Source organism: Pseudophryne corroboree, chromosome 10, assembly GCF_028390025.1.
Source record: "Pseudophryne corroboree isolate aPseCor3 chromosome 10, aPseCor3.hap2, whole genome shotgun sequence".
In the NCBI taxonomy this organism is placed as follows: domain Eukaryota; kingdom Metazoa; phylum Chordata; class Amphibia; order Anura; family Myobatrachidae; genus Pseudophryne; species Pseudophryne corroboree.
The window spans coordinates 7,663,659-7,735,747 of record NC_086453.1 but is presented as its reverse complement, the minus strand read 5'-3'; the positions used below and the strand labels follow the sequence as shown (position 1 = coordinate 7,735,747).

Genomic DNA, 72,089 nt, shown 5'->3' with positions numbered 1-72,089 from the left:
CAGAGGCACTGGGCAGTTTGGAGAGAGGACTGGAGGGAGGCAGAGGCACTTGGCCGGTGCAGGGGATTGCAGTGTGGAGAGAGGACTGGAGGAGGGAGAGGCACTGAGCCGGTGGTGGGGATTGCAGTGTGGAGAGAGGACTGGAGGGAGGCAGAGGCACTGGGCTGGTGCAGGGGATTGCAGTGTGGAGAGAGGACTGGAGGAGGTAGAGGCACTGGGCAGTTTGGAGAGAGGACTGGAGGGAGGCAGAGGCACTTGGCCGGTGCAGGGGATTGTAGTGTGGAGAGAGGACTGGAGGAGGTAGAGGCACTGGGCAGTTTGGAGAGAGGACTGGAGGGAGGCAGAGGCACTTGGCCGGTGCCGGGGATTGCAGTTTGGAGAGAGGACTGGAGGAGGTAGAGGCACTGGGCCGGTGCAGGGGATTGCAGTGTGGAGTGAGGACTGGAGGAGGTAGAGGCACTGGGCCGGTGCAGAGGATTGCAGTGTGGAGAGGGGACTGGAAGGAGGTAGAGGCACTGGGCCGGAGCCAGTGATTGCAGTGTGGAGAGAGGACTGGAGGAGGTAGAGGCACTGGGCCGGTGCAGAGGATTGCAGTGTGGAGAGGGGACTGGAAGGAGGTAGAGGCACTGGGCCGGTGCAGGGGATTGCAGTGTGGGGAGAGGACTGGAGTGAGGCAGAGGCACTGGGCCGGTGCAGGGGATTGCAGTGTGGAGAGAGGACTGGAGGGAGGCAGAGGCACTGGGCTGGTGCAGGGGATTGCAGTGTGGAGAGGGGACTGGAGGAGGCAGAGGCACTGGGCAGTTTGGAGAGAGGACTGGAGGGAGGCAGAGGCACTTGGCCGGTGCAGGGGATTGCAGTGTGGAGAGAGGACTGGAGGAGGGAGAGGCACTGAGCCGGTGGTGGGGATTGCAGTGTGGAGAGAGGACTGGAGGGAGGCAGAGGCACTGGGCTGGTGCAGGGGATTGCAGTGTGGAGAGAGGACTGGAGGAGGTAGAGGCACTGGGCAGTTTGGAGAGAGGACTGGAGGGAGGCAGAGGCACTTGGCCGGTGCAGGGGATTGTAGTGTGGAGAGAGGACTGGAGGAGGTAGAGGCACTGGGCAGTTTGGAGAGAGGACTGGAGGGAGGCAGAGGCACTTGGCCGGTGCCGGGGATTGCAGTTTGGAGAGAGGACTGGAGGAGGTAGAGGCACTGGGCCGGTGCAGGGGATTGCAGTGTGGAGTGAGGACTGGAGGAGGTAGAGGCACTGGGCCGGTGCAGAGGATTGCAGTGTGGAGAGGGGACTGGAAGGAGGTAGAGGCACTGGGCCGGAGCCAGTGATTGCAGTGTGGAGAGAGGACTGGAGGAGGTAGAGGCACTGGGCCGGTGCAGAGGATTGCAGTGTGGAGAGGGGACTGGAAGGAGGTAGAGGCACTGGGCCGGTGCAGGGGATTGCAGTGTGGGGAGAGGACTGGAGTGAGGCAGAGGCACTGGGCCGGTGCAGGGGATTGCAGTGTGGAGAGAGGACTGGAGGGAGGCAGAGGCACTGGGCTGGTGCAGGGGATTGCAGTGTGGAGAGGGGACTGGAGGAGGCAGAGGCACTGGGCAGTTTGGAGAGAGGACTGGAGGGAGGCAGAGGCACTTGGCTGGTGCAGGGGATTGCAGTGTGGAGAGAGGACTGGAGGAGGGAGAGGCACTGAGCCGGTGGTGGGGATTGCAGTGTGGAGAAAGGACTGGAGGAGGTAGAGGCACTGGGCCGGAGCCAGTGATTGCAGGGTGGAGAGAGGACTGGAGGGAGGCAGAGGCACTTGGCCGGTGCCGGGGATTGCAGTTTGGAGAGAGGACTGGAGGAGGTAGAGGCACTGGGCCGGTGCAGAGGATTGCAGTGTGGAGAGGGGACTGGAAGGAGGTAGAGGCACTGGGCCGGAGCCAGTGATTGCAGTGTGGAGAGAGGACTGGAGGAGGAGGTAGAGGCACTGGGCCGGTGCAGAGGATTGCAGTGTGGAGAGGGGACTGGAAGGAGGTAGAGGCACTGGGCTGGTGCCAGTGATTGCAGTGTGGAGAGAGGACTGGAGGAGGCAGAGGCACTGGACCGGAGACAGGGATTGCAGTGTGGAGAGAGGACTGGAGGAGGCAGAGGCACTGGACCGGAGCCAGTGATTGCAGTGTGGAGAGAGGACTGGAAGGAGGTAGAGGCACTGGGCTGGTGCAGTGATTGCTGTGTGGAGAGAAGACTGGAGGAGGTAGAGGCACTGGGCTGGTGCCAGTGACTGCAGTGTGGAGAGAGGACTGGAGGAGGTAGAGGCACTGGGCCGGTGCTGGGGATTGCAGTTTGGAGAGAGGACTGGAGGAGGTAGAGGCACTGGGCCGGAGCCAGTGATTGCAGTGTGGAGAGAGGACTGGAAGGAGGTAGAGGCACTGGGCTGGTGCAGTGATTGCTGTGTGGAGAGAAGACTGGAGGAGGTTGAGGCACTGGGCTGGTGCCAGTGACTGCAGTGTGGAGAGAGGACTGGAGGAGGTAGAGGCACTGGGCCGGTGCAGGGGATTGCAGTGTGGAGAGAGGACTAGAGTGAGGCAGAGGCACTGGGCCGGTGCAGGGGATTGCTGTGTGGGGAGAGGACTGGAGGGAGGCAGAGGCACTGGGCTAGTGCAGGGGATTGCAGTGTGGAGAGAGGACTGGAGGAGGTAGAGGCACTGAGCAGTTTGATGAGAGGACTGGAGGGAGGCAGAGGCACTTGGCCGGTGCAGGGGATTGTAGTGTGGAGAGAGGACTGGAGGAGGCAGAGGCACTGGGCAGTTTGGAGAGAGGACTGGAGGGAGGCAGAGGCACTTGGGCGGTGCATGGGATTGCAGTGTGGAGAGAGGACTGGAGGGAGGCAGAGGCACTTGGCCGGTGCCGGGGATTGCAGTTTGGAGAGAGGACTGGAGGAGGTAGAGGCACTGGGCCGGTGCAGAGGATTGCAGTGTGGAGAGGGGACTGGAAGGAGGTAGAGGCACTGGGCTGGTGCAGGGGATTGCAGTGTGGAGAGAGGACTGGAGGAGGTAGAGGCACTGGGCAGTTTGGAGAGAGGACTGGAGGGAGGCAGAGGCACTTGGCCGGTGCAGGGGATTGTAGTGTGGAGAGAGGACTGGAGGAGGCAGAGGCACTGGGCAGTTTGGAGAGAGGACTGGAGGGAGGCAGAGGCACTTGGCCGGTGCAGGGGATTGCAGTGTGGAGAGAGGACTGGAGGGAGGCAGAGGCACTTGGCCGGTGCAGAGGATTGCAGTGTGGAGAGGGGACTGGAAGGAGGTAGAGGCACTGGGCCGGAGCCAGTGATTGCAGTGTGGAGAGAGGACTGGAGGAGGTAGAGGCACTGGGCCGGTGCAGAGGATTGCAGTGTGGAGAGGGGACTGGAAGGAGGTAGAGGCACTGGGCTGGTGCCAGTGATTGCAGTGTGGAGAGAGGAATGGAGGAGGCAGAGGCACTGGACCGGAGCCAGGGATTGCAGTGTGGAGAGAGGACTGGAGGAGGTAGAGGCACTGGACCGGAGCCAGTGATTGCAGTGTGGAGAGAGGACTGGAAGGAGGTAGAGGCACTGGGCTGGTGCAGTGATTGCTGTGTGGAGAGAAGACTGGAGGAGGTAGAGGCACTGGGCTGGTGCCAGTGACTGCAGAGTGGAGTGAGGACTGGAGGAGGCAGAGGCACTGGACCGGAGCCAGGGATTGCAGTGTGGAGAGAGGACTGGAGGAGGTAGAGGCACTGGACTGGAGCCAGTGATTGCAGTGTGGAGAGAGGACTGGAAGGAGGTAGAGGCACTGGGCTGGTGCAGTGATTGCTGTGTGGAGAGAAGACTGGAGGAGGTAGAGGCACTGGGCTGGTGCCAGTGACTGCAGTGTGGAAAGAGGACTGGAGGAGGTAGAGGCACTGGGCCGGTGCTGGGGATTGCAGTTTGGAGAGAGGACTGGAGGAGGTAGAGGCACTGGGCCGGAGCCAGTGATTGCAGTGTGGAGAGAGGACTGGAAGGAGGTAGAGGCACTGGGCTGGTGCAGTGATTGCTGTGTGGAGAGAAGACTGGAGGAGGTAGAGGCACTGGGCTGGTGCCAGTGACTGCAGTGTGGAGAGAGGACTGGAGGAGGTAGAGGCACTGGGCCGGTGCAGGGGATTGCAGTGTGGAGAGAGGACTGGAGTGAGGCAGAGGCACTGGGCCGGTGCAGGGGATTGCTGTGTGGGGAGAGGACTGGAGGGAGGCAGAGGCACTGGGCTGGTGCAGGGGATTGCAGTGTGGAGAGGGGACTGGAGGAGGCAGAGGCACTGGGCAGTTTGGAGAGAGGACTGGAGGGAGGCAGAGGCACTGGGCCGGTGCAGGGGATTGCAGTGTGGAGAGAGGACTGGAGGAGGTAGAGGCACTGGGCCGGTGCTGGGGATTGCAGTTTGGAGAGAGGACTGGAGGAGGTAGAGGCACTGGGCCGGAGCCAGTGACTGCAGTGTGGAGAGAGGACTGGAGGGACGTAGAGGCACTGGGCCGGTGGCGGGGATTGCAGTGTGGAGAGAGGACTGGAGGAGGTAGAGGCACTGGGCCGGTGCAGGGGATTGCAGTGTGGAGAGAGGACTGGAGGAGGTAGAGGCACTGGGCCGGTGCAGGGGATTGCCGTGTGGAGAGAGGACTGGAGTGAGGCAGAGGCACTGGGCCGGTGCAGGGGATTGCAGTGTGGGGAGAGGACTGGAGGAGGTAGAGGCACTGGGCCGGAGCCAGTGATTGTAGTGTGGAGAGAGGACTGGAAGGAGGTAGAGGCACTGGGCTGGTGCAGTGATTGCTGTGTGGAGAGAAGACTGGAGGAGGTAGAGGCACTGGGCTGGTGCCAGTGACTGCAGTGTGGAGAGAGGACTGGAGGAGGTAGAGGCACTGGGCCGGTGCAGGGGATTGCAGTGTGGAGAGAGGACTGGAGTGAGGCAGAGGCACTGGGCCGGTGCAGGGGATTGCTGTGTGGGGAGAGGACTGGAGGGAGGCAGAGGCACTGGGCTGGTGCAGGGGATTGCAGTGTGGAGAGGGGACTGGAGGAGGCAGAGGCACTGGGCAGTTTGGAGAGAGGACTGGAGGGAGGCAGAGGCACTGGGCCGGTGCAGGGGATTGCAGTGTGGAGAGAGGACTGGAGGAGGTAGAGGCACTGGGCCGGTGCTGGGGATTGCAGTTTGGAGAGAGGACTGGAGGAGGTAGAGGCACTGGGCCGGAGCCAGTGACTGCAGTGTGGAGAGAGGACTGGGGGGACGTAGAGGCACTGGGCCGGTGGCGGGGATTGCAGTGTGAAGAGAGGACTGGAGGAGGTAGAGGCACTGGGCCGGTGCAGGGGATTGCAGTGTGGAGAGAGGACTGGAGGAGGTAGAGGCACTGGGCCGGTGCAGGGGATTGCCGTGTGGAGAGAGGACTGAAGTGAGGCAGAGGCACTGGGCCGGTGCAGGGGATTGCAGTGTGGGGAGAGGACTGGAGGAGGTAGAGGCACTGGGCCGGAGCCAGTGATTGCAGTGTGGAGAGAGGACTGGAAGGAGGTAGAGGCACTGGGCTGGTGCAGTGATTGCTGTGTGGAGAGAAGACTGGAGGAGGTAGAGGCACTGGGCTGGTGCCAGTGACTGCAGTGTGGAGAGAGGACTGGAGGGACGTAGAGGCACTGGGCCGGTGGCGGGGATTGCAGTGTGGAGAGAGGACTGGAGGAGGTAGAGGCACTGGGCCGGTGCAGGGGATTGCAGTGTGGAGAGAGGACTGGAGGAGGTAGAGGCACTGGGCCGGTGCAGGGGATTGCCGCGTGGAGAGAGGACTGGAGTGAGGCAGAGGCACTGGGCCGGTGCAGGGGATTGCAGTGTGGGGAGAGGACTGGAGGGAGGCAGAGGCACTGGGCTGGTGCAGGGGATTGCAGTGTGGAGAGGGGACTGGAGGAGGCAGAGGCACTGGGCAGTTTGGAGAGAGGACTGGAGGGAGGCAGAGGCATTTGGCCGGTGCAGGGGATTGTAGTGTGGAGAGAGGACTGAAGGAGGTAGAGGCACTGGGCCGGTGCTGGGGATTGCAGTTTGGAGAAAGGACTGGAGGAGGTAGAGGCACTGGGCCGGTGCAGGGGATTGCAGTGTGGAGAGAGGACTGGAGGAGGGAGAGGCACTGAGCCGGTGGTGGGGATTGCAGTGTGGAGAGAGGACTGGAGGAGGTAGAGGCACTGGGCCGGAGCCAGTGATTGCAGTGTGGAGAGAGGACTGGAGGGAGGCAGAGGCACTTGGCCGGTGCCGGGGATTGCAGTTTGGAGAGAGGACTGGAGGAGGTAGAGGCACTGGGCCGGTGCAGAGGATCGCAGTGTGGAGAGGGGACTGGAAGGAGGTAGAGGCACTGGGCCGGAGCCAGTGATTGCAGTGTGGAGAGAGGACTGGAGGAGGTAGAGGCACTGGGTCGGCGCAGAGGATTGCAGTGTGGAGAGGGGACTGGAAGGAGGTAGAGGCACTGTGCTGGTGCCAGTGATTGCAGTGTGGAGAGAGGACTGGAGGAGGCAGAGGCACTGGACCGGAGAAAGGGATTGCAGTGTGGAGAGAGGACTGGAGGAGGTAGAGGCACTGGGCCGGAACCAGTGATTGCAGTGTGGAGAGAGGACTGGAGGAGGTAGAGGCACTGGGCCGGAGCCAGTGATTGCAGTGTGGAGAGAGGACTGGAGGAGGTAGAGGCAGTGGGCCGGTGGCGGGAATTGCAGTGTGGAGAGAGGACTGGAGGAGGTAGAGGCACTGGGCCGGAGCCAGTGATTGCAGTGTGGAGAGAGGACTGGAGGAGGTAGAGGCACTGGGCCGGAGCCAGTGATTGCAGTGTGGAGAGGGGACTGGAGGAGGTAGAGGCACTGGGCTGGTGCAGTGATTGCTGTGTGGAGAGAGGACTGGAGGAGGTAGAGGCACTGGGCCGGTGCTGGGAATTGCAGTTTGGAGAGAGGACTGGAGGAGGGAGAGGCACTGGGCCGGTACAGGGGATTGCTGTGTGGGGAGAGGACTGGAGTGAGGCAGAGGCACTGGGCCGGTGCAGGGGATTGCTGTGTGGGGAGAGGACTGGAGGGAGGCAGAGGCACTGGGCTGGTGCAGGGTGTTGCAGTGTGGAGAGAGGACTGGAGGAGGTAGAGGCAGTGGGCCGGTGGCGGGGATTGCAGTGTGGAGAGAGGACTGGAGGAGGTAGAGGCACTGGGCCGGAGCCAGTGATTGCAGTGTGGAGAGGGGACTGGAGGAGGTAGAGGCACTGGGCTGGTGCAGTGATTGCTGTGTGGAGAGAGGACTGGAGGAGGTAGAGGCACTGGGCTGGTGCAGTGATTGCTGTGTGGAGAGAGGACTGGAGGAGGTAGAGGCACTGGGCCGGTGCTGGGAATTGCAGTTTGGAGAGAGGACTGGAGGAGGGAGAGGCACTGGGCCGGTGCAGGGGATTGCTGTGTGGGGAGAGGACTGGAGTGAGGCAGAGGCACTGGGCCGGTGCAGGGGATTGCTGTGTGGGGAGAGGACTGGAGGGAGGCAGAGGCACTGGGCTGGTGCAGGGGATTGCAGTGTGGAGAGAGGACTGGAGGAGGTAGAGGCACTGGGCAGTTTGGAGAGAGGACTGGAGGGAGTCAGAGGCATTTGGCCGGTGCAGGGGATTGTAGTGTGGAGAGAGGACTGGAGGAGGTAGAGGCACTGGGCCGGTGCTGGGGATTGCAGTTTGGAGAGAGGACTGGAGGAGGTAGAGGCACTGGGCCGGTGCAGGGGATTGCAGTGTGGAGAGAGGACTGGAGGAGGGAGAGGCACTGAGCCGGTGGTGGGGATTGCAGTGTGGAGAGAGGACTGGAGGAGGTAGAGGCACTGGGCCGGAGCCAGTGATTGCAGTGTGGAGAGAGGACTGGAGGGAGGCAGAGGCACTTGGCCGGTGCAGGGGATTGCTGTGTGGGGAGAGGACTGGAGGGAGGCAGAGGCACTGGGCTGGTGCAGGGGATTGCAGTGTGGAGAGCGGACTGGAGGAGGTAGAGGCAGTGGGCCGGTGGTGGGGATTGCAGTGTGGAGAGAGGACTGGAGGAGGTAGAGGCACTGGGCCGGAGCCAGTGATTGCAGTGTGGAGAGGGGACTGGAGGAGGTAGAGGCACTGGGCTGGTGCAGTGATTGCTGTGTGGAGAGAGGACTGGAGGAGGTAGAGGCACTGGGCTGGTGCAGTGATTGCTGTGTGGAGAGAGGACTGGAGGAGGTAGAGGCACTGGGCCGGTGCTGGGAATTGCAGTTTGGAGAGAGGACTGGAGGAGGGAGAGGCACTGGGCCGGTGCAGGGGATTGCTGTGTGGGGAGAGGACTGGAGTGAGGCAGAGGCACTGGGCCGGTGCAGGGGATTGCTGTGTGGGGAGAGGACAGGAGGGAGGCAGAGGCACTGGGCTGGTGCAGGGGATTGCAGTGTGGAGAGAGGACTGGAGGAGGTAGAGGCACTGGGCAGTTTGGAGAGAGGACTGGAGGGAGGCAGAGGCACTTGGCCGGTGCAGGGGATTGTAGTGTGGAGAGAGGACTGGAGGAGGTAGAGGCACTGGGCAGTTTGGAGAGAGGACTGGAGGGAGGCAGAGGCACTTGGCCGGTGCCGGGGATTGCAGTTTGGAGAGAGGACTGGAGGAGGTAGAGGCACTGGGCCGGTGCAGGGGATTGCAGTGTGGAGAGAGGACTGGAGGAGGTAGAGGCACTGGGCCGGTGCAGAGGATTGCAGTGTGGAGAGGGGACTGGAAGGAGGTAGAGGCACTGGGCCGGAGCCAGTGATTGCAGTGTGGAGAGAGGACTGGAGGAGGTAGAGGCACTGGGCCGGTGCAGAGGATTGCAGTGTGGAGAGGGGACTGGAAGGAGGTAGAGGCACTGGGCCAGTGCAGGGGATTGCAGTGTGGGGAGAGGACTGGAGTGAGGCAGAGGCACTGGGCCGGTGCAGGGGATTGCAGTGTGGGGAGAGGACTGGAGGGAGGCAGAGGCACTGGGCTGGTGCAGGGGATTGCAGTGTGGAGAGGGGACTGGAGGAGGCAGAGGCACTGGGCAGTTTGGAGAGAGGACTGGAGGGAGGCAGAGGCACTTGGCCGGTGCAGGGGATTGCAGTGTGGAGAGAGGACTGGAGGAGGGAGAGGCACTGAGCCGGTGGTGGGGATTGCAGTGTGGAGAGAGGACTGGAGGAGGTAGAGGCACTGGGCCGGTGGTGGGGATTGCAGTGTGGAGAGAGGACTGGAGGAGGTAAAGGCACTGGGCCGGTGGTGGGGATTGCAGTGTGGAGAGAGGACTGGAGGAGGTAGAGGCACTGGGCCGGAGCCAGTGATTGCAGGGTGGAGAGAGGACTGGAGGGAGGCAGAGGCACTTGGCCGGTGCCGGGGATTGCAGTTTGGAGAGAGGACTGGAGGAGGTAGAGGCACTGGGCCGCTGCAGAGGATTGCAGTGTGGAGAGGGGACTGGAAGGAGGTAGAGGCACTGGGCCGGAGCCAGTGATTGCAGTGTGGAGAGAGGACTGGAGGAGGTAGAGGCACTGGGCCGGTGCAGAGGATTGCAGTGTGGAGAGGGGACTGGAAGGAGGTAGAGGCACTGGGCTGGTGCCAGTGATTGCAGTGTGGAGAGAGGACTGGAGGAGGCAGAGGCACTGGACCGGAGCCAGGGATTGCAGTGTGGAGAGAGGACTGGAGGAGGCAGAGGCACTGGACCGGAGCCAGTGATTGCAGTGTGGAGAGAGGACTGGAAGGAGGTAGAGGCACTGGGCTGGTGCAGTGATTGCTGTGTGGAGAGAAGACTGGAGGAGGTAGAGGCACTGGGCTGGTGCCAGTGACTGCAGTGTGGAGAGAGGTCTGGAGGAGGTAGAGGCACTGGGCCGGTGCTGGGAATTGCAGTTTGGAGAGAGGACTGGAGGAGGTAGAGGCACTGGGCCGGAGCCAGTGATTGCAGTGTGGAGAGAGGACTGGAAGGAGGTAGAGGCACTGGGCTGGTGCAGTGATTGCTGTGTGGAGAGAAGACTGGAGGAGGTAGAGGCACTGGGCTGGTGCCAGTGACTGCAGTGTGGAGAGAGGACTGGAGGAGGTAGAGGCACTGGGCCGGTGCAGGGGATTGCAGTGTGGAGAGAGGACTGGAGTAAGGCAGAGGCACTGGGCCGGTGCAGGGGATTGCTGTGTGGGGAGAGGACTGGAGGGAGGTAGAGGCACTGGGCTAGTGCAGGGGATTGCAGTGTGGAGAGGGGACTGGAGGAGGCAGAGGCACTGGGCAGTTTGGAGAGAGGACTGGAGGGAGGCAGAGGCACTTGGCCGGTGCAGGGGATTGCAGTGTGGAGAGAGGACTGGAGGGAGGCAGAGGCACTTGGCCGGTGCCGGGGATTGCAGTTTGGAGAGAGGACTGGAGGAGGTAGAGGCACTGGGCCGGTGCAGAGGATTGCAGTGTGGAGAGGGGACTGGAAGGAGGTAGAGGCACTGGGCCGGAGCCAGTGATTGCAGTGTGGAGAGAGGACTGGAGGAGGTAGAGGCACTGGGCTGGTGCAGAGGATTGCAGTGTGGAGAGGGGACTGGAAGGAGGTAGAGGCACTGGGCTGGTGCCAGTGATTGCAGTGTGGAGAGAGGACTGGAGGAGGCAGAGGCACTGGACCGGAGCCAGGGATTGCAGTGTGGAGAGAGGACTGGAGGAGGTAGAGGCACTGGACCGGAGCCAGTGATTGCAGTGTGGAGAGAGGACTGGAAGGAGGTAGAGGCACTGGGCTGGTGCAGTGATTGCTGTGTGGAGAGAAGACTGGAGGAGGTAGAGGCACTGGGCTGGTGCCAGTGACTGCAGTGTGGAAAGAGGACTGGAGGAGGTAGAGGCACTGGGCCGGTGCTGGGGATTGCAGTTTGTAGAAAGGACTGGAGGAGGTAGAGGCACTGGGCCGGAGCCAGTGATTGCAGTGTGGAGAGAGGACTGGAAGGGGGTAGAGGCACTGGGCTGGTGCAGTGATTGCTGTGTGGAGAGAAGACTGGAGGAGGTAGAGGCACTGGGCTGGTGCCAGTGACTGCAGTGTGGAGAGAGGACTGGAGGAGGTAGAGGCACTGGGCCGGTGCAGGGGATTGCAGTGTGGAGAGAGGACTGGAGTGAGGCAGAGGCACTGGGTCGGTGCAGGGGATTGCTGTGTGGGGAGAGGACTGGAGGGAGGCAGAGGCACTGGGCTGGTGCAGGGGATTGCAGTGTGGAGAGGGGACTGGAGGAGGCAGAGGCACTGGGCAGTTTGGAGAGAGGACTGGAGGGAGGCAGAGGCACTGGGCCGGTGCAGGGGATTGCAGTGTGGAGAGAGGACTGGAGGAGGTAGAGGCACTGGGCCGGTGCTGGGGATTGCAGTTTGGAAGGAGGACTGGAGGAGGTAGAGGCACTGGGCCGGAGCCAGTGACTGCAGTGTGGAGAGAGGACTGGAGGGACGTAGAGGCACTGGGCCGGTGGCGGGGATTGCAGTGTGGAGAGAGGACTGGAGGAGGTAGAGGCACTGGGCCGGTGCAGGGGATTGCAGTGTGGAGAGAGGACTGGAGGAGGTAGAGGCACTGGGCCGGTGCAGGGGATTGCAGTGTGGAGAGAGGACTGGAGTGAGGCAGAGGCACTAGGCCGGTGCAGGGGATTGCAGTGTGGGGAGAGGACTGGAGGGAGGCAGAGGCACTGGGCTGGTGCAGGGGATTGCAGTGTGGAGAGGGGACTGGAGGAGGCAGAGGCACTGGGCAGTTTGGAGAGAGGACTGGAGGGAGGCAGAGGCATTTGGCCGGTGCAGGGGATTGTAGTGTGGAGAGAGGACTGGAGGAGGTAGAGGCACTGGGCCGGTGCTGGGGATTGCAGTTTGGAGAGAGGACTGGAGGAGGTAGAGGCACTGGGCCGGTGCAGGGGATTGCAGTGTGGAGAGAGGACTGGAGGAGGGAGAGGCACTGAGCCGGTGGTGGGGATTGCAGTGTGGAGAGAGGACTGGAGGAGGTAGAGGCACTGGGCCGGAGCCAGTGATTGCAGTGTGGAGAGAGGACTGGAGGGAGGCAGAGGCACTTGGCCGGTGCCGGGGATTGCAGTGTGGAGAGAGGACTGGAGGGAGGCAGAGGCACTTGGCCGGTGCCGGGGATTGCAGTTTGGAGAGAGGACTGGAGGAGGTAGAGGCACTGGGCCGGTGCAGAGGATTGCAGTGTGGAGAGGGGACTGGAAGGAGGTAGAGGCACTGGGCCGGAGCCAGTGATTGCAGTGTGGAGAGAGGACTGGAGGAGGTAGAGGCACTGGGCCGGTGCAGAGGATTGCAGTGTGGAGAGGGGACTGGAAGGAGGTAGAGGCACTGGGCTGGTGCCAGTGATTGCAGTGTGGAGAGAGGACTGGAGGAGGCAGAGGCACTGGACCGGAGCCAGGGATTGCAGTGTGGAGAGAGGACTGGAGGAGGTAGAGGCACTGGGCCGGAGCCAGTGATTGCAGTGTGGAGAGAGGACTGGAGGAGGTAGAGGCACTGGGCCGGAGCCAGTGATTGCAGTGTGGAGAGAGGACTGGAGGAGGTAGAGGCACTGGGCCGGAGCCAGTGATTGCAGTGTGGAGAGAGGACTGGAGGAGGTAGAGGCACTGGGCCGGAGCCAGTGATTGCAGTGTGGAGAGAGGACTGGAGGAGGTAGAGGCACTGGGCCGGAGCCAGTGATTGCAGTGTGGAGGTTTCGGGGCTGGTGTAACCAGATTCCTGCTATGACACATTCCCTTTCCTCTGGAGACAGATCCAGTTTCTGCTGTACTTGTGTTAACCCCTTTGTGGACAGGGCCCCGCCGGTTACTGCTGCGCCTTACTGAGGGCACAGGGCCTGAACGGATTAATGCGGCACCACTGTCATTTCCTCTGTACAGCTCCTCCCTGATTGGATATTCTGCAGGGTCCGGATGTGAGAGCGCGCACATCTGCAGGAAGAGCGGGTTATACTGGGAACTTTGCTGGGATTACCCTGTGGTAATAGGGACACCGCACGCTGTGTATACATAACGGACCAGCATATCATATAGCCCAGTGACCACAATATTATATAGCCCAGTGCCCAGCATATTATATAGCCCAGTGACCATCATATCATATAGCCCAGTGACCAGCATATCATATAGCCCAGTGCCCAGTATATCATATAGCCCTGTGACCAACATATTATATAGCCCAGTGACCAGCATATTATATAGCCCAGTGCCCAGTATATTATATAGCCCAGTGCCCAGCATATCATATAGCCCAGTGACCAGCATATTATATAGCCCAGTGCCCAGCATATTACATAGCTCTGCGTCCAGCATATTATATAGCCCAGTATATTATATAGTCCAGTGACAAGCATATTATATAGCCCAATGCCCAGCGTGTTATATAGCCCAGTGCCCAACATATCATATAGTCCAGTGCCCAGCACATTATATAGCCCAGTGCCCAGCATATCATATATCCCAGTGCCCAGTAGATTATATAGCCCAGTGCCCAGCATATTATATAGCCCAGTGACCAGCATATAATATAGCCCAGTGCCCAGCATATTATATAGCCCAGTGCCCAGCATATTATATAGCCCAGTGACCAGCATATTATATAGCCCAGTGCCCAGTATATGATATAGCCCAGTGCCCAGCATATCATATATCCCAGTGCCCAGTATATTATATAGCCCAGTGCCCAGCATATTATATAGCCCAGTGACCAGCATATAATATAGCCCAGTGACCAGCATATTATATAGCCCAGTGACCAGCATATTATATAGCCCAGTGACCAGCATATTATATAGCCCAGTGCCCATTATATTATATAGCCCAGTGCCCCTCATATCATATAGCCCAGTGTGCGGTATATTATATAGCCTAGGGCCCAGTATATTGTATAGCCCAGTGGCCAGTATATTATATAGCCCAGTGGCCAGTATATTATATAGCCCAGTGCCCAGCATATTATATAGCCTAGTGCCCAGCATATTATATAGCCCAGTGCCCAGAATATCATATAGCCCAGTGCCCAGTATATCATATAGCCCAGTGCCCAGTATATTATATAGCCCAGTGCCCAGTATATCATATAGCTCAGTGCCCAGTATATCATATAGCCCAGTGACCAGCATATTATATAGCCCAGTGCCAAGCATATCATATAGCCCAGTGCCCAGCATATCATATAGCCCAGTGCCCAGCATATTATATAGCCCAGTGCCCAGCATATTATATAGCCCAGTGACCCGCATATTATATAGCCCAGTGTCCAGCATATCATATAGCCCAATGCCCAGCGTGTTTTACAGCCCAGTGCCCAGCATATTATATAGCCCAGTGCCCAGCATATCATATAGCCCAGTGCCCAGCATATTATATAGTCCATTGCCCAACATATTATATAGCCCAGTGACCCGCAAATTATATAGCCCAGTGTCCAGCATATCATATAGCCCAATGCCCAGCGTGTTTTATAGCCCAGTGCCCAGCATATCATATAGCCCAGTGCCCGGTATATTATATAGCCCAGTGACCAGCATATTATATAGCCCAGTGTCCAGCATATCATATAGCCCAGTGACCAGCATATTATATAGCCCAGTGACCAGCATATCATATAGCCCAGTGACCTGCATATTATATAGCCCAGTGGTCAGTATATTATATAGCCCAGTGACTAGCATATTATATAGCCCAGTGACCAGCATATTATATAGCCCAGTGCCCAGTATATTATATAGCCCAGTGCCCAGCATATCATATAGCCCAGTGACCAGCATATTATATAGCCCAGTGACCAGCATCTTACATAGCTCTGCGTCCAGCATATTATATAGCCCAGTATATTATATAGCCCAGTGACAAGCATATTATATAGCCCAATGCCCAGCGTGTTATATAGCCCAGTGCCCAACATATCATATAGTCCAGTGCCCAGCATATTATATAGCCCAGTGCCCAGCATATCATATATCCCAGTGCCCAGTATATGATATAGCCCAGTGCCCAGCATATTATATAGCCCAGTGACCAGCATATAATATAGCCCAGTGGCCGGTATATTATATAACCCAGCGACCAGCATATTATATAGCCCAGTGTCCAGCATATCATATAGCCCAATTCCCAGCGTGTTATATAGCCCAGTGCCCAGCATATTACATAGCTCTGCGTCCAGCATATTATATAGCCCAGTATATTATATAGCCCAGTGACAAGCATATTATATAGCCCAATGCCCAGCGTGTTATATAGCCCAGTGCCCAACATATCATATAGTCCAGTGCCCAGCATATTATATAGCCCAGTGCCCAACATATCATATATCCCAGTGCCCAGTATATCATATAGTCCAGTGCCCAGCATGTTATATAGCCCAGTGCCCAGCATATAATATAGCCCAGTGCCCAGCATATTATATAGCCCAGTGACCAGCATATAATATAGCCCAGTGCCCAGCATATTATATAGCCCAGTGCCCAGCATATTATATAGCCCAGTGTCCAGCATATCATATAGCCCAGTGCCCAGCATATCATATAGCCCAGTGTCCAGTATATCATATAGCCCAGTGCCCAGCATATCATATAGCCCAGTATATCATATAGCCCATTGCCATGTATATCATATAGCCCAGTGACCAGCATATTATATAGCCCAGTGTCCAGTATATCATATAGCCCAGTGACCAGCATATTATATAGCCTAGTGCCCAGCATATCATATAGCCCAGTGACCAGCATATCATATAGCCCAGTGACCAGCATATTATATAGCCCAGTTCCCAGCATATCATATAGCCCAGTGACCAGCATATCATATAGCACAGTGCCCAGCATATTATATAGCCTTGTGCCCGGTATAGTATATAGCCCAGTGTCTGGCATATTATATAGCCCAGTGCCCAGCATATTATATAGCCCAGTGCCAAGCACATTATATAGCCCAGTGCCCAGCATATCATAGAGCCCAATGCCCAGCGTGTTATATAGCACTGTGCCCAGCATATCATATAGCCCAGTGCCCAGCATATTATATGGTCCAGTGCCCAGCATATTATATAGTCCAGTACCCAGCATAATATATAGACCTGTACCCAGCATATTATATAGCCCAATGCTCAGCGTGTTATATAGCACTGTGCCCAGCATATTATTTAGCCCTGTGCCCAGCATATTATATAGCCCTGTGCCCAGCATATTATATAGCCCTGTGCCCAGCATATTATATGGTCCAGTGCCCAGCATATTATATAGCCCAATGCTCAGCGTGTTATATAGCCCAGTGACCAGCATATTATATAGCCCTGTGCCCAGCATATTATATAGCCTAATGCCCAGCATAAAATATAGTTGTGTATTCAACAAATTATATAGCACAATGTTCAGCATATTGTATAGGCTAATGCCCAGCATATTATATGGCGCAATGTCCTGTCTATTCGGGATGCCGGTGTCGGTATTCCAGCGTCCAGGGCCGTCTTTTCGTATGGGCTCAATGGGCTCTTGCCCAAGGGCCCCAGGAGTAAAAGGGTCCTAGGCTTATAGCTGAGGGTCCCCTCTTTCCAGGGGTACCAGGTTTTTGAAAATAGGCCCTGGGGAACCGGAGATATATGACTTCAAAGCAGTGGTCCCCATCCAAGCCTGTTAATTGTTCTACCCAGCCAGATATCTCGGGTTCTTTCTGAAGGTATACTCCAAAAGCTGGGACTCTCCCCTTTCAGTGGACACTGCCAGCTTGTCTCTACTATGCCCAGAACCAGAGATATCAGCCTTCAAGCAGCCGGTCCCTGCTCCAGCTCCACACGCTTAATATGCAGTTTTATATTTTTGTTGGTGGATTGCTCTGGTTCCTGAACTCTGATCCCCAAGTCCCCAGTAGTTCGTGAAAGGTGGGACTCTCTAGTTTTTCTTATCCTATTAAAGCTAAGAAATCTATTTCCAGGAACTGGAGATATCTGCAGTAAAGCAAGCTTCCCTGACCCCCAGAAAACAATGAATATTAAGCCCACTCCACTATCCACCCCTCCCCTGTGTATTAAACACCCCCTAACACCCTGGAAGTCATGTACCAGGGCCCCTTCATTTAGCCCCTTCTACGGTTTAGTGTTCTCCTTCCCGTCCCATTTGTACCCCCCGCAGGACATCAAAGCTGCCACTGATAGCAGCCCCCACCACTACCGCTGATGGGTGGGTAGGGGCCCCAGTGCATTGCTGTACCCAGGGGCCTACACTGCTGTTAAGACAGCTCTGCCAGCGTCGGTACTCTGACTGCCTGGATGCTGACTGGATCCTTTACAGATCACCCCAGGTAATGCAGCGTATAGATGAGATCGCTCGGTTTCCTCCGCTGGTGTGGTTTGCTCACGGTTTGGTCGTTTGGTCGTTCCTGCTGCTTCTTCTTTCCCACACACAGCAGAGAGGCAGGGGGGTGACCAAAACCGGGAAAACTTTTACAATTTCAGAATTCAACAACAACAACACAACTTGTTAAGTTCCTAAACTTGCGCACTCTCCGTTTTACAGACAGAAACACCATCCAGTCTCTTCTGAGGCACCAAACCACATTAACTATGATATTTTATACTGCAGTATACTGTTATGAACGCAACTGAGGTTCTTTGCAGGAGTTGAGGTTGTAGATTGTCTTCTCGGCAGTGACCCCTGTACCCCTGTCACACCTAAGTAAATATACCCTATGAACTCGAGCACGGTGGTGCACAATGCCGCTAGCTTTTCCCTGTAATAAGTAGGTAGCGCTATCTAGAAGGAAACGGAATTAGAAGCTGTTACAAGTTCCTGTTGTTCTGGGAAGATTCACTAATAAATGTGAAAGTAATATTATACTTTTGTGAAGGAACCTCTCAGTTACATTGCTGCCACTGTGACAGATTGCTTCCGGCCGGACTAAAGTTACATTGTAGCTTCATGCTGTATAGCCAATGTACAGCTGAGTTCTCTGCTGAAACTCTCACTTGGGGCCTATTTATTAACGAGTGATAAAACTCATTGTATATGATAATACAATAAGCGGTGCTCCAGCCAATCAGATCACGTGTTTGAAAAGTGACAGTTGGAAGCCGACAGATCCTTCCAACCTGTCACTCCTGATGGTTCCTGCCTCCGATCCAGCCTCTGATCTGCATAGTTTCACTGCAGGGCTCCAGGGGAAGGCTTAGGAGTTTGCTCCACCTGTATTATGGCTGCCGGGACTCTGCCTACCGCAGCTGCCTGTCCTCGGTCCATATATCCCCGCCTTCGCCTCTCTGTAGCGCACTCCGCAGTGTCAGATGTAATACCTGCATGGCGGGATATTACACTCCCATAATCCTCTGGGGTTACAGCCTATCACATGGGCACAGGGGGACAGGTAACGGTCATTATAAGATGTACAGGTTCCTCGGATCAATGGGGTGTTTGGAAGGAAAGAGGGGCTGAGGATGAGTACACAAGGCCAGAGTTGTATTTGGGGCCGAGAGATGTCTCAGATGGTGACACTTTGGTCTGCACAGTGAGTTTGTCCCACTTACTTCATCAGATACATAACTGAGGGACAGAAGACTGATGAGCGGAGGGAGTGAGATGAGCTGAGCATGGAGTATTCTATAGAGGCACAGAAGAGGAGTATTTGTGTGTGGCACTGCCAGAGGTGTGCCAGCATTCTGCCTGCTGATACTGTAACTGCCTTGTTGTTGCCTTGTCCCTTGTACAGGCAAAAAGAAAATATACTGACACTGTACCCAAGAACAGTAATTACTAAGTGTGACCGGACGGTCTCATCCCCAGTACACAGAATGGATATTTAGGTCACACGGGACCTGGCCACATAGGGGATTCCCGCTTACCGTCAGTAACCGCCTGTTACTGACTCCACCCACTGCGCTGTGGGCGGGTTTATGCTGCCACCACCAAACTCCTAACCTGCCAGGGCGTTTGGAACCACGGTTCTGCTCTGTATGTGCCGACACGCTGCCTCACCACACCTGTGTGGTGTTGACGAATCCCCACTAGTCCTCTACTGGTAGCTGGCGGAAGGCGGAACTTGGAGACGTTGGTTCACCCTAGACAGCCGGTGAACGGGGCTAGGTTTCGCATAGCCCTGTAGGTCACAAGATGACGCAATCTTCTTGAGGCAGATGATGTTTTAATGCCAACAAATAGTTCTGAAAAGAACTTCAGCAATACAGCGAGATGTTACAGCAGAATGAAGATGGTATAATACACACTGGATGCACGCAGGCCTCCTCTTTATGTCAATTTTCCACACAGTACCACAGGGGGGTAAGCCCTCCCTGTCTTCTCCAACCAATCAGGTTATCACACAAAATATAAATAAATTACATTGTACAAGGATGTCAGTAAGTGCAAAACAGCAATTTCCTTTTTCCTGCCACACACAGACAAAGTTTTGTATAATTTAAACTCCATTTCCTACCACCTGGGAGTTTACACTTCACCATTTATACATTTAACACATAGCTTCAAATACGGTTTGTATTTGATTTACCAAACAAATATTCTTCCTTCCTGCATCTGCCATTCAGGATTCGTATATCAATTAAATTGGCTACATGAAACAGGTTCCAAGCCCATAGGCTTTATATATGGGATAAGGAGCTACCCCGTGATTAGCATATTTCTCTAAGGAACTTACACATCAAAAGGTATTGTCATTCACACCTCTCTGCTAGGACAGGGCCATTAGCATGCCACTTCCTATTCACAGAAGATAGGAGATGATTATTCAGACAGATATAGTAAGTGCATTTTTCACTTTAAAATACAGATGACCGCATCTTCAATATAAATACAGTTAAACATGCAATCCTATAACTGTGCTCAGAGCACTACATATGACATGTTAAGACACATCATTAAACACATTTTTAAACAGTCTGCGCCCAGCGCCGTAAGTACATTTAACTGTGACGCCAAGCGCCTATTGTCTGCAAAATGGCGCCGGGCATGAGGGTTAACCCCTTCAGTGCTGCAGCCGCCATTACACGTGTGGCTGGTTAGTCTCTCCGGCCACACTAAGAAACACATAACACATAATATAAGGCACTTTTACCACTTCTAAAATCTCTCACCTGTGTGATGGGACATCTAGTGGTCACAGAGGTAACTGCACCCCTGCTGAGTTACTTTTATCTTCACACAAACCCTGTTTACTAATGCATATGTGCATACAGGGCCGGTTCCGGGGCTTCTGGCGGCATTAGGGGGCATGGCTTCATACAGGAAGCGTGGTCATTTACGCCCCCTGTACAGACTGAAATTATGTGCGGTGTGCGATGACGTCATCGCGCACCGCACAGTAAAGGACCTCTCCACGAAGGGAAAGTAGACGCGTACGCGTCTAGTTTCCCTTCTCAGCGGCAGTGGGGGGGCAGCGGCCAGCAGCAGCAGGGGGGCAGCGGGGGGCACACAGCAGCAGCGGATCTTGTCCTGGTGTGGCGCCCTGCGCCCTCTGGAAGGCGGCGCCCCGGGCAAAAGTCCTGCTTGCCCGTAGCAAGATCCGCTACTGTGTGCATAGTACAGCAGGCATATACCTAAGCTATATATATATATATATATATATATATATATATATAAAATGTGTGTGTGTGTGTATATATATATATATATATATATATATATATAAATACAGTAGCAGTCAAAAGTTTGGACACACTTTCTCATTCAATGGTATGAGAAAGTGTGTCCAAACTTTTGACTGGCACTGTATATATATATATATATATATATATATATATATACATACATATATATTATATTCTTTATATATCACCACTATTTAGCACAGCACTGTACCGTGTATATCATATTTCATATTAGTCTGTGTCCCATTGAAACTTACTGTTAATATTCCCTACTATACAAATGCGCCCTCACACAAGTGCAGGGTCTGACTGGCCCGGCAGGGGACTGATGTACTTACCTGTGTGTCCCTCCGCCTCAGTTCCCCGCCCTCTACCGTAAGGAGACGTGGCTGGAGATATAAAGTACCAGCCAATCAGCTCCTAACTGGCAAGTCACAGGCTGTGTTTGAACAATGACAGTTGGGAGCTGATTGGCTGATGCTTTAGCTCTCTCCTACATTATCACTCTCCAAGGCCTGGGGCTCTATTTATGAAGCAGTGAAAAGAGCGGAGAAGTGAGACAGCTGCTCTGTATAATTGTATAGTATGCAAATGATAAATGTTACGTGAATGCTGATTGGTTGCCATGAGCATCTTCTCCACTGGCTCACTTCTCCACACTTTTCACTGCTTCATGAATATACCCCTTAGTGCATCTCCAGCAGAAGTCACGTGAAAGCCTATCATTCCTGTAATCACACAGTTTTGCGGCGAGAGAATGATTAAACTGTGGCAGGGCATGCTGGGATGTGTAGTTTCAAAACAGCTGGAGAGCCGCAGGTTGGTCATGCCTGGGATAGAGGATACCGCCCTTGGTCAGGAAGCTTAGGGACAGAACTTTGAAGAAAATAACTGTGCTATGGGCAGACCCTCAGACGGTAACCAAGGTGTATATGGTGAAGGAATAAATGAACCCACCCGCACCATGTATAATAAAGCAGACGGCTACTTGCAGGAAGCAGGGACTGAAGCTGGCGGAGCAGTAAACCTAAGGGCGGTACACACTTGCTGATGTCACATCAGATGTGACATCATACACGAGCCTCGTTCATACACACTGGATTGTATTGTTTGCGTCTCGTCAGTGACGGCATGCTCCCACATCCAGTCTTGTACAACTTCGCTAGATTACAAGGTGAAAATGAAAGATATTGTACATCGTTAATGACCCGCGAGAGCGCACATCGTTAATGATATAGTGAATACCCACCTGACGATGTATCTGGTGCCCAGCACCAAGTGTGTACCCAGCCTAGGGATAGACATATCTGGATGTGGTTATCCCTCATATAGGATCATCTGAAAACGTTTAAAGGGAAATATCTAGAGATATCGCTGACACCTGGGAACTGCGGGATTTAAACCCGGTAAATAAATAACCAATACATACAATACAATGTATACTTATACATATAATACAATACAATACAATACAATACAATGTACACTTATACGTACAATACAATGTACACTTATACATACAATACAATGTACACTTATACATACAATACAATGTATACTTATACATACAATACAATGTATACTTATACATATAATACAATACAATGTACACTTATACGTACAATACAATGTACACTTATACATACAATACAATGTATACTTATACATATAATACAATACAATACAATGTACACTTATACATACAATACAATGTATACTTATACATATAATACAATACAATACAATGTACACTTATACATATAATACAATACAATACAATGTACACTTATACGTACAATACAATGTACACTTATACATACAATACAATGTATACTTATACATACAATACAATGTATACTTATACATATAATACAATACAATGTACACTTATACGTACAATACAATGTACACTTATACATACAATACAATGTATACTTATACATATAATACAATACAATACAATGTACACTTATACATACAATACAATGTATACTTATACATATAATACAATACAATACAATGTACACTTATACGTACAATACAATGTACACTTATACATACAATACAATGTACACTTATACATACAATACAATGTATACTTATACATATAATACAATACAATACAATACAATGTATACTTATACATATAATACAATACAATACAATGTACACTTATACGTACAATACAATGTACACTTATACATACAATACAATGTATACTTATACATATAATACAATACAATACAATACAATGTACACTTATACGTACAATACAATGTACACTTAAACATACAATACAATGTATACTTATACATATAATACAATACAATACAATACAATGTACACTTATACGTACAATACAATGTACACTTATACATACAATACAATGTATCCTTATACATACAATACAATGTACACTTATACGTACAATACAATGTATCCTTATACATGCAATACAATGTACACTTATACGTACAATACAATGTACACTTATACGTACAATACAATGTATCCTTATACATACAATACAATACAATGTACACTTATACATACAATACAATGTATACTTATACAAACAATAAAATGTACACTTATACGTACAATACAATGTATCCTTATACATGCAATGCAATACAATGTACACTTATACGTACAATACAATGTACACTTATACGTACAATACAATGTATCCTTATACATACAATACAACACAATGTACACTTATACATACAATACAATGTATACTTATACAAACAATACAATACAATGTACACTTATACATACAATACAATGTATACTTATACAAACAATACAATGTACACTTATACATATAATACAATACAATATACACTTATATGTACAATACAATGTACACTTATACGTACAATACAATGTACACTTATACGTACAATACAATGTACACTTATACGTACAATACAATGTACACTTATACATACAATACAATACAATATACACTTATATGTACAATACAATGTACACTTATACGTACAATACAATGTACACTTATACATACAATACAATGTACACTTATACATATAATACAATACAATATACACTTATATGTACAATACAATGTACACTTATACGTACAATACAATGTACACTTATACGTACAATACAATGTACACTTATACGTACAATACAATGTACACTTATACGTACAATACAATGTACACCTATACGTACAATACAATGTACACCTATACGTACAATACAATGTACACTTATACATACAATACATGTGCACCAACAAAAGAAAGCAGAAACTCCCTTAAGGACGTAAGAGTTAGGACGGAGAGTGAATCCCAGGGAAAAGTTATTTGATAGAATCTGTAACATTTTGCAATTGTTACACAAGAGTCAAGAATCCTTGTGACACAAGGCTGAGTGTTGTGTAACGCTACAAACCCATTCCACCATACTTACCTACTTTAGAAAAAACATTTCAGGGAGATGTGAAAGTAACACCTATCCGCGCGGACGCGTACTGCTACATCTGAGAGGCGTGTCGTGAAAATTGCTTACATCCAAATGTAAATGAGCCCCAAAGCTAATATACTGTATACACATATACTGTAAGTGGCCATGAAAAACCTTATTTAAAATGCATGTAGCCATAGGGATCATTGTGCCTTATGATACCCCTTTTCCACTAGCACAAAAAACATGGGTAAATGCACGGGGGCGCGCATTTACCCCTGTTTTTTGCAAGTGGAAAAGGGTCCACCCGCAAAAACCCGGATCAAGTAACCCGTGAATCCTACTCAGGTAAATACCTGGGTAGAGCACGGGAATGATCTGGGTAGGGTTGTAGTGTAAACGGAAGCCGAGTCGATGCGACACGGGTCTCCCGTTTACACTGTATGAAAGGGTGGCATGATCTCCCAGCGCCGCCCCTGCCACGTCACTAGCAGCGTCACCAACCCGACAATATGCCGGGTTGGTGAGCGCACTGGAAAGGGGGCTGAGCATGGGCCGCAGCCGGGTAGCACCCATGTCAGGCTCCCGGCTGCGACCTATTCTTGTAGGTGGAAAAGGGGTATAAGTATAACCAATACAGGGAAATGGAACTGATGATCCCATTTGAATGGATATATCTCTGATTTATATAATGGGGGTAAGGTAAAATCAGGGAGATTGCTGGACTATTCAGGGAGACAGGGAGATTGCTGCTATTTCAGGGAGTCTCCTGCAGAATGAGGGAGGGTAGGCAACTATGCATTCCACCCATCAGCACAAAGGGGCCTATAGCCTAATTCAGACTTGATCACAGCAGCAAATTTGTTAGCTAATGGGCAAAACCATGTGAAGTGCAGGTGGGACAGATGTAACATGTGCAGAGAGAGTTAGATTTGGGTGCAGTGTGTTTAAACTATAATCTTAAATTGCAGGGTCAAAATAAAGCAGCCAGTATTTAACCTGGCCTGCTCAGAAACAATATTAACCCCCCCCCCCAAATCTAACTCTCTCTGCACTTGTTACATCTGCCCCACCTGCAGTGCACAATTTTGCCCGTTTGCTAACAAATTTGCTGCTGCAATCAGGTTTGAATTAGACCCAAGTTTGGAGCCCCTGCTGAATAAACAGTCCTATCCTCTGAGGGGTGTGTAGTAAGTAAATGCTATAGTGAGACTATGGAACTGGAGAAGCCGATTATATGTATTTGCTGACATTGTTTATCCATAAGATCAAATAAAGATCTTCTGCACCAAATAATAGTGCTGTATTCATCGCTAAAACCTCCGGATAGTCGGTCGCCAACAGTTGCTTAGGCCAGTGGTTCCCAAACGTTTTTTGAATCGCGGCGCCCCAGAATATCAGAATTCCTTTCACGGCGCCCCGAGGCCAAAAGTCTCTTATTGAGAAATTCAGAAAGAAATCTGAAATGAAGTAAATAGTTTATATGTCATCATTGGGGTCCGTTATGTGGTGGGGACAGGAGTCACTTCTGTTTGTCACATATGTTATGATGTACAGCCGCCATCGCCGGTTCTGCCTATTACATCAACTATAAAAAGCTGGAATTGGTTCTGGACCACCAACTTGAGGCACCCTTGCAAGTGTCCGGCAGCACCGCAGGGTGCCACGGCACACAGTGTGAGAACCACTGGTTTATCCCTCGGATGTAAATGGGGCCAATATATCTAGGTCTTGTTTTATAAGAAGCTCATTTGAGGATTCCACTTATTGGACCACAGAGCTGGTAACTGCTTCACAGCTGGATCAATGTAACTCCTGACACTGACCGGTTTATAACGGACTGTCCAGCATAGGTCGGATTAATCAGGGCACTATTTACTTGTAGCTGGTTTACAGCCCTTCTAGAGTGCCCATATCGGGCTCAACTAACAAGCCTAGCGCTTTGTCCGCTGGTCACTGATTGCATTATTTTAGTAACGTGTAAATGTCATTTGCATATCCTTTATTGTTTTAATTGTTCATAATAAATTGTTAATATCAGCAACAATTTGTTATTATTAAATAGCGCTGTGCACCTTTATCCTATAGTTTTGTATTGGGCAGAATGACCAACTCCCGATTTTCACCGCTTCTGGGTAGAACCATCTGTAAGTAACAAAAAAAAAAGGGAGGGAGGCTGCGCTCTAAGAGGAAAGAACAATTGCTTACGCTAAATGTGTCAAAGTTAAAAAAAGACAATTTATTAAAAACAATATCCTGTGCAATAGTTAATATACCACATGAATTCATGTCATTTAAAAGGGAATGAAGAGCGAGTTCGAATAGCGCAAGCGGGTGTAAACTTCAAGGCGATTAGGATTGCATGGGCTTTACACAATTTTGTAGGTCATCTAGCAGTTAATAGGCTTGGCGGGGGTTGGTCTTAATTAGAATAGTGGGAGTGTAGGGAGGAGCTAGCGGACATTTTGAGTGAGACAGGAACTGCATTCTGCCTCTTTCTCTCAGGGGTTTCCCACCCTCCCTCCCCGAGTCACGTTTTTCCCCACCCGTTTTTCTTTGCCGGTTGGGGTTTGTCAACCACTCTCTGTGGCGGGAAAGAACGGCAGTTACAGTGGCTATTGCGCCGCTGTTTGGAGGTGCGCTCTTTGCCCAATACATCGTATACTTTGGCCCTCCTTACCGGGGGTCATTGGGGCTTGGCTGTCTGGCCGGCTCTATTATGGTGTATTGGGGGGAGAGTTGGAAACTCAGCGCTTATTGGCGTAGCCAATGAGATAAATAACGTCATGTCGTGGACATGCGTAGCGTCAATAAGTCGTAATGTCACTGTTGATCCGGCCGTTCTTTCTTATTGCCACCATACTTAGTTTAAATACGGTTGACCGATTTTAATGGCATTTCAGTGGTCCGTGTCGTTATTTCTCTGTGTAATTATTTCTAGATAAGTTAAGTTAGTTCATATTTATTTGTAAGGTTATTGTGTAATGATGTCATGCGGTCCGACATCGGCCGATAGAAAGTTTATGGTTTACCTGGGATACTGGGTCAGGGCATGTATCATGATACAGTGCAAGGAGTCCGTTCCAAATAATGCCCTTAAATGGAATTGAAGTCCAGTAGCAAGAGTCTCTTGGGAAGGTAGAGAGTCCAATTGTTCTTTCTATACACCATTAGAGGATTGCGCAGTATGTCCCATATATAGGTGGATACCTCATGCAATACGGTGTTTGGATGGTGCCTCTCTGAAACTCCTCTACATGTCTGGCAAATGGCAAGGGCTGGTTCGGATCCAAATGAAGATTGTCCTGCTCCAGTAGGTAACACCTGACGCGTTTCGCTGCATAGAGCTTGCCGCTTTTTCAAAGGTATGGTGTGTTGTCTAGGTTACGGGTTTATATACCCTAGACAAAATGGTGGCTTAATTAGCACCTGGTTGCATAGTTCCTTTAATCAAACATATTACACAATTGTCTTTTTTTAACTTTGACACATTTAGTATAAACAATTGTTCTTTCCTCTTGGAGCGCAGCCTCCCTCCTTTTTGTTGTTGTATTTCTGCTATATTGGGAGTGACTTCCCTCTAATAATTGGCTGCAGCTTAGCGAAGCACCTCATTTCACAGCGCCCGAATATTTCTGGGTTTATCCTTTTTCTGCATCTCTAAGTAACGCCAGATTATATATACATTTTTATTTTTATTTTTTACATAAAGGAGGCACACAATAGTGACTTATGTCTATAAAAAAAAACTATATATTTGAATAAATAATGCACCCACAAAGAGCGAGATACAGGTTGAGTATCCCTTATCCAAAATGCTTGGGACCAGAGGTATTTTGGATATGGGATTTTTCCGTATTTTGGAATAATTGCATACCATAATGAGATATCATGGCGATGGGACCTAATTCTAAGTACAGAATGCATTTATGTTTCATATACACCTTATACACAGCCTGAAGGTCATTTAATACAATATTTTTTAATAACTGTGTGTATTAAACAAAGTTTGTGTACATTGAGCCATCAAAAAACAAAAGTTTCACTATCTCACTCTCACTCAAAAAGTCAGTATTTCGGAATATTCCGTATTTCGGATATTTGGATATGGGATACTCAACCTGTATAAGCAGCCATATAATGTATAACAGAGGTCTTACATCACCGGACACTCAGCGCCATACGGAGACTCCGCTACTCCCAGCATCCCGCGCGCAGGTCACCGTCCAAGCCTCGATGAGAGGGCACTGTGGGGTATAATAGGAACTAGGGGGCACTGCATGATGTGAACTAGGAGGAACTGTGTGGTATAACGGGAACAGAGGGCGCCGTGTGGTATAACGGGAACAGAGGGCGCAGTGTGGTATAATGTGAGCAGAGGGCACTGTGTCAGAACATGGACTGAGGGGCACTGTGTGGCCTAATGTGAACAGAGGGGCACTGTGTGGTATAATGGGAACTTAGGGCGCTGCGTGGCATAATGTGGACTGAGGGGCACTGTGTGGTATAATGGGAACTTAGGGCGCTGCGTGGCATAATGTGGACTGAGGGGCACTGTGTGGTATGATGGGAACTTAGGGCGCTGCGTGGCATAATGTGGACTGAGGGGCACTGTGTGGTATAATGGGAACTTAGGGCGCTGCGTGGCATAATGTGGACTGAGGGGCACTGTGTGGTATAATGGGAACTTAGGGCGCTGCGTGGCATAATGTGGACTGAGGGGCACTGTGTGGTATGATGGGAACTTAGGGCGCTGCGTGGCATAATGTGGACTGAGGGGCACTGTGTGGTATAATGGGAACTTAGGGCGCTGCGTGGCATAATGTGGACTGAGGGGCACTGTGTGGTATAATGGGAACTTAGGGCACTGCGTGGCATAATGTGGACTGAGGGGCACTGTGTGGTATAATGGGAACTTAGGGCACTGCGTGGCATAATGTGGACTGAGGGGCACTGTGTGGTATAATGGGAACTTAGGGCGCTGCGTGGCATAATGTGGACTGAGGGGCACTGTGTGGTATAATGGGAACTTAGGGCGCTGCGTGGCATAATGTGGACTGAGGGGCACTGTGTGGTATAATGGGAACTTAGGGCACTGCGTGGCATAATGTGGACTGAGGGGCACTGTGTGGTATAATGGGAACTTAGGGCGCTGCGTGGCATAATGTGGACTGAGGGGCACTGTGTGGTATAATGGGAACTTAGGGCACTGCGTGGCATAATGTGGACAGTTTAAATGTTTAAACAAACACTAAAAAAATAGAAAATACATTTCAAGCTTTACGTGTTTGCGATCCTTCAGATTCAATCATCTCTATGTAAGAATTTAGATTACAAATGAAAAGACGTAGGTATGTATCACCATCTAAAGATGACGTCTGCTAACAAAATACTAAAATAACAAGACCCCCCCCCCTCCCCAAAAAACAAAACAAAAAAAAAACAAAAAAAAAAAAAACACCCCACAAGGAGCGACTGGAGTCAGATACAAAATAAAATTACTTAAATAAAAGCAACAAAAAATAAAATACCCCACAACAACAACAAAAAACACCACACAACAAAACACATATAGTATCAATTAAAGTCCAGAAAGCCATCTGGAATCCCTATAATAGATGCACTAAACCTTGTGTTTTTCTCAGTATCATAGTGTACAACGCAGCAGTATGGGGATAAGGGATCAGAATGGTAAACTGGCAGCTTGGAACGGTTAGTTAGACAGAAGAAAATTTGCCAAGCAAATTGCGGAACACACGTCCGTCCAAGGGGTATCCGGCAGCGCAATTATTGAACGTTCCCATATGAGACCAGCTTACACACGGTTCAGGTCTATGTGGCATTGGTTATAGTGTGGTAGTAGTGGGCCCGGCTGGAGCTGGCGACTGTGCGTGCGTGTCACAGTTGGCTCAGGAGAAGAGAGCCAGTAAGTGGTAGCAGCCCGGTGATCCCCGGGAGCCACTGCCTTTCACAGCAGAGCCGCTGGAATGTAACAGATGCTGTGAGGACACCAGCTGATAACAGATGCTGTACTGTAAATTGACGCGTTTCTCCGTGTGAGTCTCATGGTTTCATCAGGAGGAAGGTGGCAGCTGACCTAGATCCCACGTGGAAAGGGTTATGTGGTACCAGCATTGTGGCTCAATTAGTGACTCTTGCTCTTGTGATTCCAGGATTAGTAGTTAACTATCTGCGCCAATCCATTGGTCATCCCAACCCACAGAGATGCAAGTTCCAGCAATTCCCACCACATAGTTTGTGACCCTGAGGCCACCACCAAAGGTCTGATTAGGTCCATAGCTCAACTTGTGTAGGTTCCCATAAATCTGGGCTCTGAACGCTTTATTCCGAACTCCAGTATAGCATCACGCCCATCGTCCAGTCCCACCTTCTCCTGGTGTCCCAGAGAGCGGAGTAGGGAAAACACCGGCTGATGCACTACAAGTACACTGTAACCACCATGTAATCTGTTCCCATAATAACAGGTGTAGAGCACATAATCCCTGTTGTTCTATCTGGCACAAAAGTTTTCCCATAAGAGGTCAGTCTTGTTCCTCTGGGCTATGCCCGGCCCTCAATCCGCTTTCTTTCCTCGGAGCGCGGAACGTTCGGGACGATAATATTCTTGCTGCATAATCCTAGAGAGGAAGCCAAACACAGGTGAGAAGAAGCATGGATGGTCCACATACATTATAGCAAGTCAGATACACCAGCAATGGTCCCATCCTGTATCCAACACAATACGGATGCCACACCCCCGTTACCTCACAGTCATCGGCCAGGAATGCCCCCTCACATCTGATTAGCCCCCCCCCATTACCTTCCAGTCACCGGCCAGGAACGCCCCCTCACATCTGCTTAGCCCCCCCCCCCATTACCTTCCAGTCACCGGCCAGGAACGCCCGCTCACATCTGTGCATCTGATTAGCCACACCCCCGTTACCTCACAGTCACCAGCCAGGAACGCCCCTCACATCTCTGTGCGCCCGATTAGCCACAACCCTGTTACCTCCCAGTCACTGGCCAGGAACGCCCCCTCACATCTGATTAGCCACCCCCCGTTACCTCCCAGTCACTGGCCAGAAACACCCCCCCCCCCCCCACCTTTGGCTGATTAGCCACCCCCCCGTTACCTCCCAGTCAACGTCCAGGAACGCCTGGTCATTTATAATTTGTGTCCTCTCTACCAGTCACCAGAATGCAATGGAATTGGATCAGACAGATGACCATTGGTCAGACGGGCAGGTGACCAGCGATGTGTGTGAGGGCATCAGCCAACCCTTAAGTGTTGGGGAAACAGTGAGCGACTATGGCCACGGATCATAGTGATAAGCCCAACTGGAGGATTGTAGATTGATGAGGACATTGGGCCGCGGGATTATACATTGGGTCACATTTAACAGACAAAGGGGTCTATTCATGAAGCAATGAAAAGAGTTGGAGAAACAGACAAGAGGAGAAGTTGCCCATGGCAACCAAACAGCATTTCCCTTACATTTTATAGAATGTACTTGATAAAGGCTTCCTTCAAAGCTGATGGTTGTCATGGGTAACTTCTCCACTGGTATTTTTCTCCACTCTTTTCACTGCTTCATGAATAGACCCCTAATTCAGAGGTTCTCGAACGCGGTCCTCAAGGCACCCCAACGGTTCAGGTTTTAGGTATATCCATGACTCTGCACAGATTGTTAAATCAAATTGACTGAGGTGATAATTAAGGCACCTGTGGCTTAAAACCGTTCAGGTGCCTTGAGGACCACGTTTGAGAACCTCTGGTGGACACATTGTATAGATGTGCAGTTCTGGACCGGTGCATCACAACCAATAGCACAGAATCTAAACCCAGTGCACGATGTAGTTTGAGTTTTAGAAAGAACATAAACTGGACCAACAATGGGGACGCGTTCCGACCGGTAATTTTCTAAAATTACATTTTAGGAGCACAGCAACCCATAATTTCTTCACATGGTACGTGCCAGAGAACCACCATCTCACCTCTTCCCGGCAAATGTCCAGCATGACCCCGGCATGGGCCAGACACCACAGCTCTCCCACCAGCGAGATGAAGATGTGTAAGATGTCGGACCATCTCCCCACTGTCATCATGAGAATCAGGAGACCCCCCATACGCACGAACACCGTCTGATAGGCCATCTGCTCCGTGGGCTTCTGGTTCTGCTCCTCTGTACCACAAACACAGAGAAAATAAGAATTTACTTACCGATAATTCTATTTCTCGTAGTCCGTAGTGGATGCTGGGGACTCCGTAAGGACCATGGGGAATAGCGGCTCCGCAGGAGACAGGGCACAAAAGTAAAAGCTTTAGGATCAGGTGGTGTGCACTGGCTCCTCCCCCTATGACCCTCCTCCAAGCCTCAGTTAGGATACTGTGCCCGGACGAGCGTACACAATAAGGAAGGATTTTGAATCCCGGGTAAGACTCATACCAGCCACACCAATCACACTGTACAACCTGTGATCTGAACCCAGTTAACAGCATGATAACAGCGGAGCCTCTGAAAAGATGGCTCACTACAGCAATAACCCGATTTTTGTAACAATAACTATGTACAAGTATTGCAGACAATCCGCACTTGGGATGGGCGCCCAGCATCCACTACGGACTACGAGAAATAGAATTATCGGTAAGTAAATTCTTATTTTATCTGACGTCCTAAGTGGATGCTGGGGACTCCGTAAGGACCATGGGGATTATACCAAAGCTCCCAAACGGGCGGGAGAGTGCGGATGACTCTGCAGCACCGAATGAGAGAACTCCAGGTCCTCCTCAGCCAGGGTATCAAATTTGTAGAATTTTTCAAACGTGTTTGCCCCTGACCAAGTAGCAGCTCGGCAAAGTTGTAAAGCCGAGACCCCTCGGGCAGCCGCCCAAGATGAGCCCACCTTCCTTGTGGAATGGGCATTTACACAAGGAAGGTGGGCTCATCTAGCAATCGTCTGCTTAGAAGCAAGAGCACCCAGTTTGTTGGGTGCATACAGGATAGCAGCAAGTCAGTTTTCCTGACTCCAGCCGTCCTGGAAATCTATATTTTCAGGGCCCTGACAACATCTAGCAACTTGGAGTCCTCCAAGTCCCTAGTAGCCGCAGGTACCACAATAAGCTGGTTCAGGTGAAACGCTGACACCACCTTAGGGAGAAACTGGGGACGAGTCCGCAGCTCTGCCCTGTCCGAATGGACAATCAGATATGGGCTTTTGTGAGACAAAGCCGCCAATTCTGACACTCGCCTGGCCGAGGCCAGGGCCAACAGCATGGTCACTTTCCATGTGAGATATTTCAAATCCACAGATTTGAGCGGTTTAAACCAATGTGATTTGAGGAATCCCAGAACTACGTTGAGATCCCACAGTGCCACTGGAGGCACAAAAGGGGGTTGTATATGCAGTACTCCCTTGACAAACTTCTGGACTTCAGGAACTGAAGCCAATTCTTTCTGGAAGAAAAATCGACAGGGCCGAAATTTGAACCTTAATGGACCCCAATTTGAGGCCCATAGACACTCCTGTTTGTAGGAAATGCAGGAATCGACCGAGTTGAAATTCCTCCGTGGGGGCCTTCCTGGCCTCACACCATGCAACATATTTTCGCCAAATGCGGTGATAATGTTGTGCGGTCACCTCCTTCCTGGCTCTGACCAGGGTAGGGATGACCTCTTCCGGAATGCCTTTTTCCCTTAGGATCCGGCGTTCAACCGCCATGCCGTCAAACGCAGCTACGGTAAGTCTTGGAACAGACATGATCCTTGCTGAAGCAAGTCCCTTCTTAGTATCTCTTGAAGTTCCGGGTACCAAGTCCTTCTTGGCCAATCCGGAGCCACGAGTATAGTTCTTACTCCTCTCCGTCTTATAATTCTCAGTATCTTGGGTATGAGAGGCAGAGGAGGGAACACATACACCGACTGGTACACCCACGGTGTTACCAGAGCGTCCCAGCTATTGCCTGAGGGTCTCTTGACCTGGCGCAACACCTGTCCAGTTTTTTGTTCATACGGGACGCCATCATGTCCACCTTTGGTCTTTCCCAACGGTTCACAATCATGTGGAAGACTTCCAGATGAAGTCCCCACTCTCCCGGGTGGAGGTCGTTCCTGCTGAGGAAGTCTGCTTCCCAGTTGTCCACTCCCGGAATGAACACCGCTGACAGTGTTATCACATGATTTTTCGCCCAGCGAAGAATCCTTGCTGCCATTGCCCTCCTGCTTCTTGTGCCGCCCTGTCTGTTTACGTGGGCGACTGCCGTGATGTTGTCCGACTGGATCAGCACCGGTTGACTTTGAAGCAGAGGTCTTCCTAGGCTCAGAGCATTGTAAATTGCCCTTAGCTCCAGTATATTTATGTGGAGAGAAGTCTCCAGACTTGACCACACTCCTTGGAAATTTCTTCCCTGTGTGACTGCTCCCCAGCCTCTCAGGCTGGCATCCGTGGTCACCAGAACCCAGTCCTGAATGCCGAATGTGCTGCCCTCTAGTAGATGAGCACTCTGCAGCCACTACAGAAGAGACACCCTTGTCCTTGGAGACAGGATTATCCGCTGATGCATCTGAAGATGCGATCCGGACCATTCGTCCAGCAGATCCCACTGAAAAATTCTTGCGTGAAATCTGCCGAATGGAATCGCTTCGTAAGAAGCCACCATTTTTCCCAGGACTCTTGTGCATTGATGCACTGACACTTGGCCTGGTTTTAGGAGGTTTCTGACTAGCTCGGATAACTCCCTGGCTTTCTCCTCTGGGAGAAACACATTTTTCTGGACTGTGTCCAGAATCATCCCTAGGAACAGCAGACGTGTCGTCGGAATCAGCTGCGATTTTGGAATATTTAGAATCCACCCGTGCTGTCGTAGAACTACTTGAGATAGTGCTACTCCGACCTCCAACTGTTCTCTGGACCTTGCCCTTATCAGGAGATCGTCCAAGTAAGGGATAATTAAGACGCCTTTTCTTTGAAGAATCATCATTTCGGCCATTACCTTGGTAAAGACCCGGGGTGCCGTGGACAATCCAAACGGCAGCGTCTGAAACGGATAGTGACAGTTCTGTACCACGAACCTGAGGTACCCTTGGTGAGAAGGGCAAATTGGGACATGGAGGTAAGCATCCTTGATGTCCAGGGACACCATATAGTCCCCTTCTTCCTGGTTCGCTATCACTGCTCTGAGTGACTCCATCTTGATTTGAACCTTTGTATGTAAGTGTTCAAAGATTTCAGATTTAGAATAGGTCTCACCGAGCCGTCTGGCTTCAGTACCACAAATAGTGTGGAATAATACCCCTTTCCTTGTTGTAGGAGGGGTACTTTGATTATCACCTGCTGGGAATACAGCTTGTGAATTGTTTCCAATACTGCCTCCCTGTCGGAGGGAGACGTTGGTAAAGCAGACTTCAGGAACCTGCGAGGGGGAGACGTCTCGAATTTCCAATCTGTACCCCTGGGATACTACTTGTAGGATCCAGGGGTCCACTTGCGAGTGAGCCCACTGCGCGCTGAAACTCTTGAGACGACCCCCCACCGCACCTGAGTCCGCTTGTACGGCCCCAGCGTCATGCTGAGGACTTGGCAGAAGCGGTGGAGGGCTTCTGTTCCTAGGAAGGGGCTGCCTGCTGCAGTCTTCTTCCCTTTCCTCTACCCCTGGGCAGATATGACTGGCCTTTTGCCCGCTTGCCCTTATGGGGACGAAAGGACTGAGGCTGAAAAGACGGTGTCTTTTTCTGCTGAGATGTGACTTGGGGTAAAAAAGGTGGATTTTCCAGCTGTTGCCGTGGCCACCAGGTCCGATGGACCGACCCCAAATAACTCCTCCCCTTTATACAGCAATACTTCCATGTGCCGTTTGGAATCTGCATCACCTGACCACTGTCGTGTCCATAAACATCTTCTGGCAGATATGGACATCGCACTTACTCTTGATGCCAGAGTGCAAATATCCCTCTGTGCATCTCGCATATATAGAAATGCATCCTTTAAATGCTCTATAGTCAATAAAATACTGTCCCTGTCAAGGGTATCAATATTTTCAGTCAGGGAATCCGACCAAGCCACCCCAGCGCTGCACATCCAGGCTGAGGCGATCGCTGGTCGCAGTATAACACCAGTATGTGTGTATATACTTTTTAGGATATTTTCCAGCCTCCTATCAGCTGGCTCCTTGAAGGCGGCCGTATCTGGAGACGGTAACGCCACTTGTTTTGATAAGCGTGTGAGCGCCTTATCCACCCTAAGGGGTGTTTCCCAACGCGCCCTAACTTCTGGCGGGAAAGGGTATAACGCCAATAATTTTCTATCGGGGGAAACCCACGCATCATCACACACTTTATTTAATTTATCTGATTCAGGAAAAACTACAGGTAGTTTTTTCACATCCCACATAATACCCTTTTTTGTGGTACTTGTAGTATCAGACATATGTAACACCTCCTTCATTGCCCTTAACATGTAACGTGTGGCCCTAATGGAAAATACGTTTGTTTCTTCACCGTCGACACTGGAGTCAGTGTCCGTGTCTGTGTCGACCGACTGAGGTAAATGGGCGTTTTAAAGCCCCTGACGGTGTTTGAGACGCCTGGACAGGTACTAATTGGTTTGCCGGCCGTCTCATGTCGTCAACCGACCTTGCAGCGTGTTGACATTATCACGTAATTCCCTAAATAAGCCATCCATTCCGGTGTCGACTCCCTAGAGAGTGACATCACCATTACAGGCAATTGCTCCGCCTCCTCACCAACATCGTCCTCATACATATCGACACACACGTACCGACACACAGCACACACACAGGGAATGCTCTGATAGAGGACAGGACCCCACTAGCCCTTTGGGGAGACAGAGGGAGAGTTTGCCAGCACACACCAAAACGCTATAATTATACAGGGACAACCTTATATAAGTGTTTTCCCTTATAGCATCTTAATATATAATAATATCGCCAAATAAGTGCCCCCCCCTCTCTGTTTTAACCCTGTTTCTGTAGGGCAGTGCAGGGGAGAGCCTGGGAGCCTTCCTAGCAGCGGAGCTGTGTAGGAAAATGGCGCTGTGTGCTGAGGAGAATAGGCCCCGCCCCCTTTTCGGCGGGCTTCTTCTCCCGTTTTTCTGACAACCTGGCAGGGGTTAAATACATCCATATAGCCCCAGAGGCTATATGTGATGTATTTTTAGCCAGCATAGGTACTTTCATTGCTGCCCAGGGCGCCCCCCCCCCAGCGCCCTGCACCCTCAGTGACCGTTGGTGTGAAGTGTGCTGAGAGCAATGGCGCACAGCTGCCGTGCTGTGCGCTACCTTAAGAAGACTGGGAAGTCTTCAGCCGCCGATTTCTGGACCTCTTCTCTCTTCAGCATCTGCAAGGGGGTCGGCGGCGCGGCTCCGGTGACCCATCCAGGCTGTACCTGTGATCGTCCCTCTGGAGCTAATGGTGTCCAGTAGCCTAAGAAGCCAATCCATCCTGCACGCAGGTGAGTTCACTTCTTCTCCCCTAATTCCCTCGTTGCAGTGATCCTGTTGCCAGCAGGACTCACTGAAAATAAAAAACCTAACAAAACTTTTACTCTAAGCAGCTCTTTAGGAGAGCCACCTAGATTGCACCCTGCTCGGCCGGGCACAAAAACCTAACTGAGGCTTGGAGGAGGGTCATAGGGGGAGGAGCCAGTGCACACCACCTGATCCTAAAGCTTTTACTTTTGTGCCCTGTCTCCTGCGGAGCCGCTATTCCCCATGGTCCTTACGGAGTCCCCAGCATCCACTTAGGACGTCAGAGATATACAGGAGAGACAGTAATACACACCACGGATATGGACGGGGACTCAGGGGCTGATCCTGGGATGGGAGCAAAGCAAAGGAAGCCAGTACCCGCACCTGGGTAAGACCATGTAACTGTGCGGGTGGGGTGGATGTAACATGTGCAGAGAGGTTTGGAGAGGGGGAGCTAGCTCAGATCTACATTGCAGTGTATGAATAAAGCCGTCCAGCATGTGTGGGCTACATGCAGAAGCAGACAGTATTATTTAGTGCCATAACTAGGGCGGTCCGACAAGAGCAGATGCCCACTTGGTGGTACCAGCTGCAGCCGCAATCTGCCAAGCGCTCGCTGCAATGTATATTACTAGTATACACCTCAGCGGCAGGTGCCCTGCGCTCTCTCTCTCTGTGCAGTGCGCTGTCCCGGCTGAGCCGAGCGAGTCTCCCGCAAGCTGAAGGGAGACATCAGACCATGGCTGAGCCCAACAGGAGGAAGAGGAGTGAGGAGGAGGGGCTCTACTGTGGCATGTCTATAAGTGGTACTACTGTGTGGCGTAACCTGTATAAGGGGCACTATTGTGCGGCGTAACCTGCATAAGATACACTACTGTGTCATAACGTGTATAAGGGGCACTAATGTGTGGTATAACGTGTATAAGGGGCACTACTGCGTGGCGTAACCTGTATAAGGGGCACTACTGTGTGGTGTAACCCGTATAAGGAGCACTGCGATACGGCGTAACCCGTATAAGGGGCACTACGATGCGGCGTAACCCGTATAAGGGGCACTAATGTGTGGTATAACGTGTATAAGGGGCACTACTGTGCGGCGTTACCTGTATAAGATACATTACTGTGTCATAACGTGTATAAGGGGCACTAATGTGTGGTGTAACGTGTATAAAAGGCACTACTGTGCGGCGTAACGTGTATAAGGGGCACTACTGTGCGGCGTTACCTGTATAAGATACATTACTGTGTCATAACGTGTATAAGGGGCACTAATGTGTGGTGTAACGTGTATAAAAGGCACTACTGTGCGGCGTAACCTGTATAAGGGGCACTACTGTGCGGCGTAACCCGTATAAGGGGCACTACGGTGCGGCGTAACCCGTATAAGGGGCACTACTGTGTCATAACGTGTATAAGGGGCACTACTGTGCGGCGTAACCTGTATAAGAGGCACTACTGTGTCATAACGTGTATAAGGGGCACTACTGTGCGGCGTAACCTGTATAAGGGGCACTACTGTGTCATAACGTGTATAAGGGGCACTAATGTGTGGTATAACGTGTATAACGGGCACTACTTTGCGGTGTAACCTGTATAAGGGGCACTACTTTGCGGCGTAACCTGTATAAGGGGCACTACTGTGCGGCGTAACCCATATAAGGGGCACTACTGTGCGGCGTAACCCATATAAGGGGCACTACTGTGGTGTAATATGAATTAGTTCTATTCTGTGGTCCTTGCCCCTTCCCCACAAAGTCACGCCTTTACTTTTGGCGTGCGCCATCACTATTTCATATATGGTTGGGGGACGAGGACAAAATATCTAGCTACGGCTCTGCCTGCATGGTACGTAATAAAGGTATTTGCCCCCACCCGCAGTGCAGCATGCCCTGTCCAGGTGCAGTTACTGGCTCGCTTTGCTTTGTTCCCAGCTCAGAGTCCGCCCCGTATCGTCTCTCTAGGCGGTTTTCCATACATTACGGGGGAAGAGAACGTGCCATCACCGCTATCCTCACCTTGCATATATATAACCAGCAGGGTGTAGCAGATGGTAAGTGGGGTCCAGAACCGTACGGCCTCCGAGGTGCTGAGGAAATCCCTGTTGATCACAGCCACTGCCGCCAGGTCGGACACGAGGAACGCCACTTTCAGGGCGCGGCGCAGGACGGTGGGGATCTCATGCCACCATGCCACCAGCGACAGGCACACCCCGCAATACCGCTTACTGCTGTGCAGCTGGTACATCACCCCCACGTGCCGGCTCATCCGCCTCGTCTGCCACACAATCAGGGTGGACAGGCCCACCGCCAGCAGCAGGTTCCAGGTGCGGTGGGGGGCTCCTTCGTGCAGGTAATCCAGGCTGCAGGTCACCCCACAGCCCAGGGAGAACTGGCAGAGGAAGAAGAGCTGCGAGCTGTGGGTGCCCTGCGGAGACAACGCCAGTTACCCTCACTGATCCAGAGAGCAACGAGTGGAGAGGTTGCCTATAGCAACGCATCAGCTGCTGCCTAGCAGTTCTTCAGTGCATTCTACAAAATGATAGAAGTTCATTGGTTGCTACGGGCAACTTCTCCACTCATTGAAGGCTTGATACATTTATCAGAGAGGTCATTATGGAGGTAGGTGGCAGCAGTGTGCAAGTGGAGGTAAGTCCACATGGCAGGGGACTGAAGATGCAGCCCAGAGGTCGCACCTCTGGAGAGCCGCTGGGTCCAAGTTCCCATCGGACGCGGCTAAGGCCTACAGCGATAAGTGTCCATTATATTTATCGCTACTTATCGGGTGTGGGTTAATGCCAGAGCCGGCCATAGGTATAGGCAAACTAGGCAATTGCCTAGGGCATTTGATATGCCTAGGGGCATCAGCAGCTTCTGCTGATTAAAATGATATGCGGCATGCCTATATTCTGTGTGTAGCATTTCATATGCAGATACAGCCACAGTCTCACACAGTATATAGGCATGCCACATATCATTTTAATCAGCAGAAGCTGCTTGTGCATCCTAGCCACATAGCAATGCAAATAAGATGCATTTTGATTAAAAAAAGGTGCCCAACGTTAGCATTGAAGCAAGATTTATGAGGACACATCTGTATCCAAGCAGAGGCAGAGGTCACAGTGTTCGTGGCAGTGTGAGTGCTGTGTGCATGTGAGTGGGTTGGTTGTGCAGTAGTGTTCAGAATATGTGTAAGGGGCACTATGTGTGTCATTATGTGTGTAAGGGCATTAATAATGTGCGGCATATGTGTAACAGGGTACTACTGTATGTGTGTCTTTATGTGTATAGGGACACTATTAATGTGCAGCAAATGTGTAGGGGGCACTATGTGTGTCATGTGTATAAGGGCATTAATAATGTGCGGCATATGTGTAAGGGACATTATGTGTATAAGGGCATTAATAAAGGTTGTCATAATGTGTAAGGCACATTATGTTTATAAGGACATTAATAATGTGTCTCATATGTGTAAGGGGCATTACTGTGTGGCATTAGGTGTATAAGGTGCTCTACTATGTGGCGTTGCATATAGAAAAGGCACTACTGTGTTGTCTAATGTGAATAAAGAGCAATAGGGTGTGGTGTAATGTGAATAAGGAGCAATTCAGTGTGATGTAATGTGAGTAAGAGGCTCTACTGTGAGGAGTAACGTTTATAAAGATAAAGTGATACTACTGTGGGATGTAATATTAATTATGGACACTATCGCATGATCAAATGTGAATAAAGTTGCAGTACTGTGTGGCGTAATTGGAATTGGGGTTACTATTGTGTGGCCATGCCCCTTGCCAGCAAAAACACACCCATTTTTGGGCTGTGCGCCAAATGTGCAAACTGTTCCTATTTAAAATATAGGGGGTACAAACACTAAACTAAGGACTGCTATGGGTGAGGGGTGATGGTGCTGGGAAAGAGGTGCAAGGTCAGAGGTGGAACCAGCGGTGGTGCTAGGGGGCACCAGCCAAAATCTTGCCTAGGGCATCATATTGGTTAGGGCTGGCTCTGGTTAATGCGCAACGGAAAATGCTGGCGATAAATAAGTAAATGTTATTAATTAGACATAAATTGTGTGGGCCAGCACCCAGGTATGACCCCAGGATTCGGGGACCTGTAGTAATATAGTCCCTGGAGAAATGTTCCCACATGGGACAAACCTTCCACCTATGTGCGTCAGCCTTTACCGACATGATCAGCACTAGAACCCTACTGTGCATCATTTTCCACCTGAGCTTGAAGGACCTGCGGGGCCCAGGAAGATGTAATAAATACTTGGGCACATCACTGGTAGGAGGGGGAGGGCTCTGTAGGCAGCGGCGTGGGGCAGTGTCTCTTCTGGGGCTCACACTACAAACCTTTGGCAGAGACAGGATCATGGAGACTGCACGCAGAGAGAACTCCAGAGTCACTAGGGCCCCCACTCGTGGCCCCAGCAGGGAGTAGAGGAGGGTGAGGAGCAGCAGATGGAGAAGATCCCTGAGCCGAGACTGGGAGGCGAGCTGGGCGGCTCTCTTCTGCCTCTCGGGGTCACTGTGTGCCAGAAGAGGGTGAGGAGACCAGTTAGTAGCATTGTCTGGGGTTTAGGTGAGAGCTGGGTCTACACTAAGGGCCTAATTCAGACCTGATCACAAAAGCAAAATCTTTCTCTAATGGGCAAAACCATGTGCAGTGTTGGGGGGGGGGGGGGGGGGCAGATGTAACATGTGCAGAAAGAGTTAGATTTGGGTGGGTTATTTTGTTTCTACGCAGGGTAAATACTGGCTGCTTTATTTTTACGCTGCAATTTAGATTTCAGTTTGAACACCCCCCACCCAAATCTAACTCTCTGCACATGTTACATCTACCCCCCTGCAGTGCACATGGTTTTCCCCATTAGAGAAAGATTTTGCGATCCATGCCCTAAGTCTAGGGAAAATGCTGGATCCACACTAACACACACACACACACACACACACACACACACACTGATTGTGTCCATACAGAGTCACAGTTGTATTTTCAGAAGGGTAGTGAAAATGTGCTGGGTATACTGGGCGGTGACTGGAAGGAGTCTCAGTGCACGCACCAAGATGGCCGTCTTATGGTTGTTCTTGGGCGGTGACTGGGAGGAGGCACATGGCACACACACCAAGATGGCCGTCATATGGGCGTTCCTGGGCAGAGGCGCACGCACCAATATGGCCGTCTTATGGTTGTTCTTGGGCGGTGACTGGGAGGAGGCACATGGCACACGCACCAAGATGGCCGTCTTATGGGCGTTCCTGGACAGAGGTGCACGCACCAAGATGGCCGTCTTATGGGCGTTGCTGGGCGGTGACTGGGAGGAGGCACATGGCACACGCACCAAGATGGCCGTCTTATGGGCGTTCCAGGGCGGTGACTGGGAGGAGGCTCAGCACACGTACTGCGATGGGCGTGTCATGGGTGTGCCTGGTAGGCTCAGCACACGCACGGAAATGGGCATGTTATGGGCATGTTGGTGAAAGCGGTTGCACACACAGACGCTCACTTAGGAGGCCATAGTCAGATAGAGACCCTGCACATGCCATAGGGCTGGCACAAGTTTCGGAGCACCACCGGACGCAGACAGTGGGCGTCTCAGCCCTTACACAGTCATACGCAGTGATGTACATTAGAGAGGGACTTTGTAGCGCAATTTGCATAAAGTCACAGATGGGAGAACGCCAATAGGCGCACCTGCAGGTGCTACTACCTCCACCAATTGTGGATCTGACACGTAACTGTGTGTGCGGGTGTGAGGTTAGTGCGGATCTGACACGTCACTGTGTGTGCGGGTGTGAGCTTAGGCGGTCATTCCGAGTTGTTCGCTCGCTAGCAGTTTTTAGCAGCCGTGCAAACGCTATGCCGCCTCCCACTGGGGAGTGTATTTTAGCTTAGCAGAAGTGCGAACGAAAGGATCGCAGAGCGGCTACAAAATAATTTTGTGCAGTGTCAGAGTAGCTCCAGACCTACTCAGCGCTAGCGATCACTTCAGACTGTTCAATTCCTGTTTTGACGTCACAAACCCGCCCTGCGTTCGCCCAGCCACGCCTGCATTTTTTTCAAACACTCCCTGAAAACGGTCAGTTGACACCCAGAAACACCCTCTTCCTGTCAATCACTTTGCGGTCAGCAGTGCGACTGAAAGCTTCGCTAGGCCTTGTGTGAAACTACATTGTTTGTTGTGCCCATACGTCGCGCGTGTGCAATGCGCCGCATGCGCAGAACTGCCATTTCTTTGCCTGATCGCTGCGCAGCAAACAAAAGCTGCTAGCGATCAACTCGGAATGACCCCTTAGTGCGGATCTGGCACGTCACTGTGTGTACGGGTGTGAGCTTAGCGCGGATCTGGCACGTCACTGTGTGTACGGGTGTGAGCTTAGCGCGGATCTGGCACGTCACTGTGTGTACGGGTGTGAGCTTAGCGCGGATCTGGCACGTCACTGTGTGTACGGGTGTGAGCTTAGCGCGGATCTGGCACGTCACTGTGTGTACGGGTGTGAGCTTAGCGCGGATCTGGCACGTCACTGTGTGTACGGGTGTGAGCTTAGCGCGGATCTGGCACGTCACTGTGTGTACGGGTGTGAGCTTAGTATGGATCCAGCTTTTTAAATAGATCAGAGGTTCCCAAACACAGTCTTCAGGGCAGATGGTTAAATCAAATTACGTCTGTGTTAGGAGTTAGTCTCTGTGTATTAGTTAGCAGTATCAGGTATTAGTATGTGTCTAGTTAGTAATGTTAGGAGTTAGTCTCCGTGTACTAGTTAGCAGTATTAGTATGTGTGTCTGGTTAGCAGTGTTAGGAGTTAGTCTCCGTGTACTAGTTAGCAGTATCAGGTATTAGTATGTGTGTCTGGTTAGCAGTGTTAGGAGTTAGTCTCCGTGTACTAGTTAGCAGGTATTAGTATATGTGTCTAGTTAGTAGTTAGTCTCTGTGTACTAGTAGTTAGTAGTATGTTGCAATGTTTTGTATATTATTTAGAGGATACAACTTACTTCAGACACATGATGTAGAGATGGACCCTCATGAAGTTGTAGAGGACGGACACAGCGCTGGCCCCAACCAGACCTGGGAGAGAGGAGAGATCGTTCCCATGATTACCATTTCCCAGCAATCAGGGCTGGACAGCGCTCATGGGATGTAGATATGATCCCGGCGTTCAGCATACAGATACCGGGGTCCTGGCTGCCAGAGTGCCGGCAGGGGGCCCAGGACTATTCCTACACGTGGATGTCCACGACACCATGGAGGGGGAATACAACCTGTGGCGAGCGCAGTGACCCACCCAGCCCGCAAGGGGCTTTATTGCACATCCTGGCGGCCGGTATCTCAGAGTCGGTATGCCAACCGACGGACTCACAGTGTTCTCAGTGCTGTTCTCATGGTCACAGAGACTGAGGGCCCGGGCACGCACAGGAGTCAGGGGCCCGGGCACGCACAGGAGTCAGGGGCCCGGCACAAGGGATTAGTCATCATGCACACAGGATGAGGGTCCTGGCTGGCACCCCAACTTAGGGGTCTCAGATTTAGAGGCTCAATACATAGGATCCGGGATCCTGCACACAGGGTGAGGGACCATACACACGCTATCCGGCACGCAGGGTGAGGGACCATACACACGCTATCCGGCACACAGGGTGAGGGACCCTACACACGGTATCCGGCACACAGGGTGAGGGACCATACACACGGTATCCGGCACACAGGGTGAGGGACCCTACACACGGTATCCGGCACACAGGGTGAGGGACCCTACACACGGTATCCGGCACACAGGGTGAGGGACCCTACACACGGTATCCGGGTTCCGGCACACAGGGTGAGGGACCCTACACACGGTATCCGGCACACAGGGTGAGGGACCCTACACACGGTATCCGGGGTCCGGCACACAGGGACAATAGGAACCCTACACCATGGTTACCTACCATCCAGATACCCCGACATACAGGGACAATAGGGACCCTACACCATGGTTACCTACCATCCAGATACCCCGACATACAGGGACAATAGGGACCCTACACCATGGTTACCTACCATCCAGATACCCCGACATACAGGGACAATAGGGACCCTACACCATGGTTACCTACCATCCAGATACCCCGGCATACAGGGACAATAGGGACCCTACACCATGGTTACCTACCATCCAGCTACCCCGACATACAGGGACAATAGGGACCCTACACCATGGTTACCTACCATCCAGCTACCCCGGCATACAGGGACAATAGGGACCCTACACCATGGTTACCTACCCTCCGGATACCCCAACATACAGGGATAATAGGGACCCTACACCATGGTTACCTACCCTCCAGATACCCCGACATACAGGGACAATAGGGACCCTACACCATGGTTACCTACCCTCCGGATACCCCGACATACAGGGACAATAGGGACCCTACACCATGGTTACCTACCATCCAGACACCCCGGCATACAGGGACCCTACACCATGGTTACCCACCATCCAGATACCCCGACATACAGGGACAATAGGGACCCTACACCATGGTTACCTACCATCCAGATACCCCGGCATACAGGGACAATAGGGACCTTACACCATGGTTACCTACCATCCAGATACCCCGACATACAGGGACAATAGGGACCCTACACCATGGTTACCTACCATCCAGATACTCCGACATACAGGGACAATAGGGACCCTACACCATGGTTACCTACCATCCAGATACCCCGACATACAGGGATAATAGGGACCCTACACCATGGTTACCTACCCTCCAGATACCCCGACATACAGGGACAATAGGGACCCTACACCATGGTTACCTACCATCCAGATACCCCGGCATACAGGGACAATAGGGACCCTACACCATGGTTACATACCATCCAGATACCCCGGCATACAGGGACCCTACACCATGGTTACCTACCATCCAGATACCCCGACATACAGGGACAATAGGGACCCTACACCATGGTTACCTACCATCCCGATACCCCGGCATACAGGGACCCTACACCATGGTTACCTACCATCCAGATACCCCGACATACAGGGACCCTACACCATGGTTACCTACCATCCAGATACCCCGACATACAGGGACAATAGGGACCCTACACCATGGTTACCTACCATCCAGATACCCCGACATACAGGGATAATAGGGACCCTACACCATGGTTACCTACCCTCCAGATACCCCGACATACAGGGACAATAGGGACCCTACACCATGGTTACCTACCATCCAGATACCCCGGCATACAGGGACAATAGGGACCCTACACCATGGTTACATACCATCCAGATACCCCAGCATACAGGGACCCTACACCATGGTTACCTACCATCCAGATACCCCGACATACAGGGACAATAGGGACCCTACACCATGGTTACCTACCATCCAGATACCCCGGCATACAGGGACCCTACACCATGGTTACCTACCATCCAGATACCCCGACATACAGGGACCCTACACCATGGTTACCTACCATCCAGATACCCCGACATACAGGGACCCTACACCATGGTTACCTACCATCCAGATACCCCGGCATACAGGGACCCTACACCATGGTTACCTACCATCCAGATACCCCGACATACAGGGACCCTACACCATGGTTACCTACCATCCAGATACCCCGACATACAGGGACCCTACACCATGGTTACCTACCATCCAGATACCCCGACATACAGGGACCCTACACCATGGTTACCTACCATCCAGATACCCCGACATACAGGGACAATAGGGACCCTACACCATGGTTACCTACCATCCAGATACCCCAGCATACAGGGACAATAGGGACCCTACACCATGGTTACCTACCATCCAGATACCCCGACATACAGGGACAATAGTGACCCTACACCATGGTTACCTACCATCCAGATACCCCGGCATACAGGGACAATAGGGACCCTACACCATGGTTACCTACCCTCCGGATACCCCGACATACAGGGACAATAGGGACCCTACACCATGGTTACCTACCCTCCAGATACCCCGACATACAGGGACAATAGGGACCCTACACCATGGTTACCTACCCTCCGGATACCCCGACATACAGGGACAATAGGGACCCTACACCATGGTTACCTACCATCCAGATACCCCGGCATACAGGGACCCTACACCATGGTTACCTACCATCCAGATACCCCGACATACAGGGACAATAGGGACCCTACACCATGGTTACCTACCATCCAGATACCCCGGCATACAGGGACAATAGGGACCCTACACCATGGTTACCTACCATCCAGATACCCCGACATACAGGGACAATAGGGACCCTACACCATGGTTACCTACCATCCAGATACCCCGACATACAGGGACAATAGGGACCCTACACCATGGTTACCTACCATCCAGATACCCCGGCATACAGGGACAATAGGGACCCTACACCATGGTTACCTACTCTCCGGATACCCCGACATACAGGGATAATAGGGACCCTACACCATGGTTACCTACCCTCCAGATACCCCGACATACAGGGACAATAGGGACCCTACACCATGGTTACCTACCATCCAGATACCCCGGCATACAGGGACAATAGGGACCCTACACCATGGTTACCTACCATCCAGATACCCCGACATACAGGGACAATAGGGACCCTACACCATGGTTACCTACCATCCAGATACCCCGGCATACAGGGACCCTACACCATGGTCACCTACCATCCAGATACCCCGACATACAGGGACAATAGGGACCCTACACCATGGTTACCTACCATCCAGATACCCCGACATACAGGGACAATAGGGACCCTACACCATGGTTCCCTACCATCCGGATACCCCGGCATACAGGGACAATAGGGACCCTACACCATGGTTACCTACCCTCCGGATACCCCGACATACAGGGACAATAGGGACCCTACACCATGGTTACCTACCATCCAGATACCCCGGCATACAGGGACAATAGGGACCCTACACCATGGTTACCTACCATCCAGATACCCCGGCATACAGGGACAATAGGGACCCTACACCATGGTTACCTACCATCCAGATACCCCGGCATACAGGGACAATAGGGACCCTACACCATGGTTACCTACCATCCAGATACCCCGGCATACAGGGACAATAGGGACCCTACACCATGGTTACCTACCATCCAGATACCCCGGCATACAGGGACAATAGGGACCCTACACCATGGTTACCTACCATCCAGATACCCCGGCATACAGGGACAATAGGGACCCTACACCATGGTTACCTACCATCCAGATACCCCGGCATACAGGGACCCTACACCATGGTTACCTACCCTCCCAATTCTGCAGGAGACTCCCTGAAATAGCAGCGATCGCCCCAATTGCACCTTACGCCCATTATGCGATGGGCCCCGCACACTTGCCGATGTTTCTGATTTGGACAATGTTCGTTTTCAACGATTAACAACCATCGTCCAAATTGGCTTGCTATGCTGAACGAGGGAAAACGACAGCGGGGACGCGCATCTCTCATCATTGGTGCATACACAATGAGCGATATGAACGATTTATCGTTCATTACTGAACAAGATCGTTCCACCGTGCCCGTCACCCTGCACATACGCGAATCCTCTGTAAGGACTCCGGGGACCTGAGGCGAGCGTGTCAGCGCGCATGCACCTTCTCCCCAGCTCCCAGCGAGCCGTGCTGTGTGACCCTCAGGCACCGTAGCCAGACAATAAAGTTATATTAAAAAAAAAAAAAAAAGCCACAACAAAGAACTAGTGCTGCAGCGCCAGCCCCGACCTGCCGACCTCACAGAAAGGGGAGTAACAAGCGGTAAGGCGCGACCATCCACGTCATACATCAGGTAGCTGCCGCCAACACGCAGCACAGCGCACCGGACGAACGGCCCCATGCGCCTTGCGTTTGCCTTAAACTCCCGCTGTGAGCCGCATCATACATAACTGTGATGCGGTAAAAGCGGGAGCTGCAAAAAGCACATAGCGCACGTTCTTACATCTGCCCCGATGATCCCTATGGCTACATGCACTATAAATAAGGTTTCTCGTGGCCACTTACATTATATAGAACCCCTTGTAAAAAAAAAAAAAAAAAAAAAAAAAAAAGGGACCCATTAAGTAGACTTACCATACTGTCCCTTTAAACCGGGACACCTATGAGTTACACAGGTTCTGGGGCTGGCTGACTACATGCTGCGTGTCACCTGGTGTTACTCAGCCACAGAACCTGTGTAATCCATGAGTGTAAAGGGATAGTATAGGTGGCTCCCTGACTCCCGGCTAGAGCCGCCTTATGGCCATATATAACTCATTACACAGCAGAACCCGCACCCCTCTGCCTGTGTATGACAGGCAGGCACCCCCCTCCTCCCGTACATTGCTGCAGCGGCTCTACCATAATATGGGGTCTGGGGGGGGTGGCATTATAACAGATATAGACCTCACCTTGTAGCAGACAGTCCACGCTGCCCCAGAACTGCCATGGGACCCTGGGTATGTATGAGAAGAGACCCATCCTCAGCCTGGCACAGGAGCTGGGAGACAGCCTTATATGAGAGTAAAGGTCATTATGAGCCCTGACAAGTGATTACACAGAGCAGAGGAGACATTAACCCCGGCAGCCCCAGGTTCCTCCCTCCTGTCTGCCTGGGATCTGTCCGTGTAATAATAATCCCAAACTCCGCCATTGCAGTCCAGGTTTTCAGGATATCCATGCCTGAGCACAGCTGACTTACATGTCGGCTTACCATACTGTCTCTTTACACTGGGATCCTCCTGAATTACACAGGTCCTGTATTCCACCTGGTTATAATCAGCCACAGAATCTGTGTATCTCACCTGGTTATAATCAGCCACAGAACCTGTGTATTCCACCTGGTTATAATCAGCCGCAGAACCTGTGTATCCCACCTGGTTATAATCAGCCACAGAACCTGTGTATTCCACCTGGTTATAATCAGCCGCAGAACCTGTGTATTCCACCTGGTTATAATCAGCCGCAGAACCTGTGTATCCCACCTGGTTATAATCAGCCACAGAACCTGTGTATTCCACCTGGTTATAATCAGCCGCAGAACCTGTGTATTCCACCTGGTTATAATAATCAGCCACAGAACCTGTGTATCTCACCTGGTTATAATCAGCCACAGAACCTGTGTATTCCACCTGGTTATAATCAGCCACAGAACCTGTGTATCCAACCTGGTTATAATCAGCCACAGAACCTGTGTATTCCACCTGGTTATAATAATCAGCCACAGAACCAATGTATTCCACCTGGTTATAATCAGCCACAGAACCTGTGTATTCCACCTGGTTATAAGCAGCCACAGAACCTGTGTATCCCACCTGGTTATAATAATCAGCCACAGAACCGATGTATTCCACCTGGTTATAATCAGCCACAGAACCTGTGTATTCCACCTGGTTATAATCAGCCACAGAACCTGTGTATCCCACCTGGTTATAATAATCAGCCACAGAACCGGTGTATTCCACCTGGTTATAATCAGCCACAGAACCTGTGTATTCCACCTGGTTATAATAATCAGCCACAGAACCTGTGTATTCCACCTGGTTATAATAATCAGCGCACAGGTGTACTCATTACTCACTGACACATTTCCAAGGTCACCCAGCAGGTGGTCAGGTGTACTCATTACTCACTGACACATTTCCCAGGTCACCCAGCAGGCGCACAGGTGTACTCATTACTTACTGACACATTTCCCAGGTCACCCAGCAGGTGCACAGGTGTACTCATTACTCACTGACACATTTCCAAGGTCACCCAGCAGGTGGTCAGGTGTACTCATTACTTACTGACACATTTTCCAGATCACCCAGCAGATGCACAGGTGTACTCATTACTTACTGACACATTTCCCATGTCACCCAGCAGGCGCACAGGTGTACTCATTACTTACTGACACATTTCCCATGTCACCCGGCAGGCGCACAGGTGTACTCATTACTTACTGACACATTTCCCAGGTCACCCAGCAGGAGCACAGGTGTACACGTTGCTTACTGACACATTTCCCAGGTCAACTAGCAGGTGCACAGGTTTACTCATTACTCACTGACACATTTCCCAGGTCTCCCAGCAGGTGCACAGGTGTACTCATTACTCACTGACACATTCCCCAGGTCACCCAGCAGGTGCACAGGTGTGCTCATTACTCACTGACACATTTCCCAGGTCACCCAGCAGGTGCACAGGTGTACACGTTGCTTACTGACACATTTACCAGGTCAACTAGCAGGTGCACAGGTTTACTCATTACTCACTGACACATTTCCCAGGTCTCCCAGCAGGTGCACAGGTGTACTCATTACTCACTGACACATTCCCCAGGTCACCCAGCAGGTGCACAGGTGTGCTCATTACTTACTGACACATTTCCCAGGTCACCCAGCAGGTGCACAGGTGTGCTCATTACTCACTGACACATTCCCCAGGTCACCCAGCAGGTGCACAGGTGTACTCATTACTCACGGACACATTCCCCAGGTCACCTAGCAGGTGCACAGGTGTGCTCATTACTCACTGACACATTCCCCAGGTCACCCAGCAGGTGCACAGGTGTGCTCATTACTTACTGACACATTTCCCAGGTCACCCAGCAGGTGCACTGGTGTACTCATTACTCACTGACACATTCCCCAGGTCACCCAGCAGGAGCACAGCTGTACTCATTACTTATCGACACATTTCCCAGGTCACCCAGCAGCTGCACAGGTGTACTCATTACTCACTGACACATTTCCCAGGTCACCCAGCAGGTGCACAGGTGTACACGTTGCTTACTGACACATTTCCCAGGTCACCCAGCAGCTGCACAGGTGTACTCATTACTTACTGACACATTTCCCAGGTCACCCAGAAGGAGCACAGGTGTACTCATTACTCACTGACACATTTCCCATGTCACCCGGCAGTAGCACAGGTGTACTTATTACTCACTGACACATTTCCCATGTCACCCGGCAGGAGCACAGGTGTACTCATTACTCACCGACACATTTCCCATGTCACCCAGCAGGTGCACAGGTGTACTCATTACTTACTGACACATTTCCCAGGTCACCCAGAAGGAGCACAGGTGTACTCATTACTCACTGACACATTTCCCATGTCACCCAGCAGGTGCACAGGTGTACTCATTACTCACTGACACATTTCCCATGTCACCCAGCAGGTGCACAGGTGTACTCATTACTCACTGACACATTTCCCATGTCACCCGGCAGGAGCACAGGTGTACTCATTACTCACTGACACATTTTCCAGGTCACCCAGCAGGTGCACAGGTGTGCTCATTACTTACTGACACATTTCCTAGGTCACCCAGCAGGTGCACAGGTGTTCTTATTACCCTCTGACACATTTCCCATGTCACCCAGCAGGTGTTCAGGTGTACCCATTACTCTCTGACATAATGCACAGGTGGAGCTAATTATTTCACTTGTGGTTCTGTGAGGAGACCTGGAAAACATGCACTGATTAGCAGAGCTGTAACAGGGCTTTACTGCATCCTGTGCTGGCCACGCCTTTAATAGGTATTACCCGCAGGCGCAGCGCTTTCACAGGCAGTGAGTGGCTGCGTTTCCTTATGTAAACAGAGGGGGAAATATTAGGCTTTAGTGTCACAGGACGGTGGGTATTAGGCCTTAGTGTCACAGGACGGTGGGTATTAGGCCTTAGTGTCACAGGACGGTGGGTATTAGGCCTTAGTGTCACAGGACGGTGGGTATTAGGCCTTAGTGTCACAGGTCGGTGGGTATTAGGCCTTAGTGTCACAGGACGGTGGGTATTAGGCCTTAGTGTCACAGGACGGTGGGTATTAGGCCTTAGTGTCACAGGACGGTGGGTATTAGGCCTTAGTGTCACAGGGCGGTGGGTGTTAGGCCTTAGTGTCACAGGACGGTGGGTATTAGGCCTTAGTGTCACAGGACGGTGGGTATTAGGCCTTAGCGTCACTGGGTGGTGGGTATTAGGCCTTAGTGTCACAGGACGGTGGGTATTAGGCCTTAGTGTCACTGGGTGGTGGGTATTAGGCCTTAGTGTCACAGGACGGTGGGTATTAGGCCTTAGTGTCACAGGACGGTGGGTATTAGGCCTTAGTGTCACAGGACGGTGGGTATTAGGCCTTAGTGTCACAGGACGGTGGGTATTAGGCCTTAGTGTCACAGGACGGTGGGTATTAGGCCTTAGTGTCACAGGACGGTGGGTATTAGGCCTTAGTGTCACAGGACGGTGGGTATTAGGCCTTAGTGTCACAGGACGGTGGGTATTAGGCCTTAGTGTCACAGGACAGTGGGTATTAGGCCTTATAGGCCCTACACACTGGCCAATCCGCTGCCGAGCTGCCCGACGGCAGATACGGCCGACGGGCGACCCGGCAGCGGAGGGGCAGTGACGGGGGGAGTGAAGTTTCTTCACTCCCCCCGTCACCCGGCTGCATTGAAGTGCAGGCAAATATGGACGAGATCGTCCATATTGGCCTGCATGTACAGCCGACGGGGGACCAGCGATGAACGAGCGCAGGGCCGCGCATCGTTCATCGCTGTAGCCTCCACACTGCACAATATGAACGTTATCTCGTTCATTAATGAACGGGATCGTTCATATCGCGCAGTCATGTTGGCCAGTGTGTAGGGCCCTTTAGTGTCACAGTACCTTTAGGTACACTTTAGTGTCACAGGTCGGTGGGTACTAGGCCTTAGTGTCACAGGACGGTGGGTATTAATCCTTAGTGTCACAGGATGGTGGGTATTAGGCCTTAGTGTCACAGGTCGGTGGGTATTAATCCTTAGTGTCACAGGTCGGTGGGTATTAATCCTTAGTGTCACAGGACGGTGGGTGTTAGGCCTTAGTGTCACAGGACGGTGGGTATTAGGCCTTAGTGTCACAGGATGGTGGGTATTAATCCTTAGTGTCACAGGATGGTGGGTATTAGGCCTTAGTGTCACAGGTCGGTGGGTATTAATCCTTAGTGTCACAGGTCGGTGGGTATTAATCCTTAGTGTCACAGGTCGGTGGGTGTTAGGCCTTAGTGTCACAGGACGCTGGGTGTTAGGCCTTAGTGTCACAGGGCGCTGGGTGTTAGGCCTTAGTGTCACAGGGCGGTGGGTGTTAGGCCTTAGTGTCACAGGTCGGTGGGTATTAGGCCTTAGTGTCACAGGACGGTGGGTATTAGGCCTTAGTGTCACAGGACGGTGGGTATTAGGCCTTAGTGTCACAGGTCGGTGGGTATTAGGCCTTAGTGTCACAGGACGGTGGGTATTAGGCCTTAGTGTCACAGGTCGGTGGGTATTAGGCCTTAGTGTCACAGGACGGTGGGTATTAGGCCTTAGTGTCACAGGACGGTGGGTATTAGGCCTTAGTGTCACAGGTCGGTGGGTATTAGGCCTTAGTGTCACAGGACGGTGGGTATTAGGCCTTAGTGTCACAGGTCAGTAGGTATTAGGCCTTAGTGTCACAGGATGGTGGGTATTAATCCTTAGTGTCACTGGGTGGTGGGTATTAGGCCTTAGTGTCACAGGACGGTGGGTATTAGGCCTTAGTGTCACAGGATGGTGGGTATTAGGCCTTAGTGTCACAGGACGGTGGGTGTTATGCCTTAGTGTCACAGGACGCTGGGTGTTAGGCCTTAGTGTCACAGGACGGTGGGTGTTATGCCTTAGTGTCACAGGACGCTGGGTGTTAGGCCTTAGTGTCACAGGGCGGTGGGTGTTAGGCCTTAGTGTCACAGGACGCTGGGTGTTAGGCCTTAGTGTCACAGGGCGGTGGGTGTTAGGCCTTAGTGTCACAGGACGGTGGGTGTTAGGCCTTAGCGTCACTGGGTGGTGGGTGTTAGGCCTTAGTGTCACAGGACGGTGGGTGTTAGGCCTTAGCGTCACTGGGTGGTGGGTATTAGGCCTTAGTATCACAGGACGGTGGGTGTTAGGCCTTAGCGTCACTGGGTGGTGGGTATTAGGCCTTAGTGTCACAGGACGGTGGGTATTAGGCCTTAGTGTCACAGGACGGTGGGTATTAGGCCTTAGTGTCACTGGGTGGTGGGTATTAGGCCTTAGTGTCACAGGAAGCTGGGTATTAGGCCTTAGCGTCACTGGGTGGTGGGTATTAGGCCTTAGCGTCACTGGGCGGTGGGTATTAGGCCTTAGTGTCACAGGTCCGTGCAGGGCATATAGGAGAGTCTTGGAAGTATATTTACTACCAAGTACGGGTTTAAGTGAGGATGTTGCCCATAGCAACAATTCAGATTCTAGCTATATCTGCTAGAAAGTGCTGGATGAATGATATGTAGCATCTGATTGGTTGCTATGGCTACATCACCACTTCTATAAACCCGCACTGTGGTAAATATGCCTGGTGATGTCTGATTACTCTCTGTAGGATGCTGGGTAAATATTTGCCGCTTACAGACCAAGGTCTGTGGGATCAGGAGAAGTGTTTTCCTTATTTATGTCCTTTGTACTTAAGTTGCTGACACAGATGTCTTTGTGCTGTCTCAGCAGTGTCACCCCCTACGCCCCACCCCCCATCAGCCCCCCATCCCCCCTCCCCCGCCGCACACTGTTGTGTCTGCAATATATAGTGGCGGCACAGAGGGATATTATGTAACACTCTGGGCGCGATCTGCTTTATTATACCGTATACAGTTTTTATATTTTTATGAAGCGCATCACGTACATGACTCTTCATAGTCTGATGCATAGACTGACACAGTACCACTTCTCTTGTATTATATACAGCTGCCAGTATCTGTGTGTATGGGCAGATGCACAGTACCACTTCTCTTGTATTATATACAGCTGACAGTATTCTATGTTATACTGTGGTATGGGTAGTAGCACAGTACCACTTCTCTTGTATTATATACAGCTGCCAGTATTGTATGTTATACTGTGGTATAGGTAGCAGCACAGTACCACTTCTCTTGTATTATATACAGCTGCCAGTATTGTATGTTATACTGTGGTATAGGCAGCAGCACAGTACCACTTCTCTTGTATTATATACAGCTGCCAGTATTCTATGTTATACTGTGGTATAGGTAGCAGCACAGTACCACTTCTCTTGTATTATATACAGCTGCCAGTGTTCTATGTTATACTGCGGTATAGGTAGCAGCACAGTGCCACTTCTCTTGTATTATATACAGCTGCCATTATTCTATGTTATACTGTGTGTATGGGAAGATGCACAGTACCACTTCTCTTGTATTATATACAGCTGCCATTATTCTATGTTATACTGTGTGTATGGGCAGATGCACAGTACCACTTCTCTTGTATTATATACAGCTGCCATTATTCTATGTTATACTGTGTGTATGGGCAGATGCACAGTACCACTTCTCTTGTATTATATACAGCTGCCAGTATTTTATGTTATACTGTGTGTATGGGCAGATGCACAGTACCACTTCTCTTATATTATATACAGCAACCAGTATTGGATGTTATACTGTATGCATGGGCAGCTGCACAGTACTACTTCTCTTGTATTATATACAGCTACCAGTATTGTATGTTATACTGTATGTATGGGCAGCAGCACAGTACCACTTCTCTTGTATTATATACAGCTACCAGTATTGTATGTTATACTGTATGTATGGGCAGCAGCACAGTACCACTTCTCTTGTATTATATACAGCTACCAATATTGTATGTTGTACTGTATGTATGGGCAGCAGCACAGTACCACTTCTCTTGTATTATATACAGCTACCAGTATTGTATGTTATACTGTATGCATGGGCAGCTGCACAGTACCACTTCTCTTGTATTATATACAGCTACCAATATTGTATGTTGTACTGTATGCATGGGCAGCAGCACAGTACCACTTCTCTTGTATTATATACAGCTACCAGTATTGTATGTTGTACTGTATGTATGGGCAGCAGCACAGTACCACTTCTCTTGTATTATATACAGCTACCAGTATTGTATGTTATACTGTATGTATAGGCAGCAGCACAGTACCACTTCTCTTGTATTATATACAGCTACCAGTATTGTATGTTGTACTGTATGTATGGGCAGCAGCACAGTACCACTTCTCTTGTATTATATACAGCTACCAGTATTGTATGTTATACTGTATGTATGGGCAGCAGCACAGAACCACTTCTCTTGTATTATATACAGCTACCAGTATTGTATGTTGTACTGTATGTATGGGCAGCAGCACAGTACCACTTCTCTTGTATTATATACAGCTACCAGTATTGTATGTTGTACTGTATGTATGGGCAGCAGCACAGTACCACTTCTCTTGTATTATATACAGCTACCAGTATTGTATGTTGTACTGTATGTATGGGCAGCAGCACAGAACCACTTCTCTTGTATTATATACAGCTACCAGTATTGTATGTTGTACTATATGTATAGGCAGCAGCACAGTACCACTTCTCTTGTATTTTATACAGCTACCAGTATTGTATGTTATACTGTATGTATAGGCAGCAGCACAGTACCACTTCTCTTGTATTATATACAGCTACCAGTATTGTATGTTATACTGTATGTATGGGCAGCAGCACAGTACCACTTCTCTTGTATTATATACAGCTACCAGTATTGTATGTTGTACTGTATGTATAGGCAGCAGCACAGAACCTCTTCTCTTGTATTATATACAGCTACCAGTATTGTATGTTGTACTGTATGTATGGGCAGCAGCACAGTACCACTTCTCTTGTATTATATACAGCTACCAGTATTGGATGTTATACTGTATGTATGGGCAGCAGCACAGAACCACTTATCTTGTATTATATACAGCTACCAGTATTGTATGTTGTACTGTATGTATGGGCAGCAGCACAGTACCACTTCTCTTGTATTATATACAGCTACCAGTATTGTATGTTGTACTGTATGTATGGGCAGCAGCACAGTACCACTTCTCTTGTATTATATACAGCTACCAGTATTGTATGTTATACTGTATGTATGGGCAGCAGCACAGTACCACTTCTCTTGTATTATATACAGCTACCAGTATTGTATGTTGTACTGTATGTATGGGCAGCAGCACAGTACCACTTCTCTTGTATTATATACAGCTACCAGTATTGTATGTTGTACTGTATGTATGGGCAGCAGCACAGTACCACTTCTCTTGTATTATATACAGCTACCAGTATTGTATGTTGTACTGTATGTATGGGCAGCAGCACAGTACCACTTCTCTTGTATTATATACAACTACCAGTATTGTATGTTGTACTGTATGTATGGGCGGCAGCACAGTACCACTTCTCTTGTATTTTATACAGCTACCAGTATTGTATGTTGTACTGTATGTATGGGCAGCAGCACAGTACCACTTCTCTTGTATTTTATACAGCTACCAGTATTGTATGTTATACTGTATGTATGGGCAGCAGCACAGTACCACTTCTCTTGTATTATATACAGCTACCAGTATTGTATGTTATACTGTATGTATAGGCAGCAGCACAGTACCACTTCTCTTGTATTATATACAGCTACCAGTATTGTATGTTGTACTGTATGTATGGGCGGCAGCACAGTACCACTTCTCTTGTATTTTATACAGCTACCAGTATTGTATGTTGTACTGTATGTATAGGCAGCAGCACAGTACCACTTCTCTTGTATTATATACAGCTACCAGTATTGTATGTTATACTGTATGTATAGGCAGCAGCACAGTACCACTTCTCTTGTATTATATACAGCTACCAGTATTGTATGTTATACTGTATGTATAGGCAGCAGCACAGTACCACTTCTCTTGTATTTTATACAGCTACCAGTATTGTATGTTATACTGTATGTATAGGCAGCAGCACAGTACCACTTCTCTTGTATTATATACAGCTACCAGTATTGTATGTTATACTGTATCTATAGGCAGCAGCACAGTACCACTGTGGGAATAGTAACCGGTGCCCAGTGCAGAGGTGCGAGGCACCTTGTCCGAAGCATAGGGAGTGAAGCGAGGCACGCGGGGGGATGCAGCGCACTAATTGGTGTTCTCGGTCACTTTACTGAGGAAATTACACAAAAATAAAAATACCTCATGTCCACCTTTTTCTGGTTGATTTAGATAGCCGTACCCCATTGTAAGATGGCGCCAGCTGCGGGGGCGTTATCGGGAATACTTCACATTCCGGATATTGGTAAATCTGGCAGCATCACATCCCCCATAGACACCCATAGGGGGTACGGCTACAGGCGGGACCCCCATAGACACCCATAGGGAATGGATGGAGATATCTGCTTTCTGGCATTAGGATTAGTAAATAAGCTCCCGGCTGACTCCTCCGGGTGCAGGAAGCTCTGGCCACCACTAGGTGGCACCAGACTACCACACAGGAGTATCGGCTGTTGTACAATATCTGTCATGTGAAAAGCGAATGTTCATCAGCCGATGACATACAACGGTCAGCCCACTCCTATCCACCAGCGCGAGGGAGACTAGAAGCGCGTTGCCGGTTCTGAACACTCCGCCATTGGCGCACCATAGAGACTTGAGACAAACTATGGGTCGCTCAATGGTTCATCACAAATTCCCCTGAACATGGCTCCTGTGGATCTGTCAGAGCCGGCCCTAGCTAATTTGATGCCCCAGGCAAAATTTTGGCTGGTGCCCCCTAGCACCGCCGCTAGTTCTGCATCTGACCCAGCAACACTCAGTCAGTGGGGCCCACCAGGGGTTACCCTGTGCCCCTGTGGGCCGGTTCAACCCTGCATAATGCCCCACAGTAATGCCCATAACACACATAATTCCACACAGTAATGCCCCTTACACATATGCCCCACATTAGTAATGCCCATAATACACATAATGCCACACAGTAATGCACCTTACACATATGCCCCACATTAGTAATGCCCATAATACACATAATGCCACACAGTAATGCCCCTTACACATATGCCCCACATTAGTAATGCCCATAATACACATAATTCCACACAGTAATGCCCCTTACACATATGCCCCACATTAGTAATGCCCATAATACACATAATGCCACACAGTAATGCACCTTACACATATGCCCCACATTAGTAATGCCCATAATACACATAATGCCACAGTAATGCCCATAATACACATAATGCCACACAGTAATGCACCTTACACATATGCCCCACATTAGTAATGCCCATAATACACATAATGCCACACAGTAATGCCCCTTACACATATGCCCCACATTAGTAATGCCCATAATACACATAATGCCACACAGTAATGCACCTTACACATATGCCCCACATTAGTAATGCCCATAATACACATAATGCCATGCAGTAATGCCCATAATACACATAATGCCACACAGTAATGCACCTTACACATATGCCCCACATTAGTAATGCCCATAATACACATAATGCCACACAGTAATGCCCATAATACACATAATGCCACACAGTAATGCACCTTACACATATGCCCCACATTAGTAATGCACCTTACACATATGCCCCACATTAGTAATGCCCATAATACACATAATGCCACACAGTGATGCACCTTACACATATGTCCCACATCAGTAATGCACCTTACACATATGCCCCACATTAGTAATGCCCATAATACACATAATGCCACACAGTAATGCCCATAATACACATAATGCCACACAGTAATGCACCTTACACATATGCCCCACATTAGTAATGCCCATAATACACATAATGCACACAGTAATGCCCATAATACACATAATGCCACACAGTAATGCACCTTACACATATGCCCCACATTAGTAATGCCCATAATACACATAATGCCACACAGTAATGCACCTTACACATATGCCCCACATTAGTAATGCCCATAATACACATAATGCCACACAGTAATGCCCCTTACACATATGCCCCACATTAGTAATGCCCATAATACACATAATTCCACACAGTAATGCCCCTTACACATATGCCCCACATTAGTAATGCCCATAATACACATAATGCACACAGTAATGCCCATAATACACATAATGCACACAGTAATGCCCATAATACACATAATGCCACACAGTAATGCACCTTACACATATGCCCCACATTACAAGCGCTAGTAGCTTTTTTTTTTTTTTAATAAAACTTACTTTTGCTTGCTGGCGTGCTTGCAGTAAGTGTGTGCGCCCATGCAGCTCCCTAGATCTGTGACTGCGTTTTGTGAGATTGGGGTGGCGGGATAGGTGAGTGGGTGCGCTCGCACCTGTTAAAGGGCCACTGTACAAGGGATGTGACCTCACAGGGTATGCCGTCCTTTGCAGCCTCATCCTTTATTTTAGCTTGCTGGTTGGACATAGATGGCAGTAAAGTTCAGATATTGCCACACTTGCTGGTTATACAAAAAGACCAGTATCAAACATGTAGCAACTGTCCATTGTCTTCACTGTTCAGTGTATTTGCTGGTGTCTGTTACTCCCGGCAACTGCATGCCCTTCATTTTATACTGCAGGAGCAATATGCTCTGCCCTCCAGTCTGATGAGTCTGAAAGTCACGCTGCACTGATGTTTCATATAGAAATAGCGCAACGCAACTTACTGACCACGTTACAGTGCTGGGTGGCAGGAGAATTTTACGGCACGGACTGGCTGAGAAATAAAGTGTGGGAAAACAATGCCCATGTTATATCCCTGCAGACACCTGGGGTTTGCACAGGGCTAAGGGACACAGGATAGCAGGGTCCCCCTCCCCCATGTGCACAAGCAGTATAGGTGATATCAGATTTATGTGGAGCAGTCTTCCAAAATACACATGTGTTATCATAAGGAGCCATCCAGTAATAACCTTATATAGACGGTGAAAATGTCACAGGTCCAGGAATTGCAGCTATTGAGCTTCTGCTGTCTGAGGTCTCACAAGTCAGGGGCATTCAAGCATGTCGGAGGGAGTTCAAGGGACTATCTGCATTCTATTTGACAAATTTAAACAGCAGTGTATACAAGTACTGATTGAATACATTTAGAAAGTAACAGATACATTGCAGACTGTCCCTCCCAGCATGAGATACTGCAGGGACATGCTTGGATGCCCCTAGACATGCTTGGATGCCCTAGGCAAATGCCTAGCCTGCCTATAGCTAAGGCCGGCTCTGGGATCTGTGTTTGGGAACGCAGCGCACTCACTGACACACCCAGGAGACGGCATTTTCCTGCGAACACATCAGGCCACTCCCACTCCAGGGCGTCCATGGTTGTGCTCCTCTGCAAGCCATATTGCAAGTGACTCCGTACACAACAGCGGCCTCTGCATACACTGAGGGGAAGTCCTGCGGCGTAGGGGTTTTCTGGACATGCGTCCTAGTAGCTAATCGCTCAACTGCGCAAACACCGGCAGAATGCATTGCGTCCGCCTCTACATCAGGCCCAGTTCCATGTAGACTTTCATGTGAAAAGTTTTTATTGGGGAATAAAATTGTAAGAAAAGCGATTTTCCCACAATGCGTGGGTCTGGCCTCCATATAGCAGCGCCTGGCCTTAGTATAGCAGCGCCTGGCCTCCGTATAGCAGCGCCTGGCCTCTATATAGCAGGCCCTGGCCTCCGTATAACAGATTTCTATTATAAAATACAATTAACACCTTAATAAAGCAAACTGGACTTTGCAGCCTATTAGTTACAAGAGCGCACTGTACATTCTGTAAGGCGGTGTGAGACCCTCCTGCTGTGTGTCACTATGCACTGTGCGTAGCTCTGCAGTGTGTCAATATGCACAGTGTGTAGCTCTGCGGTGTGTCACTATGCACTGTATATAGCTCTGTGGTGTGTCACTATGCACTGTGTGTAGCTCGGCGCTGTGTCACTATGCACTGTGTGTAGCTCTGCGCTGTGTCACTATGCACTATGTATAGCTCTGCGGTGTGGCACTATGCACTGTGTGTAGCTCTGCTCTGTGTCACTATGCACTGTGTGTAGGTTTGCTCTGCGTCACTATGCACTGTATGTAGCTCTGCGTTACTACGCACTGTGTGTTGCTCTGCTCTGCGGTGTGTCACTATGCACTGTGTGTAGCTCTGCGGTGTGTCACTATGCACTGTGTGTAGCTCTGCGGTGTGTCACTATGCATTGTGTGTAGCTCTGCGGTGTTTCACTATGCACTGTGTGTAGCTCTGCGGTGTGTCAGTATGCACTGTGTGTAGCACTGCTGTGCAGTGTGTCACTATGCACTGTGTGTAGCTCTGCGGTGTGTCACTATGTACCGTGTGTAGCTCTGCGGTGTGTCACTATGCACTGTGTGTAGCTCTGCAGTGTGTCACTATGCACTGTGTGTAGCTCTGCTCTGTGTCACTATGCACTGTGTGTAGCTCTGCAGTGTCACTATGCACTGTGTGTCACTATGCTCTGCGGTGTGTCACTATGCACTTGTGTAGCTCTGCGTCACTATGCACTGTGTGTCACTATGCTCTGCGGTGTGTCACTATGCACTTGTGTAGCTCTGCAGTGTGTCACTATGCACTGTGTGTAGCTCTGCGGTGTGTAGCTATGCAGTATGTGTAGCTCTGCGATGTGTCACTATGCACTGTGTGTAGCTCAGCTCTGCGGTGTGTCACTATGCACTGTGTGTAGCTCTGTAGTGTGTCACTATGCACTGTGTGTAGCTCTGCTCTGCGGTGTGTCACTATGCACTGTGTGTAGCTCTGCGGTGTCACTATCCACTGTGTGTAGCTCTGCGGTGTGTCACTATGCACTGTGTGTAGCTCTGCGGTGTGTCACTATGCACTGTGTGTAGCTCTGCGGTGTCTCACTATGCACTGTGTGTAGCTCTGCAGTGTGTCACTATGCATTTTGTGTAGCTCTGCTCTGCGATGTGTCACTTTGCACTGCGTGTAGCTCTGCGGTGTGTCACTATGTACTGTGTGTAGCTCGGCGCTGTGTCACTATGCACTATGTGTAGCTCTGCACTGTGTCACTATGCACTATGTATAGCTCTGCGGTGTGTCACTATGCACTGTGTGTAGCTCTGCGCTGTGTCACTATGCACTGTGTGTAGCTATGCTCTGCGGTGTGTCACTATGCACTGTGTGTAACTCTGCGGTGTGTCTCTATCCACTGTGTGTAGCTCTGCGGTGTGTCACTACGCACTGTGCGTAGCTCTGCTCTGTGTTGTGTCACTATGCACTGTGTGTAGCTCTGTGGTGTGTCACTATGCACTGTGTAGGTTTGCTCTGCGTCACTATGCACTGTGTGTAGCTCTGCTCTGCGGTGTGTCACTATGCACTGTGTGTAGCTCTGCGGTGTCACTATGCACTGTGTGTAGCTCTGCTCTGCGGTGTGTCACTATGCACTGTGTGTAGCTCTGTGGTGTGTCACTATGCACTGTGTATAGCTCTGCTCTGCGGTGTGTCACTATGCACTGTGTGTAGCTCTGCTCTGCGGTGTGTCACTATGCACTGTGTGTAGCTCTGCGATGTGTCACTATGCACTGTGTGTAGCTCTGCTCTGCGGTGTGTCACTATGCACTGTGTGTAGGTTTGCTCTGCGTCAGTGACTATGCACTGTGTGTAGCTCTGCGGTGTGTCACTATGCACTGTGTGTAGGTTTGCTCTGCGTCACTATGCACTGCGTGTACCTCTGCTCCGCGGTGTGACACTATGCACTGTGTATAGCTCTGTGGTGTGTCACTATGCATTGTGTGTAGCTCTGCGGTGTGTACTGTGTACTATGTACTGTGTGTAGCTCTGCAGTGTGTCACTGTGCACTGTGTGTAGCTCTGCAGTGTGTCACTATGCACTGTGTAGCTCTGCGGTGTGTCAGTATGCACTGTGTAGCTCTGCAGTGTGTCACTATGCACTGTGTGTAGCTCTGCGGTGTGTCACTATGCACTGTGTGCAGCTCTGCTCTGGGGTATGTCACTATGCACTGTGTGTAGCTCTGCGTCACTATGCACTGTGTGTCACTATACTCTGCGGTGTGTCACTATGCACGTGTGTAGCTCTGCTCTGCGGTGTGTCACTATGCACTGTGTGTAGCTCTGCGGTGTGTCACTATGCACTGTGTGTAGGTTTGCTCTGCGTCACTATGCACGGTTATAGCTCTGCGTCACTATGTACTGTGTGTTGCTTTGCTCTACGGTGTGTCACTATGCACTGTGTGTAGCTCTGCGGTGTGTCACTATGCACTGTGTGTAGCTCTGCGGTGTGTCACTATGCATTGTGTGTAGCTCTGTGGTTTTTCACTATGCACTGTGTGTAGCTCTGCGGTGTGTACTGTGTACTATGTAATGTGTGTAGCTCTGCGGTGTGTCACTATGCACTGTGTGTAGCTCTGCGGTGTGTCACTATGCACTGTGTGTAGCTCTGCGGTGTGTCAGTATGCACTGTGTAGCTCTGCGGTGTGTCACTATGCACTGTGTGTAGCTCTGCGGTGTGTCAGTATGCACTGTGTGTAGCTCTGCTGTGCGGTGTGTCACTATGCACTGTGTGTAGCTCTGCGGTGTGTCACTATGTACCGTGTGTAGCTCTGCGGTGTGTCACTATGCACTGTGTGTGTAGCTCTGCAGTGTGTCACTATGCACTGTGTGTAGCTCTGCTCTGTGTCACTATGCACTGTGTGTAGCTCTGCAGTGTCACTATGCACTGTGTGCAGCTCTGCTCTGGGGTGTGTCGCTATGCACTGTGTGTCACTATGCTCTGCGGTGTGTCACTATGCACGTGTGTAGCTCTGCTCTGCGGTGTGTCACTATGCACTGTGTGTAGCTATGCGGTGTGTCACTATACACTGTGTGTAGCTCTGCTGTGTGTCAATACGCACTGTGTGTAGCTCTGCGGTGTGTCAGCACTGTGTGTAGCTCTGCGGTGTGTCACTGTGCACTGTGTGTAGCTCTGCGGTGTGTCACTATGCACTGTGTGTAGCTCTGCTCTGAGGTGTGTCACTATGCACTGTGTGTAGCTATGCGGTGTATCACTGTGCACTGTGTGTAGCTCTGCGGTGTGTCACTGTGCACTGTGTATTTCTGCGGTGTGTCACTATGCACTGTGTGTAGCTCTGCTCTGAGGTGTGTCACTATGCACTGTGTGTAGCTCTGCGGTGTGTCACTGTGCACTGTGTGTAGCTCTGCTCTGAGGTGTGTCACTATGCACTGTGTGTAGCTCTGCGGTGTGTCACTGTGCACTGTGTGTAGCTCTGCGGTGTGTCACTGTGCACTGTGTGTAGCTCTGCGGTGTGTCACTGTGCACTGTGTGTAGCTCTGCGGTGTGTCACTGTGCAGTGTATGGGTTGGTGTGTTACACATTGTTGCCCAGTGTGTGCCGTGTGGCGAGTGCTTTGCGTCACATCCCCCTATAATCCGGTTATTCCGCAGCACGGCCTGGGAGTACACACCCCGATCACCCCTCATGCCACACAGAACGTGTTACATTGTGTCTCAGACGCTGCTGGAGGAACAGGAAGAACGCTAATGTCAATATTCCCCTGACTCAGAGGCCAGGAATCCTCCGCCTGACTCAGTGGGTATGGGAGCTATTTATAATGAGGCCTGATGCCCTCGTGCCCAGCGGCTGCCAGCACCTGTACAGCGCGTGAGAGAGGCCCAGCTGTAGCTCCATCTGACAGAATGCTGAACGTTCCCAGTCCAGCGGATGGGGAGCTATATACTGCAATTCCCTGACTGTATTCACTGCTCAGCTCATTACCTGCTGCAATTCTGTGTCTCCTCTATATCTATATATACTGCAATTCCCTGACTGTATTCACTGCTCAGCTCATTACCTGCTGCAATTCTCTGTCTCTATGTGTATATATACTGCAATTCCCTGACTATATTCACTGCTCAGCTCATTACCTGCTGCAATTCTCTGGGTCTCCTCTATATCTACTGCAATTCCCTGACTGTATCCCCCCTGCTCAGCTCATTACCTGCTGCAATTCTGTCTCCTCTATATCTATATATACTGCAATTCCCTGACTGTATCCCCCTGCTCAGCTCATTACCTGCTGCAATTCTCTGTCTCCTCTATGTGTATATATACTGCAATTCCCTGACTGTATCCCCCTGCTCAGCTCATTACCTGCTGCAATTCTGTGTCTCCTCTATGTGTATCTATACTGCAATTCCCTCTGACTATCCCCCCTGCTCAGCTCATTACCTGCTGCAATTCTCTGTCTCCTCTATGTGTATATATACTGCAATTCCCTGACTGTATCCACCTGCTCAACTCACTACCTGCTGCAATTCTGTCTCCTCTATGTGTATATATACGGCAATTCCCTGACTGTATTTCCCTGCTCAGCTCATTACCTGCTGCAATTCTGTGTCTCCTCTATATCTATATATACTGCAATTCCCTCACTGTATCCCGATGCTCAGCTCATTACCTGCCGCAATTCTGTCTCCTCTATGTGTATATATACCGCAATTCCCTCTGACTGTATCCCCCTGCTCAGCTCATTACCTGCAGCAATTCTGTGTCTCCTCTATGTGTATGTATATACTGCAATTCCCTCTGACTGTATCCCCCTGCTCAGCTCATTACCTGCTGCAATTCTCTGTCTCCTCTATGTGTATATATACTGCAATTCCCTCTGATTGTATCCCCCTGCTCTGCTCATTACCTGCTGCAATTCTGTGTCTCCTCTATATATATATATACTGCAATTCCCTAACTGTATCCCCCAGATCAGCTCATTACTTGCTGCAATTCCGTGTCTCCTCTATATCCATATATATTGCAATTCCCTCACTGTATCCCCCTGCTCAGCTCATTACCTGCTGCAATTCTGTTTCCCCCTTGTGTATATATACTGCAATTCCCTCTGACTGTATCACCCTGCTCAGCTCATTACCTGCTGCAATTCTCTGTCTCATCTGTGTATATATACTGCAATTCCCTCAGACTGTATTCCCCTGCTCAGCTCATTACCTGCAGCAATTCTGTGTCTCCTCTATGTGTATATATACTGCAATTCCCTCTGACTGTATCCCCACTGCTCACCTCATTACCTGCTGCAATTCTGTGTCTCCTCTATGTGTATATATACTGCAATTCCCTGACTGTATCCCCCTGCTCAGATCATTACCTGCTGCAATTCTGTGTCTCCTCTGTGTATACTGCAATTCCCTCTGACTATATTCCCCTGCTCAGCTCATTACCTGCTGCAATTCTGTTTCCCCCTTGTGTATATATACTGCAATTCCCTCTGACTGTATCACCCTGCTCAGCTCATTACCTGCTGCAAATCTCTGTCTCCTCTGTGTATATATACTGCAATTCCCTCAGACTGTATCTCCCTGCTCAGCTCATTACCTGCTGCAATTCTGTCTCCTCTGTGTATATATACTGCAATTCCCTCTGACTGTATCCCCCTGCTCAGCTCATTACCTGCTGCAATTCTCTGTGTCTCCTCTGTGCATATATACTGCAATTCCCTCTGACTGTATCCCCACTGCTCACCTCATTACCTGCTGCAATTCTCTGTGTCTCCACTATGTGTATATATACTGCAATTCCCTGACTATCCCCCTGCTCAGCTCATTACATGCTACAATTCTGTCTCCTCTGTGTATATATACTGCAATTCCCTCTGACTGCATCCGCCTGCTCAGCTCATTACCTGCTGCAATTCTGTCTCCTCTGTGTATACTGCAATTCCCTCTGACTATATTCCCCTGCTCAGCTCATTACCTGCTGCAATTCTGTTTCCCCTTTGTGTATATACTGCAATTCCCTCTGACTGTATCACCCTGCTCAGCTCATTACCTGCTGCAACTCTGTCTCCTCTGTGTATATATACTGCAATTCCCTGACTGTATCCTCCTGCTCAGCTCATTACCTGCTGCAATTCTCTGTCTCCTCTATGTGTATATATACTGCAATTCCCTCTTTATCCCCCTGTTCAGCTCATTACCTGCTGCAATTCTCTGTTTTCTCTATGTGTATATATACTGCAATTCCCTCTGACTGTATCCCCCCTGCTCAGCTCATTACCTGTTGCAATTCTGTGTCTCTTCTGTGTGTATATATACTGCAATTCCCTCTGACTGTATCCCCCTGCTCAGCTCATTACCTGCTGCAATTTTCTGTCTCCTCTGTGTATATATACTGCAATGCCCTGACTGTATCCCCCTGCTCAGCTCATTTCCTGCTGCAATTCTCTGTGTCTCCTCTATGTGTATATGTCCGGCAATTCCCTCTGACTGTATCCCCTGCTCAGCTCATTACCGGCTGCAATTCTGTCTCCTCTGTGTATACTGCAATTCCCTCTAACTATATTCCCCTGCTCAGCTTATTACCTGCTGCAATTCTGATTCCCCTTTGTGTATATATAGTGCAATTCCCTCTGACTGTATCCCCCTGCTCAGCTCATTACCTGCTGCAATCCTGTGTCTCCTCTATGTGTATATATACTGCAATTCCCTGACTGTATCCCCTGCTCAGCTCATTACCTGCTGCAATTCTGTGTCTCCTCTATATCTATATATACTGCAATTCCCTGACTGTATCCCCCTGCTCATCTCATTACATGCTACAATACTGTCTCTCCTCTATGTGCATATATACTGCAATTCCCTGACTGTATCCCCCTGCTCAGCACATTGCCTGCTGCAATTCTCTGTCTCTCCACTATGCGGATATATACTGCAATTCCCCCTGACTATCCCCCTGCTCAGCTCATTTCCTGCTGCAATTCTCTGTGTCTCCTCTATGTGTATATGTCCTGCAATTCCTTTTGACTGTATCCCCTGCTCAGCTCATTACCGGCTGCAATTCTGTCTCCTCTGTGTATACTGCAATTCCCTCTAACTATATTCCCCTGCTCAGCTCATTACCTGCTGCAATTCTGATTCCCCTGTGTATATATACTGCAATTCCCTCTGACTGTATCCCCCTGCTCAGCTCATTACCTGCTGCAATTCTCTGTGTCTCCTCTATGTGTATATATATACTGCAATTCCCTCTGACTGTATCCCTCTGCTCAGCTCATTACCTGCTGCAATACTCTGTCTCCTATATATTTATATATACTGCTATTCCCTCTGTATACCCCTGCTCAGCTCATTACCTGCTGCAATTCTGTCTTCTCTATGTGTATATATACTGCAATTCCCTGACTGTATCCCCCTGCACAGCTCATTACCTGCTGCAATTCTGTGTCTCCTCTATGTGTATATGTACTGCAATTCCCTCTGACTCTATCCCCCTGCTCAGCTCATTACCTGCTGCAGTTCTGTCTCCTCTATGTGTATATATACTGCATCCCCCTGCACAGCTCATTACCTGCTGCAATTCTGTCTCCTCTAAGTGTATATGTACTGCAATTCCCTCTGACTATCCCCCTGCTCAGCTCATTACCTGCTGCAATTCTCTGTCTCCTCTGTGTATACTGCAATTCCCTCTGACTGTATCCCCCTGCTCAGCTCATTTCCTGCTGCAATTCTCTGTGTCTCCTCTATGTGTATATGTCCTGCAATTCCCTCTGACTGTATCCCCTGCTCAGCTCATACCGGCTGCAATTCTGTCTCCTCTGTGTATACTGCAATTCCCTCTGACTATATTCCCCTGCTCAGCTCATTACCTGCTGCAATTCTGTTTCCCCTTTGTGTATATATACTGCAATTCCATCTGACTATCACCCTGCTCAGCTCATTACCTGCTGCAATTCTGTCTCCTCTGTGTATATATACTGCATTTCCCTCAGACTTTATCCCCCTGCTCAGCTCATTACCTGCTGCAATTCTGTGTCTCCTCTGTGTATATATACTGCAATTCCCTGACTGTATCCCCTGCTCAGCTCATTACCTGCTGCAATTCTGTGTCTCCTCTATGTGCATATATACTTCATTTTCCTGACTGTATCCCCCTGCTCAGCACATTACCTGCTGCAATTCTCTGTCTCCATGTGTATATATACTGCAATTCCCTGACTGTATCCCCCTGCTCAGCTCATTACCTGCTGCAATTCTGTGTCTCCTCTGTGTATATATACTGCAATTCCCTGACTGTATCCCCCTGCTCAGCTCATTACTTGCTGCAATTCGGTGTCCCCTCTATGTGTATATGTACTGCAATTCCCTCTGACTGTATCCCCCTGCTCAGCTCATTACCTGCTGCAATTCTCTGTGTATATATACTGCATTTCCCTCTGTATCCCCCTGCTCAGCTCATTACCTGCTGCAATTCTGTTTCCCCTTTGTGTATATATACTGCAATTCCATCTGACTGTATCACCCTGCTCAGCTCATTACCTGCTGCAATTCTGTCTCCTCTGTGTATATATACTGCATTTCCCTCAGACTTTATCCCCCTGCTCAGCTCATTACCTGCTGCAATTCTCTGTCTCCTCTATGTGTATATACACTGCAATTCCCTGACTGTATCCCCTGCTCATCTCATTACCTGCTGCAGTTCCGTGTCTCCTCTATGTGTATATACTGCAATTCCCTCTGACTATATCCGCACTGCTCAGCTCATTACCTGCTGCAATTCTCTCTCCTCTGTGTATATATATATATTGCAATTCCCTCTGACTATATCCCCCTGCTCAGCTCATTACCTGCTGCAATTCTGTCTCCTCTATGTGTCTATATACTGCAGTTCCCTCTGACTGTATCCCCCTGCTCAGCTTACCACCTGCTGCAATTCTCTGTGTATATATACTGCGGTTCCCTCTGACTGTATCCCCCTGCTCAGCTCATTACC

The 72,089-nt window shown here is 50.1% G+C and overlaps 1 protein-coding gene across 1 annotated transcript; it reads right to left on the bottom strand.

Moving 5' to 3' along the window:
* Positions 1-29,385: 29,385 nt before the first annotated feature.
* TMEM82 (transmembrane protein 82) lies at positions 29,386-50,045 on the bottom strand. Its single transcript, XM_063942080.1, has 6 exons — positions 49,875-50,045; positions 44,415-44,487; positions 41,774-41,948; positions 39,438-39,846; positions 31,935-32,122; positions 29,386-30,577 (listed from the first exon to the last, which is right to left on the bottom strand). Exons 1-6 carry the CDS (start codon positions 49,942-49,944, stop codon positions 30,482-30,484), a joined length of 1,011 nt encoding a protein of 336 aa, XP_063798150.1. The 5' UTR covers positions 49,945-50,045; the 3' UTR covers positions 29,386-30,481.
* Between the last annotated feature and the right edge of the window lie 22,044 nt (positions 50,046-72,089).

Excerpts from the sequence above, each read along its gene's own strand:
- TMEM82 (XM_063942080.1), bottom strand. The coding sequence starts at position 49,944 with ATGGGTCTCTTCTCATACATACCCAGGGTCCCATGGCAGTTCTGGGGC. Across the intron at positions 44,488-49,874 it reads CGTGGACTGTCTGCTACAAG|GTCTGGTTGGGGCCAGCGCT; the intron begins GTGAGGTCTATA and ends CCTCTCTCCCAG. Across the intron at positions 41,949-44,414 it reads CTCTACATCATGTGTCTGAA|TGACCCCGAGAGGCAGAAGA; the intron begins GTAAGTTGTATC and ends TCTGGCACACAG.